Consider the following 60,948-nt stretch of genomic DNA (forward strand, 5'->3'; position numbering starts at 1 on the left):
GGTCCTTTGTTGGGGACCCCCCCCCCACCCCGCAACATAAATATCCTTAGTCCTTCTTAGAGGGGGGCAAAGAAGGAATAGATCTGACCTGATATCCACCCCCCACCAACAATAGGGGATCCTCCGCACAGATCATCCTCAAAGGGAAAGGGAATTATTCAACCCACTAAGGGCACGGGGATTATATTTCTTAGTCTCATCTCTCCTCCCCCCGCCCCCAATCTTCCTGGTCTGCGGTGGAGGGGCCGTTCCTGCGGCAGGCCACCCTGGGTTGCCCTTTAGGACCCCATCCCATGCCGGGGAGGGGGGCGACAGAGCGTCAAAGAGAAGCGTCGCTTGGCCAATGCACAATGCCCGCTGTCAGCAGCGCTGGAGGAAGCGAGCCCCGCCGGAGAGCAGCACCCCCCTTCGCCCCCGGGACCCCCCATTTCTCCCTTTTGGCCAACGGCAGCTGCTTCCACAAAGGGGGAGCGGATCCAGCCCCCCCTTCTTGTTCAGCGATCAAACAGCTGCCCTGGTCCCGTCCCGGTCCCCCACCAGCCCAACCCGCAGGCTCATTTTTCTGTAGGGGCTCTCTGGACCTTTCATTTTTAAATCCCCTCGCAGGAAGAATAACAAAAGCCAGAACAAAATGGTGAACTCGGGCATTTCAAAGCGTCGCAAGCCAAAGGACTGTCCCCCACCCCGCGCCCCGCAAATCAAGATCCCACCAGCACCAGAAACGCTTTAAAGGATGAAAACGCCTGGGGGGGCTCCCCATTTTGTAGGACATTAGCTCCCCCCCGCTTTGCAAGCCAAGGCCGGATTTTCTCCCAGCCGCCCCGCAAGCTGCAGAGTGGGAAGGGGCAGGGTGGAAATTGAGGCAGGGGGGTGCTCCCCGGCCAGCCACGGCTCGGCTCCCCGCTCCGATGGAGCCCGGGCGGCGCTGAGGAGCGAGCCGCAGTCAGCCAGCAGGGGGAAGAGACGGGTCCCAGTCCCGGGGGTCAGCAGGTGTAAGAGGGGGCGAGGCAGGGCCGCTCTGTGCCCCCCGATCGCCAGGGAGCGCCCCAGCCCCACTTACTTCGTCCTCAGCTGCGGGCGGGCGGGCGGCTCCTTGCTCCTGCCGGGGGTGGGTGTTGCTGGAGGGTTTCTCTGGAGGTTTCTTTTTTCTCTCTCTTTTGCACGGGGTGCAGATGGGGTTGCGGTAGGTGGCTCCCCCTGCTACGGCCTGGGTGGGAGGGGTTGTTTGGGGCGCCCCCTGGCTGGTTTTCCCCCCTCCTCTCCCGCCACTGGGATCCGGAGCCTCCCTCGCCCTGGCCCAAAGTGAGCAAAGTAAATGAAAAGTTTCACCCTTAGCAACCCTGCGCAAGGATCTCCTCTTCCACACCCAGCGTGACGCGTCCTCCAAAGGACAAGGGGGTGGGGGAGAAGGGAGAGCCGGAACTACTTCCCCAAACCCTCGCTGGAAATTAACCCTTTTGTCCACGCCCGTCCCCAGCCATTAGTCGCCGCGCGCCTTCTCCAGGGGGGAGTCCCTGCGTGGATCGCCCGGGGGCAGCAGTGTGTGTGTGTGATTGTGTTTTCTCTCCCCTGCTCCGGGTTGTGACTTCACTAAAGCCTGGAGCTTTCCCCCTCCATTCCCTGTAGTGGTCTGTTCATGGTGGATCACCTCTGGTTAGGCAGCTAGGCGATAGGACAGTGCTGCAAACCAGGGGCAGCTCAGCCGGCTGTTTTTGCAGCTTGTGGAGGGGTTTGTAACGCTGTGGTTTATGCGCTGGTTTAAGAGAGAGGAGAAAGGGGCACGGAGGGATTTGGCAGGGATCAAATAGCCAGGCTGGATTGACCTGAGATTTCCCCAAGCTCCTTATCGCTTCAGGACTTGGGACAGAGCAAGAGCATCAAAAGGGAGGGAAAAAAACGATAAGATTTTTCTTTTATCCCACATGCATCATTATCTGACGTCTCCCAGCAGCAGCTACAGCGAATGGTGTTAATGGGGTTTGTTTGTGTTTAGAGGGTGGCTAATCATCGTAGACATCCATCTCTTTGACGGAGAGCGAGGAATCGCTTCAAAAATGACCTCAAACCAGAAGAAAAGTGCTTTGAACAAACGCATTCACACTCCAAAAAAACCGAGTTAAACAGTCTCAGCATCAAATCGCTTCAATTAAAAGGGTAAAAACAACCCTCTTTGAAAAAGTGGTTGATAGAAATCCCCTATCCCTGATCATTCCACCGGCTGCTGCTCTGCAACAAAAAAAAAACATCCCCCAAAACAAAGAACCCCCCCCCCCAGCAGCTGTGAGAAGATAAATGTGTTACAATGATCCCCCGCCCCCGCTGCTCAATAGAAACCCCATTATCCCGTCTCCTCCTGATCCTGCCACCGCAGCTCTCCCCACGAGTCGGGGGCTGTTGACAGGCTCGGCTCGGCGTGGGACACGCGTGGGTGTGCAGCGGCTCTTTGGGTCCGCAGACGGGACTAGCTGAGGGTGCCCTGGGCCTCCAAGGAGGGGGCGTAGGAGCCAGGGGGTGACACCAAGGCCAGACGAACGCAGGCTGCGCTAGCAGCGCCGCCCCGCATGCCCACGTTTGTATGTGTGTGAACACCCCCCTCGGCCACACAACCAGCGCCCCCTTCCTAGGGGAGACCCCGCACCGTGCCCGAGTCCCCTCGCCAGCGCCTGTTCGGACGGGGAGGGACGATCATGCAACGCCCCGCCACCTCCCCTCGCTTCGTTTCACGGCGCTGCTCGCACTGAGGCCGAGGCCTGCAGCCAGCGTCCTTATTGGCGCAGTGTTACACCCCATGACACGGGAGCAGCAGGCCTAGAGCCTTTTAAACCAGGAGCCCCCTCTCCGCCCCCCCCGCCCCTCGAGGCAGGGATGTGACTTTAACTGTCCGCTGGGACGCATTTCCCTCCTCTAAGCCTCTGGTTGCAACGCCCAGCTCAGGGACTACTTTTTTCCAATGCGCTTGCGCATTGACATCATCATCGTCATCATCGCCACTTTACGCGCAGGCATTGACACGGTGCGAGCAACCTGCAAGGTGCACGAGCGCCCACTGTGCTAAAAATAACAGCGGCGTGTTAGCAACAGCCTCCCCATTGGCTGACAAGGTTAGGCGGCGCCTTCGGATTGGTCTGTTGCGTCAACCAGTCAGCTGAAGGGGGCGTGTGCGAGCCGGGCTGTCTCCTCCACGGAGCAGAGGCTGCTGGGAGGTGTAGTTTTCTATTAAAAGGTTCTAGGAGGCCTTACAATGGGGCCTTGTGTGTTCAAGCTCTCCTGGTGGAGATGAACAGCTATATTGTTTTAAGGTTTATCTAGGTCAAGTAGGCAGGGCTCACCTTAAGCACAAGCAAAATAAACGATTACCTAAGACTGCCCTAGCCTTGGCAACTGATGGCCCAAGTCCCAGCCTGGGGACGAAGGCAGTGCAGAGTTTGGTAAAACTATTTGAACTCCAATTGATGCATCATCTACTAGTCACACTATGACATACCATATATTTACCCTTTTCAAAATGGGTTAGATGCTGAGAAGAGGCTCTGCAGTGATATTAGTGAGCATCAGCACAAGGGCTTGTTCTTCATGTAGTGAAAAATATTTTCCTGAAAATTATAGAATTTTATGTATTTATATTACTAAGAGTTCATGGTCCTGCTGCTTCCAGGTTGAAGCCAATCACCAGCTAGGGTCAGGAAGGAATATTCTCCATAACATAGCACTGCACAATAAGGCACATTATAGGGGATTTGATGCAGAAGCAGTGCTATTTATATGCATTTATAGGGCACTAATCACTATTGTACTGGCCCACTTTCTATGTTTTCAATTGGGAATTCATCAATTCCAAATAACAAGAACAAATACACAATAAGCTCCTACAGCCCCCTAACTTTAAGCACTGAGAATAGGAAAAAATACAGCCAATTACCTACCTAAGGGTAGGTCTATATAACAATAAAACACCTGCAGCTGGCCAGGGTCATCTGACTTGAGCTTGCAGGGCTCAGACTATGGAGCTATAAAATTGCAGTGTAGGGTCTAAGAACCCAGGCTTCAGCCCAAGCCCAAATGTCTACACTGCAATTTTATAGCCCCAGAGCCCAAGTCCACTGACCCAGGCTAGTCATGGGTGTTTTATTGAAATGTAGACATACCTTTACCACCCAGGATTCTGAATAAAAATGTGTCTTGCAAAGTGTTCTAGATGCATCTATGTAAGAGAATGTCTTGGGGGAATAAACTCCAGAAATGTGAACCACTACTGAAAAATAGCCTGCTTCCACCTTCTGCAAGCTTCGTCTTCAGGACAGTTGGGTTCAGAGTGAACACAAATGGATAAGTCAGAGAGAGAGAACATGCACCAGTCTTTTAGATAATTAACCACCAGCATCACCATTGGCAGAGAAAAGGCAATTGACTAGACTGGCCAAAGGTCTGGCCCAATTAATCTGTTCCCATTTTCCTTTCATCCTAAAGAATTCCTCAGAAAAGGTAGCATAATAGATTCATATGTAACCTCATTATTGGATCCTCTTAACTTTTGGAGTTACACTTATTTTTTAATCATCTCAGAGCTTCAGACTACAAAAGACTATAAATCCTTTTGAAACAGTTGAAATTCTTTCAGGTTAAATTGCTCTCCACAATGGCTACTGCAAAAAAATATTCATCCCCAACCCTGCTTTCATGAGGATACTCTGTGTTCCCCAGGATCTCTCTATGGATCCGTTACACTTCACCCCCTTTTCCTCACAACCCTCTCCCTCCAGCCACCATTTCTGCAGTCAAAGACTAAATGAACTCAGTCAAGAGTGTATCTTGAAAACCTGTTGTGGCAGTCAGTGTTGGATACTACACTGCAGTAGGCATGGCTACTAATTCATCTCCCCTCTCTCCAAAAAAGATTTGCAGCATATGTGGGGTTTTTTTTTTTGTTTTTTGGGGGGATAGGTTGAAAATGGGTGGCCATTGGGAAAATTATGAAACCTATAATGAATAGAAATATCTCCATTACTTTTCATTTAACAGAAATTCAACTAAAAGAGTGCATTAAGAATTTAAACATTTCATTGCTTTGCTTCAAACAAAATCATCCTGCCAGCCAAGCATAGGAAATGAAACTGACCAGTCTAGGTTCAGTATCATTAGTAAAAAAGCCAATTACATTTCTGAAATTCTGTTTTAGTTTTAATAAGATGTTACTAATAGCACATAAGGACTCTTAAAATATTTCTCTCTTGACTATGTTCCTTTAATTATCCAGAGGTTAATACACAGAGAGAGAGAGTGGAATTCCGTCCTAAGGATCCATTTATGCATTCTTGACCACTTGGCTATTATGACAAAGAACTACTGAATCAGACACACGCACAAGAGGGAAGGAATCTCCAGGTTGCCAGAACAAAGCTAGTTTTGCTAGGTTGTTCAATGCCAAGGAAGGTCAGTCAGGGTATAATTGGGCATAATTAGCACTTCCATGCACAGGAACATTCTTTACTTTCAAGTCACATGACACTTAACTAAACCCAAAGGAAATGAGAAATTCTTTCCTGCCTTAGAAATGAACACATTTGCCAATTTGAACATGTCAACAAAAAGTTCCCACCAAGCACCATAAAGAACAAAAACATGGCTGCTCCTATTAAGTAAAATTTCAGATAGTAAAATCTGATCCCTGTAGCCAACACTCAGAGAGAGAGAGAGAGCACAATAATACAATCCAGACATTTGCCAACATCCAATTTTAAAAGAACATTTCAGGTTCAGAGGGTCTGTCAAGCAGTGGACCAAATGATTCAAGGGACTGGGGCTGGGTTTTAGAGCCATTTACCGGTCCAATATGACCCTGTCCCAGCTTATTTGTAACAAAAAGTTATGACCTCTTTTTAGTAACTGATATGAAATGAGGTGACATTGTGCATGTAGCGGGGAGTGGGGAAAAGAGGACTCAGGATATGTGTTCATGTCCCAGAACACTATAAACACCTCATTAGCACTGTGAGCAGAGAGGTTAAGTATTGAATAGGCCAGGAATTCTCCAGTTTTTTCTAGTGTGGACATTGTAAATACAGGGATTTTCTTGCAGAAACTTCCTCTTCTATTTACAGAAGCATAGCATCCCTGTGATAATTACAGCAATGACATATGTAGAAAAGGAATACCAGGCATGCATATTTAGCTTTCTTTAATTCAGTTTAGCAGCATGCCTCCTAGTTGTTGAACTACTATAGTGATGAGTGCCACTATAAGACCACACTTCTCTCTGCAGACACCCACCAACCATCCCACAGATCAGTTTGGGAACCTCTGAATTAGGCAATTTGAGACTGAATTACTTTCTGAAGTCCTGCCAGAGGCCCCTCCAGGGCAGGGCTGTGGCACAACAGGAGGGCAGGATGTAGGGGAAGCTTGTACTGCCAGTGCCCTTGCTGAACCGGTTCTGGGCTTAAAGAAAGGATTTTGGTCTTCACAACTGTCAAGGCAAGCACTTTCTACTCATTTCAATGAATTTTTTTTTTTTTTTAAAAGACCCTGCAATTAACCTCACAGGTCTCATCACGCAGAATCTCTCTGTTTCAGAGAGCTTGTCTTTTCTAGGGTCCCTGTCTGGGGATTAGAAACTAATGAACACAAGACAAGTAATCACGTAAGAGACTAAATCTTCACTGCAGTGCTACCCTTCTGTATCTCTTGCTCTGCTTCACGAGGGAGGGCCTCATCTACACTAGCAGTTTTAGGGCAATCTCCCATCCTTGCGGTAGCAGCACAGGAGGCACTGCCACTGACCTAGGCTACACACACTAGTGGCAGCAGAAGTCTTCTCCAAAGTTGGCTGTGTAGACAAGGCCAAGGAGAAAAACAACCCACTCCCTCCACTCGACCAATGGATGAGAACCACTAGATAAGGCAGTTTAACTCTTTCACAGCTGCCAGAACATGGAGCTACATACCTAATAATCAAAGTTCTGATCTTAAACTATAAGCCCTTGATTCCCTACAGCAGTAGCGAGACTGGGAGTGCTGAGGCAACAGCAAGCACAGCTGTATGGGGGAAAAGGAAGGGAAATTCCTCGTCTCTCTATAGCGATCCCTGCCTGGATGGTACTTCTAGTTGTGCCAACAGGCTCAGATGTGAACACTGCATCCCAAACTACATCTTTTTTAGGACTCTAGACCACAAGTGGGAAATTCTACTGCATCCCAAATCCAGTTTAGTTTCTCTGCCCCGCCTGCTCACAAAAGCAGCTCCTTAAAAGTTAACATGATTTGCAAGCTCCTCGTCAGGAGAGAAGGGGAAGGTGTGTACAACCTGTACATTAGCTCTGTCTCCTTCCCCAGGTCTGTGCTGAGCAATTCCAAATAACAAGGGTTACACAAAGCGAGCCACCCTCCTGCTTCAGGACATAAAATGATCAATGGCTGGGGTGAGAAAACAAACAGTGGTCCTTCCCCAAAGCACCACACAGAGGTCAGCGTAGCCATGACTGGCCACTGTCAGAGAACAGATGGCTCATTGTTGATTTCTAGTTTGGGACACTAAGAATTTAGAAGCTGCCAATCACCTTACAAAGGAAACTCTGGGAGGACGATGGGTGGGATGACCTAGGGAGAAATCCTTCTGTTAGAAAAAGGGAAAAAAAAAACTTTATTGGTTTACATTTCGCAGAGGTAGTTACAGAAAGGGCCTTCGGTTAATTGGTTGAAGAAAACACAGGGACATGTAATGGTTGTGCTCACATGAAAAGGGCATCAGCCATGAGCATGCTAGCCTCCCTGTATAACAATACACAGAGATTTTCGGTGGGTCGGCAATCTGAACTCATTCCTCAGACATTGGGGGTGTGGCCAGGGGAGAAGACTTATCAACTGAGAGGGAGAGCATGGAAAGGAGAACTGCAGGTGACTCCCCAATTCCAAAAGGGGGCAAGACGTGTAAAAGCAGTGCTACATCTTGATAGGAGAACGGATCCCCTTAGAATGTAAGTGCTTGCCCACCAGGCATTCTGGAGAGCCGTATGGCAGACACTAGCCACGCTTGAGAGATGGCAAGAGTCAGTAGCCATCCTTTTGCCATCTGCAGTTCTCAGCTATTATCAGGTTCCAATCCCCAGTCGATTTTGTTTCTTCCCCCACCCCTCACACATTGTTACAAGTTAAACTCTTTAGAGAAGATTAATTGGTTCTCAATAACAGTGAAGTCCAGAGATGCTTTAAGACCCTTTCCCCAACCCTACAGCGGGTATAGCGGCACCAAAGGCGGATCATCTCTTCTTGAAGCCGTACTTCTTGCGCTCGTAAAAGAGATCTGTCTTGGAACTGCCCAGATTGACTATCTTAGGGCAGCCATCCCTCTGGAAACATGGAGAGAGAAAAGGACACGGTTAGAGCAGAACAGGCTCGAGTGGGGTATGAAGAGTGATCACTATCTTCCACCCCAAAAACCACCTCCTGGAAACACCCATGCAGGCACACTTCCCTTCTACTCCATTGGCTCCAGCCATCAAAACTGAGGAAGTATAGGGGAGGAGGGAAGCCCTGCTACCATTAACTAGGGCATTCTCTTCCTCAGGGGAGCATGGAGAACAGTTTGAATAACATAATCAGTTTAATGAAAGAGATGTACACAGGGCCGGCTTTAGGCACTGCGGGGCCCGATTCAAAAGAGCTCCCGCTGAAGACAGCGACGGGTCTTCTGCGGCAGCTCAATTGGCTGCCGGTGCCTTCGGAGGCACAAGGTTCTTAGGGATGTTGCGGGGCCCTCTTAGGGGGAAATCAGGTGAATCGCCCTAAAACCGTCCTGTATGTACAGTGCCCCGAGACTGGATCCTTCTAAGCTGACTTATGACATGACTTATGGGGGCAAGGGGAACAACCTTTCCTCACCCTAAGTTAAGAGGAACCTACTTCCATTAGGTGTTAACACATATTCCTTGTGCCCTCAGGTCCTGCAGCCAAAGCAACTCCCAGATTCCTCACACTTTAGACAAATCAGAAAAGAACTCGATTCACTGTAAAGGTCACATGGCCATTTTGCAGGTGCAAGGGTACTCATAGCAAGCATATTTTGGGAGGCCTCCACATCCCAGTCCTACCAGCTGGAGGGAAAACCAGATGTAAGTGGAGCAGGTTAGGGAGAATAAATCAAGTATGCAGCTGTGAGTTATGGGAGATGGAAAAATTTAAATACAAATCAAAACATGAGCCAAAACCCTCCCTGATAATGGGAGATGGGACATGTGTATGTGCATGCCAGAGAACGTTGCCCATGGGTCACTCAGCCTGGCATCTGTGCGCCTCTTGAGGGCAAAATGCTGCTGCTGGAGTTGGCAGCTGTGCTGTGCTGAGGGGCCCAGTGGGCATTGGCACACGTGTCCTTGGCTGTTGCGTAAGCCTGAGTGGATTAGACAAGAAAGCTTTTGGGCAGATGTCATCCACTGCAGAGACCGCACCCAAGCTGTAGCACCAAAACTTGCTGTTATGGGGGAGGAAAGAAGAGGTGGGAGGGGCAGGATAGCAGAGAGAGAGGAGGGGAAAAAATGAAATAATTCTCTCCTCTCCCTTCCCACCACACCCATATATATGCCTACACCAACCAGCCTCTAGCTCTTGTCTTGTGGTTTCACTTTGAACCTCCTAGGTGGGGCCCTTCCACAGCTTCCCTCCCACAATTTAGGGCATCTGTGATAAACCTGGCAGCTTCATTACAGGTATCTGTTCATTCTTCCACCCCCTCAAAAGGATTTGGCACCTGCTCATACTTCTATCCCCAAGAAAGAAACAGAAACCCTCCCTGCAACCCACAACTTGCCAGGATGACACGGCATGACCCTGGCCTGTAGCCCCAAATGAGGCATGTGTGGAACCGGCGCCCCCCCCACCGAAACAGAAACCAGGCACCTTTGCCCCTTTACATGATGTTTCCTCCAGCCCATCTCATCAATTTTTTGCTTTCTTGCTTCACATTCTAATGGAAGAACGTTCCTCTTGACTCTGTCTGGGGCTGAATGTAGAGCACTTGGGAAAGTAAGATTAACTCATTTGACTAAACTAAGGGAGTGTTAAAGCTTCAGACACAGAGCTCTGTCTGCAGAAGCAGTACTGTGGTCCTGATCATTTGTGTTCATTTAAAAAATTCTCTCCAGACACTTTTCCACAGGAAATGGGTGTCCACCTTTAATCACTGCATTCCGTCTCTAAGTTCCACCTGCTGTTTCATTTCATTCACTCACATGCTGCTCTAACTGCATGTAGTGCTGCTGTACACGGTCATACTGCCATGTTTCACCTCAAAGGTGGCTGTGTTCTATGTGCAGAGATCATTTCCACACCACTGTCATTAAGCACTATAGGATCCTGCTACAGAAACATAAGGGAACAGGACCACTAGAAAGAGGGCACTTCTAGGTTGGAATATGTTTGCCAACAGTACATAACACCCCACAGCAGCAAAAAATTCATATCCAAATAAAACGGGAAAGGAGTTTTAGGTCTGTAGAGCGCAATTACCTGAGTTGGAATTTGGTCAGGTCACCAGAGCCATAACCCATATTCTTATGAAAACCCTCATGGGATTTTAATGGCTACAAGTGGCCCATGACTTTTGTTTTCCATCTAACCCAGAGGAAAACACAGCAGTACCGGATGTCCTACAGCACCACACATACACAGGGCCATTGATTCAGTGTTGACTGGAGTAGTCACATGCTTTTTGCAGCATTTGAGAATTTCTAAGCTAGTGACCTGACGTTGATAAAGCTTAGCTTGTGAGACCTAGTAAGATAACATCTTACGTGGTAATGCTACAGGCAATGTGTGAATGAAGTGAATCACATACGTGCAGTTTGGGATGAAAGGCACGAGAGAAATATAACAGGGCTTATTTGTAGATCTCACAGCATTTTACAACGGTGGCTAAGCACCACTATCCCCAGATGCATAAAAGAGAGGTGAAGTGACTTCCTCGTGGTAAAATAGCAAGCTAGTGGCAGAGTTGGTACTATAGCTCAGGTGTCCCAAGTCGCAGCTCCATGCTCATTCCACAAGACCACAGCTGCCTTTAAAGATAAGCATGACTGTTAAATAAACACCACATCTGTTCAACAAGAGACAGAAAGACAACCTTGAGGCACTGCATCCAACTTACATCCTTCTCCTGGATGGTGCACTCCTTGCAGTAATAGGCATCAGAGACTCCTGGACCTCCGCAGATCACACAGCGCCCTTGGTACGACCCATAGTTACACTCATCACATATGCGCACAAGTGTGCAGGGTCGCACATATGAGTCACAGATCACGCATTTACCATCACCTACAAATAGAAAGCACAGTCCTCAGCTAAAGAGTTTCCTTCTCCACCATTCCCACAGAGAGGGGATTGCTCCCTATCCAAACAGGTCCCCCATACACTCTAAAATAGCGAGACTGAGCTGGGAAATTCCTTCTCGCTGACGTATGAAAGCCATTTTACTTCTCTGAAGTGAATGAGCAAGTAGAAGAGCCAGTATCCTGCAAAACTTCATTTTCAAGTCTTTTTGCTTAGCAATCAGAACCAGAGATGAGGGCAGCGCTCTGATCAGCCAGCATTTTACAAAACTCTACATGACATCATCCCACCACTGTGTCATTAAACTTTCTGAGGAAATTTAGCACTTGTGCTGTCAGTTCAGCAACTTCTCACCAGACAGTCTTAACTACAGGACAGGTAAAACATAGGCAGCAGCAGTGCAAGCTTCTCAAGCACCACCACATAAACATGAGACTGGAATACTACCTCCAAAGGATGAAAAGGGAGGTTCAGTCTTCATGATCCTTGACTTCTGAGAGGGCCAAAAAGAGGGCGGATTTGTGTAGACAGCCACAACAATTTCTGTGATGTGGAAACCTCACAAAGAATTGAGTGAAACCTAACAATTCATTTCACATAGGCCATATAGCCATCAGATGCCAGTGACAGTCTGTAGTGTCCTGGACTATATCCAAATCAATGACCAAGAGCTGAAAGGTTTATATCATATTACCAGTCCCCTTGAGTCATCTAATCCCTACCGCCACTAAGGATTCTTATCTCTGTAGCGATGAGGCTTCAACTACTTCCTGTGGAATCTATTCCACTGGCCATATACTCGTATAATGCTTCCCTAATGTCAGACTAAGGGCTTGGCTACACTTGCAGATGTAGAGCGCTGGGAATTAAATCAGCCTTCGGAGACTGCAGCAGGGAAAACGCTGCCCTGTGTTTACACTGTCAGCTGCAAGCACACTGGCGTGGCCACATTAGCAGCTCTTGCAACGCCACAGAGAGCAGTGCATTGTGCTAGCTATTCCAGTGTGCAAATGGCTTCAATGTGCTTTTCAAATGGGGGGGGGGGGTGAAGTGTGACAGGGAGTGTATTATGTGTATGTGGGGAGAGAGACAGTGTGTTTTGGGGGGCAGAGAGTGTGTCAGCATGCTGTCTTGTAAATTCAGACAGCAGCAGACCTCCTCCCCTCTCTCTCTGTCCCCACCTCACACACACACCCCAGCATTCCACGGTAATGGTTTGCTTTGTTCCAGAGCAGATAAGCATGCCAGCTGCCAGAAACAGAGCTTTGAAAGGGGATATCTGCATGCCTGCAGCCAAGTTCAAAACAATGAGAAGAGTGGCCACTTGATTTCAGGGGATTATGGGACATTTCCAGAGGCCAATCACAGCGCAGTAATGCAACACGTCGGCGTTTCAGCCAGGGTGAAGCAAGCTTTATGCTTCTTATAGAGGTGGATTACCAGGAGCGCTCCAACTGCAGAGTCCAGGCGCTCTAAGTGCCATGCCAGTGTGGACACCTCAGGAGTTAGGGTGCCCGGGGCTGCTTTAATGTGCTCTAACTTGCAAGTGTAGCCATGCCTTAAATTTCTTCCTCCTTTGCTCCTTTTCCCACTATTTTCTGAGACACAGGCTAACACCCTTATTTCATTTATACTGTGCCCATGAAAGGACTGATCATACCTTCTCATTCTCCCAAGTCTCCTCTTTTATAGTAGGAGAAGAATGTATTTAGTTCTGTCTCTCTTCACATGTCCTAGCTTCAGATAATTTTTGCTGTGTATTTCCCACACTCATGATTATGACTTGAACCTTTATCAAATTGTGCAACAGGCATTTTTGGAAAATGGATTTTTTCTTTTTCTTAAATTACCAAGTTATCTTTTTGTAATACAAGTGGATCATCATGAATTGATCCATACAATCTCAGTTCCTTAAAATCTGGCCACAAACCTGTTTTTTTATCCACAGGTAGGACCCTCTCCCTGTACCTTTTCCATGACACATACCGTAATGCTCTGTGCTTGTATGGCATCTTCCACATAAGCCTCTCAAAGTGCTTTCCACATATTCATCAACTTAACCTCACAACACCCATGTGGGTTTTCCCATTTCAAAGAGTGATTTGTCCAAGCTTACACAAAAAATCAGTGGCACAGCTGGAAACAAAATCCAGGCTAAATCCCAGCTGTGTACTCTAACCACACAACAATGCTCTCACAAAACACCACAAGCAGATGTCATACTTACATTTTTCACACAGTCTTCCAATAGCTGCAATAAGTAAAGCAGAAAAAAGAAAATTATTTTTGACAGAGACAATTCAAATAAAACTTTTGTTTTAAATAGGTGAACTGCAATTTAAAAGTGAATTAATGTTTTTTAAAAAAATCTGTTTAAAATCTAAACTTATTTAACAAAGTACAATGGCAGCCTTAACATAGCAAATACATACATTTTAATAGTAAACAGTAAGCATCCTTCTAGACATACATGTGCCAAGACCAGAGTGTAGAGTTCAATGTTTCCCATGCGGCATTCAATGGCATCATTCATACTTCCAGCACAGCACTGCATTCACTACGCTGCTGCTTCAGGTATTAGCAACAGCAGGGAAATAACAGAGCCCTATACACAGGCCATGGCAGAAACTTTCCATTGCATTAATGGGAACTGGATGAGGTTTTCAGAAATGAAATTATTTTCAAATATTTTGTTTTACATCTATGTTTGGTTTTGAAGGCTACTAGCATATTCAGGTCATGTTCAGGATGTTATCTGAATTAACTGAAAAAAGTATTACCATTTGTCTGTAAGATTTCAAAACAATATTAAATAAATAATACTGTAGATGAATGTATGCAGTGTTCTTGTAGCCATGTTGGTCCCAGGATATTAGAGAGACCAGGTAGGTGAGGTAATGTCTTTTATTGGCCCAACTTCTGTTGGTGAGAGCTCTTCTTCCCCTTAAGCAGAGCTCTGTGTAAGCTCAAAAGCTTGTCTCTTTCACCAGCAGAAGTTGGTCCAATAAAAGATATTACTTCACCCACCTTGTCTCACTAGTAGATGACTACAGTAAGTATCAAGCTATAGAGAGTTGTATAACCTAGTGACCACCACAGCAAAGACTCAGTCACCACGGAGCAGATAGATACCCACCAGGCAGGAAGAGTAGGTGTCAGATAGAGTTAGGCCTCTCACCATAAAAGTACAGTTCTACTCTGAAAAGTGATTCTCTAAAAACAGCACCCAGGTTTCCATGTTTCCCTTATCTCAACAAGAACAGTTCAAATTTGCACTTGCAAGCAAAGATTTTTTTTTTCTGAGTCAGCCAGCTCTGGATCCAAGAATCAAGGTAGTCTCTTTCTCTCTCATGCATCACCGCTATATAGATTTAGCAAACCAACTTCTGTCCTCAGTTACACCATCTATTGCAGAGTTAACTGAGGGCAGAACTTGGCCCTACAACTGGAAAGAAATCAGCAGTTCTGATGATAATGAGAAAACCAAAATATTCTCCCATTTGTTCTCTTGGCACTGCCAGGATAATAGGAGTAAAGAGCAAAGATATTTGGTCACTAAAGCGAGCAACCATGACTGCTTAGCATACAAACTAGTCTGTTGAGTAAGTAGATATTATATTCATTTTTCTAATAATTGAGGTGGAATTGAAAGTATATAAACCAACAGGGCAGTTTAAACTCCATCTGGCCACTTAAGAGGCAGTTAATGTAGAAAACAATCTACAAAGATAAAATTACAACAATAGACCCTTATGTTCTTTGTAGGTCACAAGTTGGCAGTCACACAGTCAGGTGTTAGGTTATATGGGAACACAGCATGCATGCCTGAGCACACTGGTGAGGCACAAGGCCAAGAGCCCTGGGCTACCTGGAGAAGGGCAGGTGACTGGGGTAAATGGGAGGACAAAGCTGTTTCTAAAAAGTGTTTTGGATAAGTTTTTTGTGGGAGTCACCCCAACGTTAGTAACAACCCCCAGCACTGACAGGACACCTCCCAGCCAGAAAACACTTCATAACTGGGGGGGGGGGGGAAGCGAGAAACATCCCCCCCCCCAGACTTACACAGCCAGTCTGTAGCAGAGCCAGAAACAGGACTTGGGTCCCTCTGACTCATCCTGGTACCATACTACCAACGTGCCCCTCCCACCCCCAACTGGTGTCCCGTGCCAACATGCCCCTCCCCCCTCACCGGTGGCCCGTGCCAACATGCCCCTCCCCCCCTCACCGGTGTCCCGTGCCCCCCACTGCCAACGTGCCCCTCCCACCCCCCAATGGTGCCCTGTGCTCCCCGCCCCCGGGCCCCACGCGCCCGCCAAAGGCCTCCCCCTCCACTGCCGGGACAGGGAGTGTGGGACGCGCCGCACCTCCCCGCGCGCAGGCCGAGGTGACCCTGGACACTCTCGGGATCCCCCACCCCACGGACGCGGCAGAGAGGGAAACAGGGACACCCGCGTCTCACCGACTCCCGCCTGCTTGCGACAGAAGATCAGGTCCGGATGATGTTTGGCCATTCTCGTCACCGCGCGAGTTGAGTCGCGTGGTCACCGTTGAGCCCTTTCACCCTTGACCTCTCACCCCCAGGTCCTGGCAGGGTCTATGTGCTCTTCTCCCACAAAGCTGCCCGAGCTTCCCAATGACAAATGCTAAATCACTCCACAGCCGCATGCATAAAGCACCCATAGACAACGACTTTCTCCCCAGAGTCCCCTCGGTTAAACCGGATAACGCGTCCCCACTGCTTGGTATACTTTCCTTCCAGGACCTGCAAACCCCACCCACTCTCCTCCAGGCGCCGTCGCTTGCCGGGACCCCACCCTCTCTGGGGCTTGGCTCCGCCTTTTCGCCACAGAGGCCACGCCCACTTTAGGGTAGTATTTAAAGGCGACGCGTGACGTAATTAGAATGCGACATCATCTTTGTCAGTGAACAAAATGGCGCCGTACTGTGTCCTGGTGACTCGCCTGCAGGTGACAGTGCCGCGCGGCGAGCGGGGTGCGGCGGTGGGGAGCCGGGTGCAGTTGGGCGGCCCATGGCGGTGGGGAGCCGGGTGCAGTTGAGAGGCTTGGGGGTGGCGGTTTGAAGCCGGGCCGTCCTGGTTCTCCGGGTAGGTCAGCGTGTCCCTCCCGCCTGCCCAGGCGCTGTTCCCATGGCGACTGGGGAGCGGGGTCCCTGCAGGGCGGGGGCAGCCCGGGCTCCGCGGTCTGGAGGTGACACCCCGGCCGCGCTCCCTCCGCACGCCCGGAGGGCGCCGGGCGGTGGCCTTTGCTCAAGGTGAGGACAAGGTGAACTGTGAGGTGGGGCCCAGAGGGGACAGGGGTCGGGCCGAGCCCCTCGGAGGCAGACCGCAAACCTGCTGCTAGTGAGCCCGGTCCTGTCTGTGCTGGCCTCCGTTCTCCCCTCTCTGGGCCCGGGTGCTCTGCAGCGTGTGTGTTAGATTTAAACTCCTGTGACTAAACCAACTTCACCCACCCTCCCACCACATCCCAGCTAGGGCTGCAATTTGACGGGCCTCTGGGACTGCCATGCAGAGGTTATTTGGGCTGCAATCTGTGCCAAGGGCTGGTGGGTGGTTGCCACTGTGCACCTGCATTGACTTGTTAGAAATAAAAGTGATCATAATTTTTTTCCCCCCCTCAGGTTCAATTGTGTTGTTGTTTTTCTCCCCTTCTGTGAGATATAGTGAAATAAAATACAACTCTTATTAATGTATATTTAAACCATCTCTAGTGGACTACCTCTTGCACTTCTGTATACAAGACTTTGAGTGGAAAATGTGTATGTACATGTTTAGGTCTAAACACAGTAATTACAGGGACTATGCAATGAGACATAATGAGGGAAGAAAGAGATCCACTTTCCCACCCGAGTTCTAGCCAACTAGAACTTGAATACATTTACACTTTTTAGAAGAGATGCCCTATGTGTAATGATCTCTAAAACTCATACAAGCTTGCAACATGACTTCAACACAATCTGATTCTTGTACTTCAGGCATATTTTTGTGTCTAAATCTGTACTTCAAGAACTCTAGAGGTTCTCATTATTAAGTTGAGGACATGTATATGGATATAACTTTCTCTTTTAAAACTAAAATATTCATGGAAAATCATGCTCCTCATTTAAAGCATGGAACTGGGAGTCAGGAGATCTAAATTCTGTTCCTTGCTTTGCCATAGACTTTATCTGACCTTCCCTAACATTTTTCCTACTTTGCTTCAGTTTCCTAATCTGTAAAATAGTATTAATTTACCCATAGTACTTCTCAAGTGTGTTGTCATCATAATTCACTATATATTTGTAAGTGTTTGATCTTAGGTGGAGGTACTATAGAAGAGTGTATTAATTGTATGCTTAAAATATAATGGGTCCTAACTGCAGTTTGATTTATAATGTGTCAAATTATTTGAAATGTTGCTTCAGTAACCTTTGTAACCTTTTCTAACTGGAATAACTAATTTAACTGATTAAAATGCTTATACATGACTACTTTCATAAAACGGGAAGAATTGTTCTGACTGTATATAAATAGGGCAGCACAAAAGTAAGGAACTGATCCATCATGTGAGAACAAGGGGTCAGCTGATGGAATGAATGGCAGGTCAGTTTAGAAGAAATATAAGAAAATACATAGCATATAATGTATTGGATCTGTGGAATTCACAGTTCCCAGAGGTTATCTAGTATGATGATTAAACTAGATTTCTTTAAAAAGGATGAATAGTTATAATGAATATTGAATTATACTAACAAAGCTAAAGGTAATTAGTAAGGCTAAGATTTAGTCTTAGGTATTTTTAGTACAAGTCTTGGGCAATAAATAAAAATTCACCGCCCGTGAACTGTCCATGACTTATACTATAAATACCCCAGACTAAATCTTAAGGAGGTTGCTGCTGGGTGTGTGTGCCAGGGGCTATTGCTTGGGCGGGGCAGGGCATCCCGGGGAGGCTGCTGTTGAGGAGCCATGGCCAGCTATGGCACCAGCTGCAAGGGGCTGCCAGCAGTGGCAGCACGGGACACACCAGGACCGCCGTCAGCATCAGCTGCACTAGCTGCTGGGGGGCTGCCTGGGGAAATGACTACTCTGCTGCTAGCTGCCTGAGCGGCGGCTGGCTCCAGGACTGCCCTAGCAGCTGGCCGGTGTGGCTGTCTCTGGGGTCACCTGAGCAGCTGGCTCTGGAGCCAGTGGCCTTGGGGTCAGCCACACTGGCCCCTGCAGAAGTCACGAAGATCGTGGAAAGTCCTTGAATCCGTGACTTCCACGACCTCTGTGACAAACATGGAGCCCTAGTAATCAGATATGCTTCTGGTTAAGCACTGTAGGTGACAAGAAGGAATTTTTGCACATATATAGCATTACACAGACAGTGAAGGACCTATATAAGTATCACTTCACCAACCGCAGCAGCACCTAGAATAGCTGCCACATTAGAACAGCATATGGCAATTCTGTACAACAATTTTAGGACAAGAAGTAAAGAATTGAAACTGCAAGGGGGAATTCTATTTGCCAGAGCTAAACTAGAGTGGAAATTGCACTGTGCTCCTAAAGTCTGGACAAAGCCAGTCCTGATGATTTAAACATTAGATACAGGAGAGGAGAAGACTCAACAAACCACTTGGGGGCCCATCCCCTGCAAGTTTTGAGAATTGTCTACATGGGGATGTTATTTGCGAATAAAGTAGGGTGTGAATCCAAAGTTCTGTAGCTATTCCAGAATAATGCCATGTATACAGAGTATGTCTACACTATAGCAGCACAACTATGCTGCTGTAGTGTGGATAATTCCTACATAGAGAGGTGGTTTTGTTTTTTTTAGCCCATGTAGTTAATTCATCTCTCCTAGAGGCTGTTGATGGAAGAATTCATTGATAGACCTAGCTGCATCTTCATTGGGTGCTAGGTCTACCTCATTATGTCGCCCAGAGTGCACAGTTTTTCACAGGCCTAAGGGATCTAGGTAGGTCAGCCTAAGTTTTAGATGTTGACCAGGTCTTATCCCAGTCAATTTGCACATGCAGATAAGCTCTTAAACTCTTCAGATATTAGTAATCCTACAATTTGGGGTATAAAAGAAAAACTAAATAAATAATTGGAGATATGTTTATCTCCTAGAACTGGAAGGGACCTTGAAAGGTCATCGAGTCCAGCCCCCTGCCTTCACTAGCAGGACCAAGTACTGATTTTTGCCCCAGGTCCCCAAGTGGCCCCCTCAAGGATTGAACTCACAACCCTGGGTTTAGCAGGCTAATGCTCAAACCACTGAGCTATCCCCCTGGTAAAGTTCCCAGGGTTGGGTTTAGGGATCATTGGTTACCCCCTCCTAAGGCTGTTGGGTGTATGATTTCAAGGGAGACCTTCCCTGGTCACTAGATAAAGCTGCTCAGCTCTTATAAGGAGGAGGGGTGGGAAGGTATGTGATGAAATACACCCCTGTATTCATACCCTACACACTATTGTAGTAATCTTTGTGTACAAAGTATGCCTTGTAAGGTATCATTTGAAAACTAATAACTTGCTGGTCAATAATATCATGATTACATATAATGTTGCTACAGACATTTTAAGTTATAAACATTAGCTGAAATAACCACTGAAGTGTGTTTACCAGACATGTCTGGGGAGTGGGTAAACCTGTTTCTCAAAGTACAAGTTGACAACCGTACCCTAGTGTCATCAAAGCTGATAGGCCATCACCTATCAAGTGACCATTCTTTGGCAAGCAAAGTGGGCAGGAACAAACAGACTGGCATTTTAGCAACCTACAGCATGAAACCTCCCCTCCCCCAGACCTCATGTCTCCTTGCTCTCAGCTGGAAAGAACTTTGTCTAGGGGTCACTCTCTGGAAAATGCATTTCAAAGAGTAACTGAACTATTACAAGTGAGGGGCAAAACACCCTAAGTTCTCTCCCTGTCCATTTTTCTCTCTTCTCCTAAGAAGACAGAAGAAACAGCTCTTGGACTTTGGAAGCAGATCCTAGCCTGACGAGTTTTTGATCAGCTATGTTCTGGAAATGTAGTAAGGGACCTAACTTTGAACCAAGTCTAGTGTAAACTTAGAAAGCACTTTATCTTGTAAACATTTGAGTAAAATGCCTCATACTTCTACCCACATAAAACATGTCTCTGTAGTTAAATAAAATTGTTTTACGTCAATTAAAACTAATCTAGTGTTTGTGAATTTTTTTGGGTAACTCCATTTAAGGTAGCAGACTGTTGTTGTGTGCTGATCCCCTTAGAGGGGCAATGCACTCAGTATATCTGTACTGACCAGGATAGGGCTGGACAGTGCAGGAGACCCATTTTGGGTGGAAAATCCAGGACTGGGAGTATTGGGGTCACCCTGCAAGTTGTGACCAAGGCATCTGGAAGCCAGAGCATGGCTGGTGTTTGCTGACAGGCTGCTGTGCTCAGAGCAGCTGGACTAGCACTGTGGCTATACACAGATGCTCAGGGTGTGACCTGCATGCTGTTTGGCTGCTTATAAAGAGCCCATGTTGGGAGCTAGAGCAGCAAAGTGTTGTGGGGCAAGTGGTGACACAGCCCCTCTCTGATCTAGAGTGCACCTTGGAATGTCAAAGGTGGCTCAAGGAGGGAGTTGGCTTGGAAGCTGTCAGGGACTGAAGGACAGGCTAAGATTCAGGGAAGGCCACAAGCCCTCAAGATGGGGCTCAGAAGCCTCAGAGTACCACCAGAGTGTGAAGGTGGGAGTGGGGCCCTATATCAACTTCCAGTGGCTTTTGTGAGGAGGAGATGGGCCATAAGCCTCCAGTGACCCTTGAGGGGGGCACATGAGGTTTTAGCAGGACCCATGAGCTGCTGACAGGTTGGGGTCTCTGAGGCTTGCAAGAGGTGAAGGCTGTCAGGTTGAAGAGTGTCAGGGTGAGGTGTTTTTTCCTCTCTCTGGGAAAGATCCCCGTAAACAGGAAACTGAAAGAGTATTTGACAACGATTTATGTATAAAGTAAGGAAATAGGAGAGAACCACTGCGAGATTAGAGAAATATTCATCTTAAGTGTCGCTTGTTAGAAGTGTATAGTACAGAGGATAAGAATATGCGTGCTAGTCCCTACTGTGGTGTTGCATAACCTCGGGCAAGTCACTTAACCTGTGCCTCAGTTCCCCCTCTTATAAAATGGTGACAGCTCACCTTAGTAAATCACAATAATTAGTAATTAAAAAAAACTCAAAAATGTAACAGTAGTAGGGAGAAACTTTCAGAGAAGTTAATTTAAAATCAGCACTGTTATGTTAATCATCGTCATATGTGGAAAAGATGAAATGGTTCACATAATTTCTCTTCTTGGGTATGTCTCTTGTCTTTACTAAAACCTAAGGTTATGTAGACCTCCTGAGGTCCCTTCCAACCCTGATATTCTATGATTCTACACTGGGGGCTTTTGCCAGCATAGTTATGTTGGTCAAAGATGTGAAGAGTTGTGGATCCATGACCAGTCCAGCTGTGATGCAGTTGTGGTGGCAAAACACCAATTTTACCTGGTATAGCTTGTTTTGCTTAGGGATGGGAGTGGACTAAACTATACTAACAAAGCTGTGCTTGTCAGTATAAACTGCATCCACACTGAGTGCTTTGCTGGTATAGTATGCAGGAACCCCTGTACGGTGCTCTGAATGTGGAAGTGGCTTAGAAGCCTGTTTTCCCTTGTCTTACTGGCAACTTTCCCAGGCTGGATACCTTAATATCTGAAATGTTTCCATTTCTCTCCTCCCTCCTGGTGAGTCTGAGAGGTTGTGGCAGGCTTCAAGCAAGGGTTTGCTGCCTGGTATTGATGGCCTTAGTTACCATCCAAACATTTATTCCTTCCTTAGGTCTCTTTGCCAACTGTTAATTTAGCGTAAGGTCCTACTGAGGCAAAAACTTAAATGATTTCTTTTACTTCCAAACACTTAGGATTCACACTGAGACAGGCTTGACCCTTCCCTAAAACCTGAGGGCAGGGGAGTCCTGCTTCAGATTTTGTTCATACCAAAGTCTGCACTCAAACAAAAAGAGTGGACTGTTGTGGAGACGCTACCATTATTTTAATTTCCAGACATAATCTGTTTAGGAAGTCGTCTTTGGGCTGTTACCAGTTCACTGTGTAAAAATGATGGCTGTTACTGTAGTTCCACTGTTGAAAATTCCTTATATAGACAGTGAGCTAAGTGGATTAAAACTCCTAACGTAGACCCATTCCACCAATACAAAGCAGAGCTTATGCTGGTGCAGTTTACTCAACAGAACAGCTCCACACCAATCTGTAGCTTGTCTTATTCTTCCTTGTACCTATCAGTCGCAGTTCTCCTTGATCCATCACCTGCTCTCATGGTTAAAGTGGAGCCTCGACATAAATTACAGGATAGTGGAAGGAGTTTTTACAGACTCCTTGTTACCAACTCATAGGGCCTTTTCAACTTCTTGTTTGTGGTATCCAGCAGAGGGTGAGGGTCCAATAACAGAATTAATCATTACAAGTTGCATGAGAATGAAGATGAGTTAAACTAATTAAGACTTCAGAGAAGAGTTCTTGGGCCTAAGCCCAGAAACGGGGGAGGAGACTGGGATTACGGTGAGAGTTCTTGCAGTATATAGTAAAATGCCTTTACTAATTTGGGCTTGGAAAGTGATATTTCTTCCATGGCCTGATGGTGGAATTTTTGAGGTTTATCCTTCCTCTGCAGCATTGAGTGGAGGCTTTCAGAATAAGGTGGCTATACCTTGAGTGCAGACAAGTCAATAACAAAAAAGTGATCTTGAACTGGGCTGAAGGAATTGGGAGCAGTCACATGGCCGATCAAAGATCGGCACGTACACTTTGAACAATGAGTTAGCAGGGATCTAAGTCAGTGGTACAGTGAAATGTTTCATCTCTAGTACTTGCGCTTTGTTCTGTGGTTGAACCTTAAACCACATCCACCAAAATGTGGTGAATTATTAACCAAAAAAGAAGAGTTGGAGTTGATGCATTTTTAATGAATAGCTCTGTGACTTGCACCTTTTGAAGTGGTGTTCTCATTTGTACCTTTTATGTTGTTTCCTAACTGGCATGTGCTTTAATGATCTGAGACACTTTATTTTTTTGTATTACAGTTGTTCCTAGAGGCTTTGATTGGGATCCCCTCCCCCACAACATGGCAAAACTAATAGGACAGATTTTTTTTATAAAAGGACAAATTTATCTTGTTGGTAGTGCTGCTATTACAAAACTGACTATACAACCGAATTAAATGTCAATCCCAATCTTCCTAGATTTCTCGAACTTTTTTCATACATCTGATATTGAGAGGGCAATATAAATAAGATTCAGAGCATCCAAATATTGTCATGATCTTGCCTCGTTAGCTCACAATTCTTTAGTCAATATTTCAGAGGCTGGTGTCAAGATTATTTTGTGAAGAACACACCAGAGAAGAAAAAAAACGAGATGGTGGAGTGGGGTTTGGAGTTCCCTGTCCCTCACCAAAAAAGTCATTAAAGGAAGAATAATTAAGGATAAAGGGGAATGCCAGGAGTAAGATTAAATGCTTAGATATTACAACGATGAGAGTTTATTACAGCTTCAGCCATTGCTGTTGTCTCCTCTTTATGTGACACCAATGCTGGTGAAAGTTGCCAGATTTCTAGTTCTGACAACAGGTGCCTAAGAAGTTTGGATACCCAGTTCCCATTACTTGTAATGTAAATTGGATATCTATATACCTTATGCATCTTTGAAAAGTTCAGCCAATGGCCATCTAATCATGACTAAGGTTAAGATTTTGTATGGTTATTTTTAGTCAAAGTCAGGGACAGGTCACAGTCAATAAACACAAATTCACAGAAGCCTGCGACCTGTCCCTGACTTTGACTAAAAATAACAGTGACAAAATGGGTCTGATGGTGGGATGAGAGCCCGAACCCTGCCATGGGGATGTGGGGCACACTTGAACATGCTAAGTCTTTATTTTCTAAAACTGTTTTTGTTGCTCATCTCTTAGAATTAGTGTCCTAGAAATCAGAGCTGGAAACACACGTTATTACCTTTTTTTTTTTTTTTGGGTGGGAGATCACTTTGCTGCAGATGTTTGATAGATAACCAATATAATCTTTGTCTCTTCCTCTTCCAGCAAGTCCTGAGTAAAGGGGTACGGCGGTACCATGTAGCTCCCGTCCTGTGCCAGAGGGCTAAGGTGGCCATGAGCCACTTTGAACCTAATGAATACATAAATTATGAAATGCTTGAGAAAAACATCAATATCGTCCGTAAAAGGTAAGGGTGAGAGGTGGTTTGGAGAACTTACCACCACAATGAGGGAAGGAGAGGAAAAGACTTCAAGGGCTGTGGTAGCGCAAGGAGAATCTAGTGGGGAAAGAGCAGCTTTAAGGGGCTGTGCTGTAACAATGAAAATTCTATGTGCTGGTGGCTCCTATGTGGTGGAGAAGAAGGGTGGGGTGGGGGAGTATTTTTTTTATATGCAAACAATGAAGTCACTGCAGTGGAGGAGATGCTGAAGAAGTAGAAGTATTAGCATTGGATTTAATACCAGCTATTGGAGATTATCGTATTGATTTTTTTTGTTTAATGTCAGGAGTCCGATGGGAGTCTTGGTATATCATGCCCTAGTCTGTTTGTACGTACTCATGGGAAACAGTATGTGATTAGTACAAGAAAGACACTTAAAAAGTATCCCCGTCTCTCTTTGCACTTTGTTTCCATAGTGAAATTATCATTCTGTATTCACGTGTCCGGATACCTACAGTAAAAGGTCGCCTAGGGATACCTTGCTTGCGTAATTGTGAACTTTGTTTGCTGACACAGAGATTAGTGTGACCTCAAGGTCACCAGTTTTACTCCAGACTCACCTTGGCAGTGGTTGAAAGTCATTCCCTTGTAATGGCTATTCTGTATGCTTTGTGAAATGAGTTGGTTATCTCAATTCAGTCCATTGTAGCCAAGTAGGTTCATCACAGAAAACATCACCATTGGAATTAACCGGGGTTTCTATTGAGATTGTCTGTGAAAAAACCAATGACTGAAAAGGTCCTGAACTCCCCACTTGTTTCCTAGAGCTGATGGATCATCACTCACTGTGGGGCCTGGCACATGTAGATTTGATGACTTGTGTGGGTTCTGTGTATGTATTTTTTTTTAAAAGTTTCCTGCAACTGCACCACTGTGGATTATGATCTCATAAGCTAAACTGAGTTGGTTGACTGTTGCTTGTACTGCACCCAAATTTGTGCATTTGGAAACTTCTGGGGGGAAATGTGGATGTTTCAGGAAGGGGTGCTGATGGCTCTTGAAAGAGTGCTCATCCTTCTGAGTCAGTACTGAACCAGGGCCTCTGCGCTGTTTCATGTTTGGGTGCTTTTAACCAGCTGTCAGAAGTAACTGCACTTCAATGTTGTGGGAGGAGTGAGTGGTCCCTCTGTATATAGTGTAAAACGTGCTTTGGGAGTCTGGTTCTTCTGGATGATGTGTGTGTGGAAAAGTAAAGGAGTATCCTTGTTCATTTAAGATGCACATTTAAATGGGGCAAAAAGATTGGAAAAACATGAGCTGACGTTAAAATTCCTCCCTGTTGTCTTCCCCACAGGCTAGACCGTCCACTGACTCTGTCTGAAAAGATTGTATATGGGCACCTGGATGACCCTGTGAAACAAGATATCGAGCGGGGCAAAACCTATCTGCGCCTGCGGCCAGACCGCGTAGCCATGCAGGATGCAACTGCTCAGATGGCAATGCTGCAGTTCATCAGCAGTGGCCTGCCCAGGGTGGCGGTGCCCTCCACAATCCACTGTGATCACCTCATTGAAGCCCAGTTAGGGGCTGAGAAGGATCTTCGGAGAGCTAAGGTCATTATTGCACCAAGACCCATGATGTTTCCTATGTTTGGAACATGTGGTCCCCTCTAGAGAACAGATTTTCAGGAGAACAATCACAGGAACGGAATTCGCACCAGATTATGTACTGTACAGCACCATATATGTACATGGTGCAGTACAAAACCAAAGTTGTGATAGTTCCAAGCCCCAGGGAGCTTACAATCTGAACTAGACAAGTCTATCACAAACAGTTTAAAGGGTGAGGCATGATGTTGAGAAAAGACAGTCTTAGTCAATCTGCTTTGGAAACCAAAGCAAAAGGTGTATTCTCGGTGTAGGGGAAGAGAGAGGCCATTTTAAAGGGGTGAAACATGAAAATAGCTGATCTAGAGCACTAGAAATTTTCTTCCAGCAGTGATCAAAACCTGATGTGTCTCAATCTCCAGAATACGTCTGGCCACATATACAGCAGTCCATCGTTGGGTGGGGGAGAAGCATTGTCCTAATCTCTGCAAGTTATTAACTAAGGGTTGCTCTCCCTTGTCGCTTTCTGGGGTGGAAATCCTGCAGGACTTTTCCTTTCCTCCCCTACAACCTCATGAATGATAGAAACATAGTAGAAGATGGGAAGACTGAAGTCTACTGATGCTTTTCCCTCACCCTGAGAGTGTGGGATAGATTGTGGGATAAGCTCCTGGTTTTAATGGACCAATCTGATTGCAGTGCTTGAGAGTAGCTGGCCCATCTCATATGTCCTGGAGGGTAGAAAGAACTTTTTCCTTGATATCAAAACTGGTGAATTAATTTTAGCCTGCACACATGGGATGAGCTGTAGCTTAATCATCTAGTTTAATTTATTGCCCAAGATACTGGCCCAAGTAAGCGCATATCATCATCCCCTTCCTTCCCGCCCCCCCTCTCCCCCGGAAATCATAGTAAGATAAGGTGAATTATGCCACTCATGAAACTGAGGTCAGGAGCAAATTTCCCCTCATTAGGAGTATTTGTCCCATGCTTTGTGCCTCAGGAAGCTTGAGAGTTATGCAAGAGGTTCAGAATCTGGAGCCTTCTTACGAGACTGTTTGTTCCCTTTCTTCCCATCACCCCTTGCCCTCCCGCTGCTCTTGCTCTGGGCACTGAACATGTGCTCTGTAGTGTGATTGTATTCTTTATAGCAGTTCTGCTGCAGCTCTGGGCACCCCCTCCCTCCCCATCCGCTCCGGGATTAGAGCAAGCGAAGGTCCTGCCTGCCTCTGACTGGGTTTCGCTCTTGATGTTGCCAGTTGGCATGGAATGAATGCTGGCAGGGCAGAGAGTGGCTTGGATCTGCTCCTGGCACATCAGCATGCTCTGTTTGGGAAGAGAGCTGCACAAACAGAGTGAAGTGACCTGACTCCCAGTGCAAACAAAGCTCAAAGAGCCCTCGCCGCCTCATGGGAAACTTCAGTAAATGTTCTGTGCGGAGACAATTCCTCTATTATCTCCACATAGTCCCCTCCCCCTTTTCTTTATTCTGAAGTGTTTGCATGAGAACAGGGTGTCTAAGTCGTCATCCATTCCTGTTCCTTATCATATCTACTTTCCAGCTGCTCTGACAAGAACATCTCAGGACATCCTACAGTCTTCTGCTTGCGACAATAAGTGATTGCCCTGGAAGGCTTCATAGTTGTGATCCTACAGATGATTGTGATGTCACAGCAAGAGGCAGCATTGTATAGCTGGTAGAACTGGAGACTTGGGCTCTCTTTCCCACTCTACCACTAACTTCGTCTGGCCTTGCGCTAGTCACTTAGCTTCTCTGACTCCATAGCCCCATCTGTAAAATGGGGCTAACATGCTTATCAAAGCACTAAATAGAGCAAAGAAACTAGGAAGGAAGCAAAAGAGAAAAGCCCATGAAATGGAAGCAGGATAGTTTATAAATAGTGTGAGTTTTGTTTTATAACTTCAAACAGCAATTCTAACTCAGTCTTGAGATGCTTTAGTGGTGTCGCAAGTTGTTGAGTTCAGTGCTGGGATCACTGTGAAATTCTATGGCTTGTGCTGGAGATCAGATTAGATGATGGCTGTGGTCCCTTCTGGCCTTAAAATGATTTCCTGGAAGTCAGTGATGCTGAACTTCATTCTCCCCTCCAGTGCCTACAAAATGTCCAGGAAGCCATGGGGCTGGGGGGGTGGCTGAACTCTGGCTCTGTGGGGAGAAAACTGAATGTAATGTCTTACTAACGCTTTATTTAACTGTATGAATAGGACATTAACCAGGAGGTGTACAACTTCCTAGCAACAGCAGGTGCCAAGTATGGAGTAGGGTTCTGGAAACCTGGATCGGGAATCATTCACCAGGTAAAGAGTCCGTGACTGCAGTGTTTGAATGGCAGATAGCTCACCACCTTATGGTGGGGAGAGAACACGTGTGCAATTACTAAAAGAATTCCTCCTTCTAGGGAAAGGCATATCCCCTCCCTCCATGTTTAATCTAGACTGGCTGTGTTTGTCCTGCAAGGTGACCTCTTTGCACCTCTGGCCTAGACCAGGACATTTCTCCAAGGTTATGCTGGTCAAATTGTAATCTGATGCTTGATGGCCTATTGTTGGCACTAACTGTAGTGGGAAGGGGCAGAGTTTCACACCTTCATCTGAATGGTTAATTGGCTAGCTTAGCTTGATTTGGCTGGGGCACTAAAGTGATGCTGGAAGTAGCTTAGTCCCAATGTAAGTTGCCTTTATGGGGAGGGGAGAGTCTGTTTTTAAAATCTAAAACCAGACGTATTTATGATCTTAGTTTTAATAAAACCAGGGGGTGGGATGGGGGAGAAGATACTCTAACACAGTAGCACTGTCTTATTGCCTGAGAATAGCAAAGCAATAACCAGTCTAGAGCAGAGGTGGGCAAACTACGGCCCACGGGCCACATCCAGCCCGCGGGACCCTCCTGCCCGGCCCCTGAGCTGCCATCTCCGTCCCCACACACTCAGCAAAGCGACCACACAAGCAGTGCAGCCCGGCTCTGGCCGGGTGGCGGGGCTGCAAGCTCCTGCTGCTCTGGGCGGCATGGTAAGGAGGCTGGAGGGGGGAATGGATAAGGGGCAGAGGGTCCTGGGGTGACAGGGAGCAGTGGGGACAGGGAGCAGGGGGTGGTTGGATGGGGCGGAGGTTCTGGGGGGTGGTCAGGGGATGGGGAATGGGGGGAGGGTTGGATAGGCATGGGAGTCCCGGGGGGCCTGTCGGGGTGGGGTATGGATATCGGGTGGGGCAGTCAGGACAGGGAGCGGTGGGGGGTTGACTAGGCGGGGGGGTCCTGGGTGGGAGCAGTCAACAGGGGACAAGGAGCAGGGGAGGTTGGATGGGTTGGGTGTTCTGAGGGTGGTGGGAAGTGGGAGGGGGCAGATAGTGGGTGGGGCCAGGCTGTTTGGGGAGGCACAGCCTTCCCTAGCCGGCTCTCCATACAGCTTTGCAACCCCATTGTGGCCCTCGAGCCAAAATGTTTGCCCACCCCTGGTCTAGAGTGACTTATGTAGACTTCGTGAAATGCAAAAAGTAAACTCCATTGAGGGTGAAAGTAACTTTTTTTTAACAAAAAAAACGTTTCTAGAATCTCATGTTCCATTAGCACCTTAATGGAATACAATCAACTTAAAAAAATCATATTTCTCTCAATCTTTTGAACCTATTTTAAGAGGTAATACTGATGAGAAGTGTCATTAGGAGACTGGAGGGAAAAGCCCATGTTGCTTTTAGTTTGTCAGTTTTGTGTATTTGACCATGCTCTGTTTTGTAGCTTTCCCCTGCATAGCTAACTGGCTTCCTCTGTTTATTTTGTGAATGTCCCACCCAAACAGGGAAAAGATGGGGGAGGAACATGCAATTGTAAAACCTAAGAAGTTGATTGGAGGGTCTGGGGCAAGTGCACTTAAGATGTGCCTTAAAGGTCTCTTTGTTTGCAACTGATCTTGTAGCTGATATGTTACCTTCAGCCCATAATGGGCCAGCCTAGAAGGGAAGGGGGAGTGTCACCTGAGCCTGCGCAGGAAACGGTGGGAACAACTCATTTCTGCCACTGCTCTGGGACCATATGGTAATGCTTACCGTGTGGCCATCTGTCTCTGGTAGTGTTTTCTACTACCACCACTAGTATCTGAGCACTTTGTGTGTAATAGTTTCTAGCACTTCACCCTTTGGGGGGTAAAAGCATCGCTTGGAGTAGGCTTTGTCTTTGGTTGGAGTTTTTGGGTATAAGGGAATGTCAGTGCTGAGTGCTGTCCTTTATATTTTTTTCCTTAGTAGCATTGGGCAGGAGCTCTGGCTTATTCATCAGCTGATAAAGCTCAAGGGTTTCTTGGGTGGGATCAAGGCGAGTCTGCCCCTCTAACCCCAGTGCCAAAGGCATTGCAAGTATAACCTGGGGGGGAAAGGGGTAGTTCAGCTGCTGTTGCTGTTTTTATTCTAACCCTGACCTGTTTGCCACCCTACCCCCAATGACTGAGGTGCACTTAGGGCAGCCTTCTTTGGACCTGATGGAGAGGGCTTGGAGACGAGGCCTTGCCAGGCCTGATGATTGAGGGTCTCAGGTTAATGCATGAACCTTTGTTTTCTGCCATTGGGGTCACCTGAGTGGGTTAGCTGGGTTTTTATGAAACAGATTCTGCCTCTGACACTTGTCTGTGTGGAGCCTTCTGACTTCACGCGGATCCCATACAACCCTGTACCATGTTGTATTATCACTGGCTTCATATCCTCCTCTCTCTGACTGGACTGGTTAAGATTCATTCCTGGCATCTGGTGAAGGGCTACTTGTGGCTGACTGGACAAATCTGCTTTGGTGGGAAATGCAGTTGGAATGGCAATGAGCTTGCAACCTGAAATAAGTTAGCGACCATCTTGGGATCATGACCTACAAATTAAATCACTGATATGATCCAGGGTTCCTTCTGCTCCTGGCTCTCCTCTTCACTAAGTGTCATCTTGTTCTTTGTTTCTCCACTTACGTTTGTTTCAGATCATCCTGGAGAACTACGCATACCCTGGGGTTTTGCTCATCGGTACGGATTCCCACACCCCCAATGGAGGTGGCCTGGGTGGAATCTGCATAGGAGTGGGTGGAGCCGATGCAGTAGATGTCATGGCAGGCATCCCCTGGGAGCTCAAATGCCCAAAGGTGAGATGGTGGGGGAAGGGTCAATTCTGAATGGGCCAGGGGCTGAAATAATAAGTTTAAAGGGGAGCTTGAATTTCCCAGATGAGGCACTTTGAGCCACTATATCCTTGGGAAAATAGACTGGTCTAGAAACAACTAAACCATGCTTCACAGGCAACTCTGAGTCTCCACTCCCTGCATTGTTCTGTGTGCCTCAAAGGATGCATCAGCAGGAACTTCTCATTAATTAGCCATGCAAAAGGATTCAGGCCTCCTGGCAATATAGGCTTCCTGGAGCATTGGTTTGATACTTCAGGATTTCCTTCCTTGCCCCACATCCTGATTCTGGGCACTGATGCCACTCGGAAGTGAGGAGGAACAGGATCCATGTAGATACTCATTGGCTTAGCCAGCGGAAGATAAAATCTCCATATTTTAGCAAGCTTTCTCTTTTGTTGGTGCTCCTTAGGTTATTGGCATAAAACTGACTGGCGAGCTGTCAGGCTGGAGCTCTCCTAAAGATGTGATCCTGAAAGTGGCCGGCATCCTCACTGTGAAAGGTGGCACAGGTGCCATCATTGAGTATCATGGGCCTGGTGTGGACTCAATCTCCTGCACCGGTGAGGCAACACCATCTCATTTATTGGGGACATAGATTGCTACTGGGGGCTGCGGTCTCTGGACAGTAATGGGCAGACTGATGCCGTTTGCTGTTCTGATGATCATGGGGATTGACTGCTGGTGGACTGAGGGTGGGAAAGGAATGTGATGGGAGTTATTTAAAAGAACCCACCCCCTGAAACTGGCCTGGTAGTTAATGTGCTGCTTTGGTGTCCCGGAGACACTGACTCTAGTCTTGATTTCTTGCTATGCAGGCTGACCGAGCAAGGGAATGCTGCACAAGCACAGAGCTCCCGCCAGGGTAGGAGTGATCACTCAACTGTGACTCTTGCAATTCAGGAGCACAGAATGGCTGTCTGCAACAAGGGAGTCTTGTTAAATGGCCAGTCAGGACAGTTGGCAAGATGCAGGGGCCTTACCTATGTTTGGAGGAGGGGGAGAGAGATTTCTTCATGGTTCTGACAGGATACAGGTGGTAGTTGACCTTCCTGTGTTTTGGGTTTGGACACTTGATCAGGCCTGTGTAACTAGAGGGAGGAAAGGGAAGCCAGTGATTGCTAGTGAGTGTTGGTATATGCATTGGTGCTGAAGAAAGGCCTCTTACAAGAGCGGATGAAGATAACTGGAGTGGGGGAGAGATGAAAGGTGATTGGTCAGTGGTCTTTGCTTCTAGAGCCCGAGACAGACGCTTTGGGCCTGCCTGTGGCGATGTGAAAAGTGGCACTTGTATAAAATGCTCCTAAAACTTCACCACTGTGCTCTTGAAATTCATGGCTGATCCCAGTGGCATAAGAACATACTGGCTTTCCATGCTCAGTCAGTGAAAGAATAACTTTTACTCCATTTAAATCCACCTTTGTCATTTTTCAGTCGACAAGATCAATATTACTGGCTCTTCTGGCTAGAGAAATGCTGTATAGCTGGGGAGGAGTTTGAACCCTGCCCCTAGTATTGTGCAGGTAGTAAAGAGACTGCAGCAAAATATGCCTGGTGGCTTCAGCAGATACAACCATATTACGCCATTATTTCCTGTCAGCTGTGTTTTACCTTTTAGAATGCCCCAGCCGTGATCTCCACACTTAAAGCTCTATACAGTCATGTGCATTCAAAAGGTCAGAAATATCTGGCATTACAAAGATGGAATACTGGATCAGGTGGCCCTTAGACTGAGCTGATGTGGACTTCTTTTTCTGTGCCCACCTCCCCCATTTTGTCCTGGCCTTGCTGTCTCCAAACAAAAGCAAATCTGTGGTGAAGAGCTAAATGCCTTTAAATCCTCTGCCACTTAGTTTGTGGGTCTTTCCTCTGGCCTGTCTCTAGGTATGGCAACAATCTGTAACATGGGGGCAGAGATTGGTGCCACCACCTCCCTTTTCCCATATAACCATCGGATGAAGAAATACTTGAGCAAGACTGGACGAGCTGGTAAGAAGCTTGGGGAAGGCTGGTGGCAGGGTGCCCATCTCCTCTAGCTTTGGGTGCTCTACCGTGTTGCACAGAGATGGTGCCTATGGCAGTCAGCACCATAGAGGTGCTCGCCCTTGGGGGATGTGGGGATCTCTTGTGCTCCTCACCAGCACCCCCAGAAAGATCAAATTCAGGAGAGGCCTTCATGGGCTCTACAGAGAGCTCTTGGTCAGACAGAAGAATGTTAGAAGCTTTTGCCCCTCCGTTAGATTACCCTGTTGACTCTTGATGTCAGACTCTTCTGGAACCTGTTACTTCGCATGCTACTCACTATGGGGGTTGGGTGGAAATGCAGCTAACTGGTACAGTAAGAGGGTGCTTTATGAGCACGCCGTCCCAGGATGCCAGGTGTATGAGGAGAGGTCAAGGGTGTGTGCAATGTAAAAGGCCAGATCAAATCTGTTCACTGAGTGGTGGTCACCTGGGTTACATGGTGCGGGAGGCAAGATACCTGGTTAATGGTGGGATTGGGAATAGCCTGTTGGCAGTGTCCCTTAGGACATATGGTGTACAGCCTCTCCTGACCTCTGCATTTTCCAGCTTTCTTTTCTTCTTTCAGAAATTGCTGCTTTGGCAGATGAATTCCAGGCACACTTGGTGCCTGATGCTGGCTGCAAATATGACCAGCTGGTTGAAATTAACCTCAGTGAGGTGAGTCTTGTTTCATTACCTCGTTCTTCTTGAACATTTAGACGTGACTTTGTCCTGGATGAATAAGGAGCAAAGGTCTAACTTCATAGCACCCTACGGAATCGTAGGCACTTCATAGCTGACCTAAAAAGACACAGTGCCTGCCCAGAAGAGCTTGAGCTCTAAACTTAGATATGACACAACAAACAAGGGTGACAGACAGTTGGGGAGGTGGATGAAGCAAGGATGAGGCTTGACAGCAAAATGCTCATGTGATGACTCAATTCAATCAAGTCTTGGTGATGCTGTAAAGTTTTCTTTCTTAAACAAAAATAAGTAAATTCCAAAGCCTGTCTCCTGACTGACTCTCCAGAGCTGTCTGTCTTGTGCCATCAGGTATTTCCTTAACCAGAATTTAGGAGAGATCTCTTCAATTTGTTCACATCTTCCTGTTACTGAGGTGCCCGTAATGGAGAGCTCCATTTTAAAAGGACTCTCCAGGTCAAGAGTAAATCAAATATTTTTATAATTATTTTGATTATTGGGTAAAACAGGCATTTTATTTGGGGGGGGGGTGTGCTAAACATTACCTTTCTGGCCTTTGTGTAATCCCTCAGCTACTTGTCATTGTTTCTTAAAGCTGAAACCCCATATCAATGGGCCTTTCACGCCAGACCTGGCGCACCCTGTGGCAGATGTTGGCGCTGTAGCAGAAAAGGAGGGCTGGCCAGTGGATATTAGAGTTGGTGAGTAGCCTGTTTCCTGGTCTGCATTTTTCCTTGCTAACTGACTTGCTCTTGCCTCAAGAGGAAGTGGCTTGCCATCTCCGTTCAGTCTGGGCCTGCTTGACTCTCTCAACCACCACCTGTCTTTCCTTTAAACTTTCCCTTCCAAAGCCTGGTCTCCTTTGAGCCCCAAGAGTTGGTCATTGCCCCAACTCAGCATGACCATTCTAACACCTGCTGGCCTGTAAAGCAGAGCTTGATTCTTGTTCTCTCATTTTCAATATCATAACACACCAGCTGTTTTCTCTGTCACTCAGACTGCGGCCCTCAAAAGATTACACTTCAGTCTGGAGAAGTGTTACAGTGATCTGGGGTGTTTGGGAAAATTTCCCCTAACTTGTTTACTTTGTGCATTTGACAGCAGTCTGGTGTACAGCTAGTTTCCTGTGTTCATGTGATTCTCTCACATAGCAACAGGAGAGAGACAAACATGATTCAAGAGAATCAAGGAAGACCCAAGGAGAAAATGCTTTATAGCGAAACTTAAACTGAACAGATTGAGATCTTTATTTAAAAAAAAATGGACAGGTGACTTGATTAGTGTATCATTTCCTTCACAGGGAGAAAATACTGGGTACTAAAGAGCTCTCTAATCTAGTGGGGAAAGGCACAACAAAACCTATGGCTGGGAGCTAAAACTACGCAAATAAAACTAGAAATAAGATGCAGTGAGGGTGATCAGCCTTTGGAACCACTCCTGGGAAGTGGCGAATTCTCTAGTCTTGAAGCCATCCAGAGATGAAGTTATGCTTTTAGTCAGATTAAAGTTATTGGGCTCAATAATGGGGTAACTGGGTAAAAGTCTGTGGCCTGTGGTAGACAGAAGATCAGGTACTTCCTAGCTTTAAACTCTATGAATTTTACAGTGGTTATAAAACCAGAGAAATTGGCTGGGAGATTTGGTGCAGTACCTGAAACCACTCCTAGCTCTTTTGTTTTTGTATGTTGTTGGGGCTTTAGATTGGTGTCCCTGTGCTTTCTGCACAGATGGGTAGGTCTGGAGGAAAGGAACCTATAATTGGTAGTGAAATAACTGCTTCCTGTTTATCCATCAAAACCACACAGGTCTGATTGGCAGTTGCACCAATTCAAGCTATGAGGATATGGGGCGCGCCGCTGCAGTGGCAAAGCAGGCACTAGCACATGGGCTGAAATGCAAGTCTCAGTTCACTGTCACACCTGGCTCGGAGCAGATCCGAGCCACCATTGAAAGAGATGGCTATGTGAGTACGCACGCCCCCACCCCTTCGGCACATAACCGTCAGAGGAATGAGTCTTGAACTATTTTCCGGGAATGGCTTTTTTCCAAAGAATTTGAGGTCTGGAGGCAGGTGCTGGAGAGTTTAAAGTCTCTTCTTGCTGATCGCTAGAAGTCCTCTTGCTGTGATCACCCCACTGGTGCGCTGGCCGCCTTTCCTGCTCCCGATTATATGTAGGGGTTATCTTTAGGACGTGGGCCAGTTGCCACTACCCCACTATCTCAGCATGGTGCTCCAGTGCTCGAAACAGCAGGGCTGGAGCTGTGTGAAACTGAAGTAGCCAGCAGGGATTGGAGCTGCCTAAGGAGAGACGGCAGCATTGCAGACACACAGCCACTTCCCACTGCCAGAGTCACAGCATAAAAGCTCCCCAAGATGGCTTAGTGAGGCTGACTGAAAACTTTCCATCAAAACCAGTTGTGATGGGGAGAAAAAACTGTTTAGGCATGGGGGTGGGAGGGACGGCACAATCCATGTTCTGACCAGTTCCACAGCTTAATAAAATCCAAGGCTGTCCCATCCAAACTGGGACTGCTAGTGAACCTGCCACGTCAGCCTTCATTTTTGAATGTGTACACCTGTGTATAAACTCCCCACTCCACGCACCTGATACCTCTCCCAGCACTTCAGTCTTCACACTGCCCATTGCAATCTCTTGATGGGTATCCCAAGCCTCTGCATAACGACTCTGCCCACAACCGGTGGTTTTTGAACTGGTCCCTTGTTCCCCACTCCCAGTGTCTGTAAAATGCTTTGCTCCCAGGTATCCTGTATCTGGAAACCAGGGAGTGTACCAATAGTTAAGGGCTGGCTTCTGGTCAAGTGAACTTAGTACTTAGTGCAAGGTACTGGACTGGCAGGCAAAACCTTCTAAAACCAGTACAGGATGGGCAGCGGCAGTACAAATGCCCACCTCTCCTCCCCCAGGACCAATTTACAGCCTTTCCTGGATTAAACTCTCTCTATTTCAAAATGACTCAAATGAAGTGCACAGGAATTGAAAGGGGAAGCAAATACATGGCTTCAGGCTGAGGTGCCCTAGTTAGTGACGTCTCTCCTGCCAGAAACATGGCTACTACACGCTGAAAGGCTGGAACGCAGACTACTGGGTTGCTTTTTCTGCTGAGTAACTTTGTTCTTCTTTCCCTCCTCCAGGCTGGAATCTTGCGGGATGTTGGAGGGGTGGTTCTTGCCAATGCCTGTGGGCCATGTATTGGGCAGTGGGACAGGTAAGGGGGTATGAACACGAGAAAATCCCTTCTACAGGTTTATTTCGTATCACTGTTCATACAAACTGGTATCCTGAAGCACTCAATAAGACTGACTGGCATAGCAGAAGCTCTCAATATTAAGAGTACCAAGCGAATCAGCTGGTGCATTTTGGCCACAGATGATCGATAATAGGAGAGAAAGGAAGAGTTACAGGCAAGGGAACTTTTCAGCTGAGATTTAACACGAGGTTGGGGGGGATACTAGGAACTGGAGTGGGGAAGACTCTTGAGAAGGGGGGCAGAGGAAGCGAATAAAGAGAAAAGGTATGTGTGAGAGGACGGAGTTAAGGCTCTGCTGGGTTTTTGGCTTTTAAAACCAAAGGGTGACATTTGACCTGGATCCTGTGTTGTATAGGTGGGAAGAACCAGTGGCATGGGGGTTTGGAGAGTCTTGTGTTCACATCTTCAATCCGAAGGGTTGGAGTAGCGTTGCGGCCCATTCTTGATACCGTGTGCTGCTAGACTTCATTTGAGTAGCACAGAGATGTGGAGAGCTCAGCCTCCCATAAAATATCAAATATCACTGCTCAGCAGTGGCTCGTTCAGTGTTGCACACTATAACCTATGCTCCTGAGGGAATGTTAGGTCAGAGCACTGACCTGATCGCTCTCAAAGTACTGTGTGAGCTCTTCCACCTGGAGGATGCCACAAAAAACAGACCAAGGAGATCTTTAACATCTTCCTGATTCTAGAAAAATCTCTAGAAGCAACATACCATCTGGTGGCGTTAGCAAAGCACATTTGTTCCTCTGCATTTCTTTGTAGGAAAGACACCAAGAAAGGCGAGAAGAACACAATTGTTACATCCTATAACAGAAACTTCACAGGCCGCAATGATGCTAACCCAGAGACGCATGCATTTGTGACCTCTCCAGAGGTACAGTACACAGGCTGGCAGGAGGGAGCTGGACCAGTGGAATGACTGTGGGAATTCAGTTCCTGAGACTACATTGTCTTTAGAGGTCCTGCTTTCTGGGTGGGTTTGGGAAGAGAAGTTGGAAGCCCTGATATGGACTGGACTTGACCATGTTCCAAATGCTCTGGGATGTGAGAAGAGGCCCCTGAAGGCCATTGTAAACTTCGGCTTTGATTCTCTCAGTATAAGATGCTCACTGAGAAATCAATAGTCTGGTTGCCCAAAGAGCTATCAAGATGAATTCTTGGACCATCTACAATCCCCAAACAGATTCTAAATCTTGCTGTAATTCAGGGGTGGTAACTTCCTACTCTACCTCATAACTACATTGTTCAATTAAACTTGTTTATGTAGTCCTTTAACTCCGGTCTCTTCAGTAGCCCCAAAACTAATTTATCTTGGTCTGATTTCATTTCACTGTGATACTCCAGACAAATACATTTGAGTTCCCATCTCCCTGCAGGCACCGCCCCTATTGCTGGTCTTGGAAGCACTATGACTTCTATGTCTGAGACTTTAATGTCTGGCAGAGTTGGGGGTAGGACTTTAAAATCAGAGAGCTGAAGTGAGCAAAACGTATTTTTACGACCGATTGTATACTTTCTCAGATTGTCACAGCCCTGGCTATTGCGGGCACCCTGAAATTTAACCCTGAGATGGACTTCCTGACTGGAGCCAATGGGAAGAAGTTTAAACTAGAAGCACCTGATGCAGATGAGCTGCCCACACTGGTAATGTTTATCTTGTAGACTGACTTTCCACCAAGTGGGGATGAAGGGAGGCATGTAACATCAGTGAAAATGTATATTACTGCTTGATTAGATGTATTTTGGGGGTTACTGAGGGGAGAGGGGGCACAGAGGAAGAAAACTGGGTGTTCCTAATGGAAGACCTCTCCACTTGCTAACTTTATTCCCATTGTTGAAACGCAGGTTCTAACCTTATGTAATACAAGAACTTGGCTTGTTTTTCTTTCAAATGCTGTTGTGAGTGTGGTTGAGGAGAATGGTAGTGAACTCTCTCTCTTTCTTCTCTTACAGGAGTTTGACCCAGGCCAGGACACCTATCAGCATCCCCCCAAAGACAGAAGTGGGCAGCATGTAGATGTAAGCCCCACCAGCCAGCGCCTGCAGTTACTTGAGCCCTTTGATAAGTGGGATGGCAAGGATCTGGAAGACATGCTGATCCTCATCAAGGTCAGGAATGGGGGGTGGATTGGGGCTCAGATCTGAAAGGACTCCAAGTAGTTCTAGGACAGATCCATAAAGTAACTGTGGGATTTGGGTGACCTGACTTGGTAGAGAAACTGTGCAAGGTTCTAATGACCCACTTGGATTAGCAATTTTGACAAGTGTATAAAGCAGGTGTTCACTCCATCACAGAAAGGGTGGGTGAGTGATTTGTTTTCTTTGTGCTGATTTCTCTGCGCCCCCCCAACCCCAACCATAGTTTTGCAGGGTTACTTTAGAGGAAGTCATACAGCCCCATAATGCATTTAGCTGCATAACCATGGGGTGGTGATGTCTTCTTGACTTCCAGCTGCTCAATTCATATCCTGAAGCATAAGACTATGCAGGCCTTGTCATTTATTAGCCTACCTCAGCTAGTGCCACTTTTATTTACTATTCAGAGAAGTGTCTGATCCTCTTCTGAATCTCTCTGTTTGCACCAGTAATATCCTGCTGCAGAAGGCTAACAAGGGCACTTCTGTAGCATGTTCCATCTTTCCTGTTGTTCCTTTCTGGGAGAAGTTTTTATGCCTCAGGCACTTCCTTCCCTCCCCACCACAAATGCTTTATTTGTATTTCTGCTTTTCTTGTCCTGCATGTCATGGATAGAAGTCCCTTCACAAAGCTAAACGTTGCTCCCTATATTTTAATAGGGTGTGACAGATGGAGCTTTTTATGATTGCTCTAAAGGAAGAGAGAAATGAAGTCAGTGTGAATACCCCCAATTAGCAAGAGGAGTTCTGAAATGCAGTCCTTTACAATCTCTGCACTCCTCCTGGAGCATGTCCCCAATTCCCATTGGAGCAGGAAGTGAACGTTGGGTTCCTTAGTGGCCAGTGTTGTGATTTAAAGTGCTACCACCAGGTTGTGCTGTTCTTGTTTCATCCCAGAGCTTTTTGATGCTAGCCCTTAAAATCTGAATCCATGAAGGGTTCCTTTAACTAACACTCTGTGAGTCTGAGACCGGCAGCGATATTAACAATCTATCGCAGAGCTGTGAGCTCTATCCTTACAAGTCAAGAAGGGTTGGACCATCTCAGTACTTGGATTGGAGGTCTTCATAGAAAAACCAGGTGCTGTGGAAAGGGGGGTTGGTGAATCATCAGGTGGGCACTATTCCTTCTAATTCCTTACTGAACCAGTGCCCCACTATGAAGTTAAGGGGCACTGTGCTGCCTTTTGGATGAAATGTAACAGAGGAATTGCTTGCTTTTGGTTCCTAATGAACCCACTGCTGTGTGAAGGGTGAAAAAGTGGTTGGGTCAGGTGTCATGGCTCAATTCCAAATTGGAATTCTGCCTTTCTAAAATTCTTCCAGCAGTTTCAAATAGATGTTCTTCCCTTACCCTCCATTGCAGATGCAGAATGATTGCTGCATTTTGTCCCAGAGATGGCTGTGATTCCATATCAGGTGTGATGTCCCCACATACATGGCTTCTAAAGGGCTTTAGGATCCTTCAGAATGAAAAGTGCTCCAGAAATGCAAAGTCCTTACAGCACCCTTCCCTGAGTGAGGAAAGACTTTCTCTCATCTCGTTTCTTTTGCTGCACTCCAGGTGAAAGGGAAATGTACTACCGACCACATTTCTGCAGCCGGTCCATGGCTCAAATTCCGTGGCCATCTGGACAATATCTCCAACAACCTGCTGATTGGAGCCATCAATATTGAGAATGGCAAGGCCAACTCAGTGCGGAATGCATTAACCCAGGAGTTTGGGCCAGTCCCAGACACAGCCCGCTACTACAAGGTGAGAGTTCCTACCTTACCCTCTGATGTTAGAGGTGGATGTATCTGGATTTGTTATGGTGAGAGGCACTGGTGACTGCTTAGATCTCAAACATAGCTAACATAGCTGTCACTTTAAATGGATCACAAGCCTCCCCCCTCCCCCCCCCAAGCCAAAAGGAGGTTGTGAATTGACCTAGGAACATTTGGACTGAGTGGCTGGAGGGGGTTTGCTGAGTAGTGAAGGCATGTGAAGGCAGTCAGGGCAGAAACAGGCAGCTGGAAAGAGCAGCTGAAAGCACTCTCTGGCCCTGGAAGAAACCTAGGGAAAAGCTTTTGTGTAAGGGGTGCAAGCTGAACAAGTGTTCTTGGTGTGTTGAGCAAAAGGTGTTCCCTGCTGCTTGATTCCCTCTGCATTCAGAGACATGGGACGCTATAAATAAAGAATATACAAAACTGTATCAAAGAAATACCAGACTATCACCAATTTCTGCTCCCAACTGGAACATCTCCAGCTACCAAACTTTGACTAGCTGTCTGGTTTGAAAAGCTACAGAGAAGGTGCTATGCTTCATGCTATTCTGCCGAAGAGGTCACACCATACCTCACCACTTAACTGGCTCTTTACTAGTCCTCTCAGTGTTTGGGCTATCTCCAGGGATCCACTCTAGTTAGATCGTGTGGGGTAACTACTGTTTTCCTCTCCCTCTCTGGAGGAGAGAATACCTAGTGACCCAAAGCTTCTTGACCCAGAGCTCTCAAACTGAAGGGAGACACTGGAAATGCTGATCAAGTCCCTGCTGCCCTTATGAGCACAGTTGTGTCTTCAAGCTATGGTGGAATCTCTTCACTGGAGTTTGTTCCATCTGTATGATCAATCTGATTTGATGATATTTAGAAAATTATCAAACATTTTGCCCCCTCCATTCTTTGAAAACTTCTTGCTGAACTTGATGATGGAAACTGCTAGAGAAAATGCCCTTACTACCCTATCCCCATAGCTTAACAAGTGCCCATGGGTTAACTTCCCATCTGCCGGAAGAATCATGGCTCTCGGGAGCAGTTCCAGGAACGTGCCATGTCTACCTTATGTGGCCTCTGCTGGCAGGGTGGCTGCCACAGGACAGACAATTGCATTGGGAGACTATTCAGGAAGAGTTATGGTTGAAACTCCACCCTAAGCAATATCTAGGGTCTCCAAAATCCATTGTCCAATCAGTCCTCCGTGGCCAAGGATGACAATACCTAGCTCTTTTTATATAGCTCTTAATAGGATGGGAGACACATAGAAGCCCTCTGGGGGACGCTCCTCAGCAGATGTTTTTAATCCATAGAGCACTAAGGAATGGAAGATGTGTGACCATGCACAGGTGACCTTTATTTTGGCATATCTTAACTTCTGAGTGCTTGGCTTTGCAACCTTAATGCTCTCAATCATTTGTGTGTGTAATATAAAATTATTTGCATTGCTTTTGGTCACAGAAAAATGGCATCAAATGGGTGGTTGTTGGGGATGAAAACTATGGTGAGGGATCGAGTCGGGAACATGCAGCATTGGAACCACGTCACCTGGGAGGCAGAGCCATCATCACAAAGAGCTTTGCCAGGATTCATGGTAAGTACCACCACCAGCAGCTGGATACTGTGTGGTGTATAAGGAGGTTGCTTTATGGCTTGGAAGACCCATTTCCTTGACGTGTTCAGTACTGGAGGCCGGAAAGAGAACAGGATCTGCTGGAGCAAATCCATTGTCCATCTAGTCTGGTGTCCAGCCAGCAGTTAACACCTGATGCTTAACACATGATTAGCGTTGCTTTTTTCTATTAGCAGTATCTTATTCCAGTAACGCCTAAAGGCCGAAGTCAGGGTTGGGAGGCCATTGGGGTAGGCACTGAGGACACAGACGACCATCCCTCCTGCAGTGAGCTTGCAACCTAAAGATGTAGACCGACAACTGAAAGCAACTCCCTGAAAGTACAGTACAATGTCTCAGTTCTCCCTTTGCAAAACAAACCCATCCTGCTGCATTGACCTCCTGTGTCCAGCTGCCTGTCAGACTTCTTCAGTCAATGGTTGCCCAAGTTCTTTTTTTCTCCCATACTCTCATGGAGAATTCAGCCTTATTTTGGAAGACAGACAACCCCTGCCAAAAGTGTGTGAACTCTGCTGCTTTCCTCTCCCCACAACGATGGTGGGAGAACAAGTCCCATGCTTATCCCTGGGGGAGGGGATGAGTAACCCACATGCTCTAGCCTGCTCTGGCTCCAGTAAATCTGACACCTCCCCTCCCCATAGAGTGGGTATTTTCAGCTACATATATTTGAGTGAACAGTGCTCTGAGGAAGACATATTAAATAATGGACATTAACATAAGACTCAAATGATTAAATGCAATTTACCACCATACTTCAAAGATTGTGTCTTATCTTTCTCCTCTCCCAAAGTCACTGGTGGGTGCTCTAAACATCTACCTGATTGGAGGGAGTGTTGTATTCTTGAACCCAACATCTGTATACACAGGCAAATCAAAATACATGCTCTTCATCACTCCAATCCCATGAGCTCCCAGTGCCATGCTGACGCAAAAAGAACTAATGTGATCCTTATGTGTATAAACAGGGCAGTAGGAGTCGGGAGGTGATTTATCTCTATATATGCTTTATTTTGCCACACTGAGACGGCTTCAGAGCTTTATGCATTATTTCAGAAGTCACCATTTTAAAGAGGATGTTGAAAGAGCCACGAATGAAAGATTAAGCTCTTCGTATAGTACAACAGTGTTTCTTTCAATCTGTTTAGCTTATCAAAACAAGGATTGAAGTGATTTGATAAGTGTGAAGTACCTTCATGAGGGGAAAAAAAATCACATACTAAAAGACTAATCTAGCAGAGAAAGGGCTCAATGGCTGGAAGCCAATGGCTGGAAGCTAATCAAACTAAGAAAAGCACAACTTTTTAACGGTGAGGATGATTAATCACTGGAACAAACTACCCAGGGAAATGGTGGATTCTTCATGTCTTCAGGAGTGGATGCTTTTTTTGGCAGTTGTGCTTAGACTAAATACGAGCCATAGGGCTCAATACTGGGTTAACTAGGTGAAATTCTGTGACCTGTGTTGTATAGGTGGTCAGACTAGATGAGTTAGTGGTCCCTTCTGGCCTTATCTATGAATTCCTACACACACAGGAACAAGCTTCTCGCTGGGGAAGGTCCATTGAAGTCCACTCCCACAGGGATAAAGATGACTCAAAAAGCTTACAAACCATCCATATTATTATAAGTCTCTAAGTTATTATATTCCCGTCAATGTTTCTTGCCTGGAAAGCCATTAGAAGTACTCTTCTTAGAGACGGGTATGTAAGAAACACATGCTTCACTACTCGGCAGACTCAAGCAACAAAGGTGTGCAGGGGCTGAGGTGGGATAGCAGAGAGTGACTTTTAGATCGTTTGCAATTGGCTGTTTGAGGAGAGGGAGTTACTAAACCAATGGTGGTAGATATAATGCAATCATTCAGAAAGTTGTGTACCACTGAAACGCCACCTGTCTCAGTTGTTTCCATGTGTTTTTTGAAAATGTCCCTTAAACAGTCTCAGCTTTTTCAGTAGGATCTGCAATGGAACAGAGTTGGATGTGTCTCTGGATGCTTCCATGCCCAATTTCCTCACACTTCAGCCATGTTTTAAAGTTCAGTGTGTGCTGGATCTCAGATGTGTGACAGTACTCTTAAAGACCAGATAAAATGTTACCACACTGCCCCTAGAAAAGCCAAGCATAGTTTGGGGCAAAATTATAGAAGGATTGATGTCCTCTTTCATCAGCTGTAATAGATACACCAAGGCCTCCAAACCTGAACCATGCATTCCATGGTCAAGGAACTTTATATTGTAGTAAAAACATCTGCGAAATCTCATTACTTGCAAGATCTGAAAGTCCCTATATACTTAGTATCAATATTTGTACTTTTGCAGCGCCATGGGGCTCCAGCTGCACTGTGCAAGGCAATGTAGAAACACATGACAGCTGCTGATTGTGATATTCAAGTATCAAACAGTATGGTGGATATTCTTGTACCTCTGTGATTCTGAGCTTATGTGACGAAGTGGGACTGGTCTTACTGGGGGGCTGGGTACAGATCCTAAGTATCTAGCAGCAAAAGTCCATGCAGCAAATGCCTGACACTCTGTCTCCTAGCAACTGATGGCCCGAGCACCTTCCCTGCAAAGGTGCTGGCTAAAGGTGTTGGAGACAAAGGGGTCAGGTGACCTCCTGGCCCGGGAAAGAAGTGGAGGAGAGAGGAGGGGCCGGAGGGGGTTGGGCAGACTGGAGTTGGCTGGGGAAAAGAGGGGAAGCAGAGAGAGGGGGCTCTGATCCCCGAGGGGGGCTGTGGGGCCCCAAGATGGACCTAACGGGGGGATCCTGTTATCTGTGCCTGCAAGACCTGTGTTGGACTGTATTCCTGTCGTCTAAATAAACCTTCTGCTTTACTGGCTGGCTGAGAGTCCTGGTGAATCGGCAGGGAGCCTGGGGGTGCAGGGCCTGACTCCCCTACACTCCGTGACAGCTTATCCATCACATTCCCTGCAAACTTCCCTTCCACCTAACAATGCTCCTCCTTGTCCACTTGCCAACACTGTTGGGTGAAAGGGAAAAAATGAGGAAGATACTTTCCTGATGCTTGTCAGCAGACTATTCTTGTCCTTCATTTCATTGCTCAGAAGAGAACTGAGAGTTGCTGGATAAAAATGAGCACTGGCTATGGAGCTACCATTGCCTGAGGAGCAGCCATTGCATTGTCAGTATATTATGCTGCAATACCTAAAATGTGGGATGTTATTTATCCCCCATGCAAGGCTCACTAAACTGTCCTATACCCTTTGTGGTGGGTGGTGAATCCGTTCTGTCTTATTTACAGAAACCAACCTCAAGAAGCAAGGCCTGCTGCCTCTAACTTTTGCTGACCCAGCTGACTACAACAAGATTCATCCTGTGGACAAGCTGAGCATTGTGGGTCTGGCAGACTTTGCACCCGGAAAGGTAACTGGTTGGATTTCCTTTTGCAGCAATAAGCTGCATTTTGTTTCCACTGGGCTCACTCCCAGGGATCAGAGATTTCTAGGGGGAGGGAGGGTTATGACTAACTTTGCTCCTAGAGCAGCAGTCCTCAAACTGTGGGTCAGGATTCCAAAGTGGGTCACAAGCCCATTTTAATGGGGTCACTAGGGCAGACTTCGACTTGCTGGGGCCCCGGGCCAAAAGCCTGAGCCCCATCACCAGGGGCTGAAGCAGAAGCCCAAGGGCTTCAGCCCTGAGTGACAGGGCTCAGGTTACAGTCCCCTTGCCTGGGACTGAAGCCCTGGGGCCAAAGGGGCTTGGGTGGGCTCAGGCTTCAGTCCCCCATCTTGGGGTTGGGTAGTAATTGTTAGAAGGGGGTCACAGTGCAATGAAGTTTGAGAACCTCTGTCCTAGAGGGAGTGATGGAAGCCAGGCCTAGTGTTCTGAATGGAGTTCTTACAAATATAGGAATTGCCAACCAGATCTGAATGGTCCAGTATTCTGGACTTACGGGTGGCCTAGAGAGCTGACTCACTGCATGGTGCTGGCCTCAATTCCTGCTGCCTCTTTCCCTTGAGGATGAGGTAAAAATAAATTACTTCAGTTATTGCTATTCCCTGAAACAGATTTGCTGTAGCTGCCACTGGAGTGTTATGGGATTGCAAATGGGAGAACTGAGCTTTCTGATTGCAGATGGAAGAGGTAGTGTCTATGGGGCACTTGAGTTCAAGGACCCCCTGCATTAGAGATTGTGTTAAACAGAAGGGGTCACTCACTCACTCTATATCAGGGGCTCAGTGTTCAAGTGATTCCTTTTAACCCTTTCAACAGGGCAGGGTCAAAGACTTTCTAGTGAGCATCCTGCATTGTCTCTTATAAATGTTGCTCCAGGAAAGGGGAAAACATAAACTCCAATCTTTGCTTCCCTCCTCTCCCCTCTATAGCCCCTGAAATGCATCATCAAGCATCCCAATGGGAGTCAGGAAACAATCATGCTGAACCACACCTTCAATGAGACACAGATAGAATGGTTCCAGGCTGGCAGTGCCCTGAACAGAATGAAGGAGATGCAGCAACACTGAAACAGCTGCATGCACACCCAGTGGACTTGGCCCAGATATCTTCATAAAAGTGCAATTCCATGGCTGTTGGACATAAATGTCTGATCAAATGTAACCATAGCTTCTTTTTTGTAACTGTATTAGTTCACTGACACTGACCAGGGAGTGCAGCTCAGCCTGTTGCGTCTTGGTTTCCAAATTCCCCAGCTCTTTGGTTCAGATTTCACTTGTATTTATTTTTGAAGATACCTGCTCAGTTGGCTTTTTCTGCCCAATCATTTCATGGATGGCTGAAGAAATTTAAAGTAGGACTTTTTGGTTCTTGTGAAAATATAAAATCCAAAATAAAGATTCTGTGATGGATATCTCCTGTTTGAACTGTTGTATTGGTATTTCTGATCACCATCCACTCTGCATGCATGAGGTTGAAGGTGGGGCTGTGTGACTCCAGAAAAGCTGTCAACTTGCCTTCACTACAACACCCTCTACTCTCAAGGGCATCTGCACTCCAATTGTCAGTACACAGCCTTGATTTCCTATGCCCCAAAAGCCCACTTCCATCTGTGACTGGCCAAATGATCGGAGGGAGAATAAGCAGACAGCTGCATACTGTGATCCATCTGTATGACACAGCCCCCCCCAAACTGTCTATTGCACTTCTCTCCCAGGAATAAATTCATCCACCCTGCAAAAAGCTGTTACAGGCAGAAATCTTGCTGTTCAGCAATTCTAATCTCCACAAACTACACCTTCCCTCTGCCCTACTGATCAAGTCTGTCCTGATACTCAAATTCCTTTTTGGAATTGGCCTAAGACCTCATCTCTCTGTCTGACTTCCTACACCAGCTATACTCCACCAAAACAATGCCATAAATGGGGGAGGATTGTGAGCAGAGAAGCTCTTTCCCAGCACCTAGAGTAGTACAGCACACTCACCCAGAGGAGACAAGGGGGTGAGTGGCAAGGTCCACTGTTCTTACTTGCATGCAAATCTTAACTAATTGATTCTTCACTCACTCAGTGAATAGGTCCAGAAATCACTTGTATCTAAGTAGCTGAAAGGCTTTCAGACAATAAGCATGAGTACCAAGCACCGTAGAGGAGATATGGTATGTTTCAGATAGTCAGCACATACAAGCAGAACACTTGTTGGAAGCAGAGTAAAAGTATACATGCAATGCCAAGTGGAAGACTTGTTTTTTAGAATGGGGTCTGAAATTCACTTACTGGGAACAGAAGGGCCCCAACGGCAGCAAGGGTTAGGGGGAAGCAACTCTCAGCTGTGTAGTTCCAACTACCCTCTTAATTTATTGCTGCCTTTGAAAGGAACAGCAGTAATACATAGCTGGGGTGAAGAGTCCATGCTGGGACTCTGGGAATTGCTAGGTGTATGCTAGCATATTGCCTCACTTATATTCCAAAATACTGAAAATTAGAGAACTTTTCCATTTCTCTGACACTGCACCAATGCAAGCTTCAATCTAGCCTCAGAACTCAGAGGGGTAGACAGCACTGCCAGTGCTGTAACTTGCTAGTTGTTCATGACCCTGTGTGCATAGGTCACAGTGCAATAACTAGTGTATGAGACACACCACCAGTAGTTTTTATTGGTCAGACTTCAGCTGCTTGGAAGCCATAGTTTTCACATAGCCAAAGTGCCTTAAAATACAAAGATGAGTCGGTGTGAAGAGCATCCTCTCCTTGAAGCCAATTCCTAGAACATGCTCAAATCTGCTCCTCCTGTGCTCCAAGCTACAACGTTCTGTAAAATACAATACCTTTCTTTCCCATTAGCAGCCCTGTTAGAGCAATGTTTGGTCAGTATTGCTATACTTCATTAGAAGCTGGAGACAGCACAGAAGGGACTTCATAAATTCAGATAGCTGTGCTAAGATGAATTCTAGACTTCCTTTTTATTAAATCTATGAACCAGTAACAGCCAAGCTTAGAAGCAAGGAGCTGTAATTATATTGCAGGAATGATTCCAGTGACTTAAGCTTTACTTTCATGGTTTTAGCCCCCACAAAATGGCTACTATTTAATCATGCAAAACACATCACAGTCCTGGCTCCCTGCCCTGCAGACTCCCACTAACTTTTTGTTCCCTGCTTTCCTTTCATTGCTGTCAGCAAAAGTAATTGAATTTGGTTCCTGTGTTTAATGCTGCTCCTCAAAAGTAGAAACCAGAAAGTATCTGCATCAAGATGGAGTAAGCATCCCAGGCTGCAGGAGCCTGGGTTTGTCTGTTCCTGATAGAGAAGAAGCTGGGTTGTGTATAGCTAGTAATAACATTTATTCATCTAATATTAAAACCAGCCTTCTTGCCCCTTCAGGGACTGGAAATACAGCTTTACTCAGCAAGATGGCCTCTCCTAAAATTAAGTGACCATTTCAGCCAAGCCACCAGTAGAATTGAGCTTGTTTTGCATAAGACTACAGTCCATGCACTGTATTACAGCATCTCACTTCAGCACAATAGCAGGTGGTTGTTTTCAGAGAACAGCAAAGGATTAGAAACCAAAGCTAAATTGCTTCTTAGTAAGCTGTCACCCTTCCATCTTCATAGCAATTCAGGTAACAGAACTCCAGCTCCCTTGTTCAGTGAAGTGAATCCTCCTCTATGGGCTGGATTCCCATCCGTTCATCACCAGGGTTTACAATGGCTTAAGAGCCAATGTATTCCTTTCCCATACTTTGTGGTTCTCTCTCATGTTCAGACAGCAGCACCTCCTTGTTTTGTGCCAAGGAGATATGAACACTTCCACTAAAGGAGAGACAGGCCTTTGCTTACACCTCATTACATTTCTCAAGCCAGGAGACTGGGTGTGGTAGGGAATTACCAGTTTCTTCTGGCCAGACAGCACCACTTGTCCTGCCACTATAACTCAGACTGTTCTTTTTCAAGACAGCAGAGACTTTCTTTGGCATTTGAACCCAATTTTGATCTGCTTTCCAGGATGTCAAAGTCCCAGATGGGTTTGTGGCTGCTGGGTCCACATAACAGGGCAGCCCTTCCACGTCTGTAGTTTTACTTGTACAGTTCTAAGGGAGGTATTTCTTGGCAGTTATCAGCTTGACCTGGTGGGGAGCAGACAGGAACATGGAAGCCCTGCTTTCTTGTCCACTGCCTGGAGGGGAGCAGGGCCCCAGCTGGCTCTTGCAATCCCTGAAAGCATCCATCCTGTAGGGTCCATGCAGAACAAGTTTGACTGCTGCTAACTGTTTGTCCACCATGAGAGGAGACCCAGGCCAGGCTCACTGATAGATCCCTGTCCAGAGAGAAGGAAAAAGAATGAGATAAGAATTTAAGAAGGTTCACAGGCAAGTAGATAAGAGTGAATGTTTGATCCAACTTAGTGGTCAACTGGGGGGGGGAGTGTATTCAAAGGAGGGGGAATATCTGGAGTATCTACTGGAATCCTCCTTTCCTCCCTGTCTCACAATGACCCTCAGAGGTCCAGCCTCCACCCACAAATACCCCACTCCATCAATGGGAAGGTGCAGTTTAAGAGAGCACCAGCACTAATTTAGAGTCTTGCCTTTCTACTGTGCACAGGCCTTTAGATCAGAGTTCTTTGGGGGAAGAGATTGTTTGGCACAAGGCTATTGTGCAGCAATAGGTGCACTTCTATTCCATGTGCACCAGGCAACCTCACTTGCTGCCTTCAGCCCCCTCTTCAGAACTTCATCCCAATGTTTATTACAATGACAGACACCAGATACATATTTAGTAAAGCTGATCTCAGTAACCTCATCCCCCACCTCTGTCATCCTTCTCTGTGTTATCTCTAATTTAGACAGTAAGCTACTTGGGGAAGAGGCACTGTCTCTTTAAAATGCCATGTACACCTATGGTGCTGTATGAATTATACATAGTTACCACCAGAGTGTAGGGTGCCTCCTTCTTCTGTACCTCCTCTGTGGCACCAGAGGTGGAGGCCTCTGTGGAGCTTGGACCTGTAGGAGATGTGTCAACAAAGTTCTCATCCACTATCCGGAAGCGGATCTCCTCCCCCGTGTCCATGTACAGGTCATGAGCCCCTTCTTCTGTCTCATATTCCCACACCCAGACCTGCTCTGCTTCATCGCTGGCCAGCTCAAGTCAAGGCAGTAAAACAAATCATGAGAATCCAGTGGTTTTCTCTCACTCAATAGACCATTCTCCCCGAAAGCCCTCAGAGCAGGAGGTTTGTGGTTTGAATCCCAGGAGTCACCCTCTTCACCCATTTCTCAAACCGCACCACACTTCTCCAAGCAGCTCTAATACCCAGGCCCTTTTATCTTAGCTTTACAGCTGCAAAAAGGATAATCAGTGCTCATGCTTCAAGGCATAAGATAGTCACCTGGGATGGAGTCAAAAAAAGAATTCTCCTACCATGTACCCAATTGGCCAAGCGCATCATGTAGGGCAGGGGAATTGGCCACTGATGGAGGCAAGTTACAAGACTGGAGAATGTCTATGCTGTAGGAAAAAAACCCAGCTGTTTAGGTGACTTTGCCATATTTCTAACAGGTGGCAGAGTAACCCTACAAGACCCACTTGGTGTGACCCCAAAGGGGTTAGCTGTCTAACTCTGATAGCTGACTGCATGGGACTCTGAACCAGGCATGATACTCCAGCTGCTGCACCTGAGCCTTTCTAGGACAGTAGGGGGCATGCAAGGGTTAAGGTGACAATTGAGAACTGTAGCCACTTCCCTCCTTTATTTAAAAATAAAAGTCAATGTGAGAGATGGTTAGAGGATACAACTTAGCTGGCTGCTGCAGGGACTCTGGAGGGATGACAATGTCATCGAAGAAACCAAGAGAAACTGCAAAGCAAAGAATCAAATTAGGAAGAAAAGGATCTTGCCATCAGTGATGGAGTACATTAAAGTGGTAGATGTCAGGCTGACATCATGTTTTTTTTATTTTTAGTGTGAAGTACAGCAAATCAGTTGTTGTGCCTGCCTAAGTCCCCCTAGCAGATCTATATCTCTACAGTCCCACTCTTCTGATAAGTGTTTCTCTCTCTCTCTCAGCTGCTGTGAGAAAGTCCCTCAAAACAAGAAAGGATAGTGACACTCTGACCATAAACTAATTACTGTCAAATCCACAAAGTAAACAATTTTTTCACTAACTTCAGATACAGGAAGGAGTGACAGATGCTGCACATAATCACAGAAGGCAAGAGAATTCTGACCAATGTGATTTACGGTGATAATATACTCCTTTTAATCAAATGACTCTCTGAAGCCATGCTGAAGTAATTCCAGACAAAGCAAACCTAAGCCTCCATCTGCCCAGGAGCGTTAGCCACCTGCACAATCTAGTGGATCCAAGCTCTTCTGGGATGTGCACATACAGGACTGAATAAAGGAGGTTTGTGGGTCTGAGCAAAACCCTCAAGCAAGAGGGCCCACAGCCTGCTCCCAGGCTGAAACTAGCAATTTAACTAAGGGCTTGTCTACACTGGCAATTAGCAGTGCTGCAACTTTCTCGCTCAGGGATGTGAAAAAACACCCCCTGAGCGCAGCAAGTTTCAGCGCTGTAAAGCACCAGTGTAGACAGTGCCCCAGTGCTGGGAGCTACGCCCCTTGTGGAGGTGGCTTTTTAGAGCGCAGGGAGAGCTCTCTCCCAGGGCTCTGCCGCGACCACACAAGCCACGTTAAAGTGCTGCCACGGCAGAGCTTTAGCGTTGCCAGTGTAGACTAGCCCCAAGATTGCTCCCACTCATTTCACTCTTCTTCCCTGTCAGGTTTTTGCTGGAATCCACATTTTCACTGGAAATCCACATTTTGCGCTGAAACTGCTGAGTTTCAGTGCAAAAATAAAACCACCCTAATGAGAGGTTTTTTTTGCTTTTAGCGCTGATGTGCCAGTGAAGATTCTAGATTGCTTTTACCGGTCTAATTGCCTTCTGGAGCTGTCCCACAATGCAGAGCGGGAGTGGTCGCTCTTTGAAACTCAGCAGTCCTGCCTGCAGGTATGCGCCCCTCCCCTTTAGCTCTGTTCTGCTGGCCAGTGCTCTCACTGCTCCGGGACACAAAACACATCATTTTTGTGGAATGCTCCTACTGCCTCCCACAATGCAAACAGAGGCAGGCAGACAGAATGTGCAGTGCAGAGTCAGGGAGGGAGGTGGGGGCTAAGGTTGGGGTCTCCCACTCAACTGGTTGCTTCCAGCAGCTGTCACACACACACATCCACCCCTTTCACAATAATGATTTGCTTTGTGTCCTGGAGCAGTGCATAGTGGGACAACTACCACAGTGCGCTCTTCTCATCTGTGATGAAAGTGCTGCATATGTAAACATGATCTGATGCCTGTGGAAAACAATGTGAACACAAACCAGCACTTTTCTTTTAGTGCTCTTCTATCACCGACAAAACTGTCAGCGAACAAACTCTGCAAGTGTAGACGTAGCCTTAGTTACTGTTGACCCAAGCCAAACTAGAAATAACGACTTGGGGTTGAATATCTCAAACCAATCTCACAGCCTAGGGTGCTGGACTCAACACAATGCCTGACAGCTATGGTCTCCCTAGTATTAGAAGTTGCAATTTACCATGAACTCCATCCTGACTGCAGCCTTTAATCTCACCGATCAGAATCTCATCCAGAAAGGGATGGAATACCACATACCGGAAATGCACTGGAAAGAAGCAAAGATATTAAGTCTGAGAAAGTCTCATATTTAATTTCCTCTGGGTGACAGCCGTTTAAAAATAAATCAATCTACCCCACGCCCCCCAAATCTTGTATCATGTTTCTTTAGCAGCTTTCATCCCCATGCCAACAATATCAGCACACTCAAACTCCCACAATACTTTTAAGTTCTCAGGAATCATGTGGTGTGCATATAACTGGTCTAAGTAATTACACAACTTTGTTACTGTAACAATCACTGGCCTATTGTTTGCCACACTTGCTTGTTATTTTTTGTATTGGACTGTAAACTTCTTAGAGCAGAGACTATTTCTTTCTGCCTAATACAATGGGGCCCTGCTCCTCCTATTGGGCATCACTACAGTACAAATAAATAATACCACCAAGCTCCTATCAGTAGATCTCAGAGAACTTCCCAAAGGTCAGTATCATTATCTCCACTTTACAGAAGGGGAAACTGAGGCACCAAGAGTGGAAGTGACTTGCCCAAGCAGGCCAGTGACAGAGCTGGGAATAGAACCCAAGTCTCCCAAGTCTCAGTCCAAGGCCTAAGCCACTAGACCACACTGCCTAAATAATGCACTTTGCCATTAAAAAGCAGCTGTCACTGAGGTGGACTGCAATACACCTCTACCCCAATAGAATGCGGTCCTCAGGAGCCAAAAAACCTCACCGTGTTATAGGTGAGAGCGCATTCTATCGGGGTAGGGAGAGGAACCGCTCCCAGCCCCAGCTCACCTCTGCCCAGGAAGGGATGGGAGAAGTTGCTCCAAAGTAGTTACAACCAACAGAGAGAATTAAAGTTATCACAGAATTTCGGATAGGCAATATTTATTACTATATATTAGATTGTGGGAGTACTGCAAGTATGCTAGACACTCAACACAAAGAGACAGGTGCTTGTCCCAAAGACCTTATGAATTAAAAAGCTAGAGGAAGAGATGGTGAAAGAGATATAATATACAAGCAAAGTGACCAGGGTGGGGATTACCTGCTGAGGCGGATTCTCTTTCTGCTTGTTAGGTCACCCCCCACAATAAAACTCCTGAAATCCAAACCCCTGGCTGGTTATTCTGATGATTGGCAAAGCAGAATGTAACCGACCTTTGCTCTTCTGCAGGGCTGATACTAACCAAACCAAGTCTTTCTCCAGTGTAAGTTAAACAAATAAGACTGTGGTGATGGGAACAAAGGTGGACACACATCTGGAAAGGCCAATTTTAGACAGTGTCACTTTCCTCATCACAAACGTTTTGATGTCTCAACCCTTTGTTACCGATTAGGAACCCACCTGGCTACTGGGACGCCATGGGTGTCAGAGGGGCACTGCAGATGCTTTCTGTAGTAGATGGTATTTACCTTAAGGAGTGGCTGAGATGCAGGCAGCAGGATAGTGGTAGCGAGCGGTGCTCAGATGCATGATAAATTCTACCGCTTACAACATGCCCAAGAGTCATATACAATTTCTACTGCAGGGTACCCAATACTCAGGGACAGATACTGAAATAGTTTTCTCTGCCCAGTGGAAGGGTGGGGGTAAAGCCCACTCCAGTGGTTATTCTGGAACACAGGTGAATTGGCTTAGCTAGTCACAGGCAAAAGAGCCTTTGTTAATACAGAATTGAGGTTGCAGGTGCTCAACACTCTCCTGTGCACCTCTTGCCCTTCCAGTATGGGACAGCTTAAGTTTTCAAATGCAAATATTGCAGAACAAGGCAGTGGGGTGCTAAGGCCCCCTTGCACAAACGTTAGCACAACAAGAAAAAATCCTCAAACATCAGAAAATGCAATTAAGGCCATACTTCCCACACAACATAACCTTCACTCCGCCCTCTTGGATCCCCACCGTGAGGAGTCCCTCAGGCAAATCACAAGAGGAGGCAATGGGGTTGGAGGCCTCCCTACACATTTTTGTCCAACTAGCAGCAAGTAGTTCCCACAGCAATGGTGCTGCTCAGAGGGTATGAACAGGTGAGCCACTTTAAAGTTGCGGTGAGCACACAGAAAACAGCAGCTTTTGACAGGGCAGGTGATGTCCTGTGATGCTCCTCTTGGGACCTCTACCCGGGTAGAATTAAGGTTGTGAGGCTTGACCCATTCCTGCAGCCTTCCTAGTATGAAAATTAGAGACCTGGAAGAATCCTGAGAACCACACAGCTTAGGAAAAGCAGTAGCAGACCTTTAGTGTGTGACGCACCATCCCCAGGAAATATGTACGAGTCTTCCAGCTTTGTGATGTCATACAGACAGATGCAGAGGCCAACATTGTACACAACCTGTTCAGAGAAAAGCCAATGAACAATAAATCCCTGGAACCTAAAGTTGTAAATCCCCTCAAATCTCTTCCCCATGCCACACTCAGACACAAGTTTTTAAGCAGGAAGCTCATGCAAATGGCCAACCAGATGAGCTGCCACAGGAGGAACTGGACAAGAGATCCACGTGCATCAGACCAGAGCACTGTAGAGGTGCAGGCCTCAGCTCTTGCAGGGAAAAGACAGTGCGCACTCATCACCACCTTCTAGGGACCCCTCTGGCTTTCTCAGAGGTATCGGAGGGCATGTGTTGACCTACTCCAGAAACAGCACTGCTGCAACCTGAGCCTTTTAGGAGGTTGCCAAAGATGGGAAAATGGGAGAAGTGAGCCCTATGAGTGACTTAGATAACCACCCCCCCACTGGATGAGAAATGCAGCATTTCCAGAACTAGCTGTTCCAAAGGCCAGAAACTCCCCTTGCTGGGTAGTCATGCCCTGGAATCCCTTTCTGTAAGAGACATGCTTCACTCAGAAGTCGTGAAGACAGTGAAGGTGAAGAAAGTCTCTCCCTCCACCCCCAAAATCAGGCTACACCCATCATTAACTCTAGACCCATCAGTTGATACTCAGGTCAGAGGGAGCTTGCCTACATCATATAACATAGGTATTTTCAGAATACTGAAAATACTAAAGATGTCAGTATACCCTATGGGCTTAGGGCTGCCTCTCAAACCAAATTACAAATAGAAGAGACCTAGTAGGTCCCAACTTGCCCATTCATCCCTATCAGTGGAAGATGATTCCCTACAGTGCATTAAATGTCCCAACAATGGGGCTTCTGCCATTCCTTTAGGAGATTGCTCCTCAGCCTATCAGAAATCTTTTCTGATGTTCAGTTCTGCGTAGTTTTATCCTAAGTCAAGTCCCTAACCCACAAAAGACCCTGAACCAGGGCTTTGGAGCGGAGCCCGGAACTGGAGCATGGACCAGTAGGTTTTTGCCCAGAGCTGGAGTAGAGCCGGAGCAGAGCAATTAAAAAATCTGATTGCTCCAAATCCTTGCCCTGAACATTCCCCCTCTTTCTTGGTTGTTCAAACACTTGCAGACATCATCCCATCTCAAGTCACTGGTGGCCAACTGAGACATTTTTAATAATCTCTCCACGTAAGTCACTCTTCATAGCCCCCGATCATTTCTGTTGCTCTTCTCTGAACTCCCTTCAGTTTATCAGTTACCTGTGTAGAATTGAATGCTGCATTCTAATCAATTATGCAGAAAGGTCTAATTATGTGACCTCTCTGCATAATTGAATGCAGAGAGGTCACAACCCCTAAATACAAGGGGTTGTGACCTCTCTGGTCTGTAGTATGATGCCTTTTTATATGCTGTACCAAATCTCATCAGCTTTTTGTTGTCAGATCACATTTCAAGTGCTTAGTGCACAGCAGTGAAATACTATCACCCCACGGTTTATTTCAACATTACTGCCTTCAAGGTATTTCTCCCTCTAAGATGTGTAAGTTTGCATTTTTCCAGGCTGAGTCTCCTATTGCTACTTCCTACTCCTGCCAACTACTCTAAGTTCCCTTCATTATTTCTCTGCCTCACCTGGCATCCTTCTCAGTTCAGTATTCCCTCGGAATATCATTACTGTGCTCTTTACCCTCCTCCTTCTATATAATTTGAGATCACATTAAATAACGCAAGAGCCATCACCTTCTCCAAATCTGTATTTTTGATCATTACCCTTTGTAGATGGTCCCTTAGGTAGTTTTCAGTCTTTGTAATGGTCTTCATATCCAAACCATTCTGAATTTAATTTTTTGCTGCTTACACGGTCACCCACAGCTGCACAAAAGTCTGGTTCATGTGTTCAGTGCTCTAAGCTTTACCTTGTTAGCTAACTTCTTATTTAGCTCTTCGGCAATGGAGTCATTGAGTTTCATTTCAAACTGCCATGGAGGAATCCGTACCGTATCCATCATCTCCACTAGAATAAACATGGTGGCTAGTAGCAAGTGTCCCTGGAGAAAGAGAGCAGAGGGCCAATAAGGCCTGGTCTACACTACAAAGTTTTGCCAGCATAGCTATGTCGGCTAGGAGTGGTGGGAGGAGGGAAATAAAAAAATAAAATAAAAAAATCAAACATCCAGCTGATAGAGCTATGCCGGCAAATCCGCTAGAATGCACACAACTATGCTGACAGAAGCATGCTTCTGTTGGCATAAGTAATGTTGCTTGGGAAGGTGGTGTAGCTATGCCAGGAGAACTCCCTAGGCCAAGGCTCTGTTCTGTAGATAAACTCTAAAAGCAGAAGGACCTTTTCAGATAGGGGTGGGCCTAGGATCCTCTAACAGCTCGGCTGGATGAGGTGTCTGGGAAATCGTTCAGTCCCTGCACTGTAGACACTTCATTCACATGGAATGTCTATAAAATCTGGCAGGTTCAGTAAAAAACTCAAGTGATTCAGCTATGGAGCAAACTGATCCTTTAGATTCACTTTGCTAGAGGTCCTGCCCAGTGAACGGCAAATGGTAACTTTCTATTTTTCCATTCAAGTCTCCAGCTCAATCCTCTATAATCATGAGCTCTTTGGGACAAAGATCATCTCTTCTTTATATACATGCACAGTGCCTACCATCTGGGCTTCTAAGTACTACCCAATATGACAGCTGAGAAAGGGATCATCATCATTGCTGAGGACACATCCAAAGACAAGCCCAAGTGTTAGTGAGGATGTGTGTCCCCTGCTGGCTGTGAAAGGAAGGGCTCCTGAGAGAGCATGACTGAAGGGAACTTTGTTTTTTAGCTCATCCAGAAGATTCTGCACCACTACATGCCTAAAGGACAGATTAGGCCACTGTAAAAGATGGCACCTGGCCATTGTCACATAAAAGTGATCTTCAATTGGGGGAAGAAATGGCATTCATTCATGTAAACTCAGGAGCAACTCTTTGAATCCACACTGTCTAATCTCTCCCCCCCCCCCCCGACTAAAAATATGATCCCCCACATATAGGAACAAAGGAAAAGCATTTGCTTTTTAAAAAAAAGCAGTTGGTAATAACTATTAAGGTGATGGGCACATTACAAATCCCTAAATTAGATACTGTAGTTAACACAGATTGATCCTTAATTACAATATGCCAGATGCTCATGTGCCCCAGTGTTAGCAATTCTGGGCTTTTTTCCACATCTGTAGAAATGCCAATCATTTGTAATACAGTGCTTTGAGGCTAGTGCCAACCAACCTCTGCCCCTCCCCTCACATTCCCTCCTACCACCATGAAAGCTTAAATACAGCTCCAAACCCAGGAGAGAGATGGGCTAACCTCTTAAAATGTCATTACTGAGCTAAGCAGTTAGGGTGATCGATTCTTTTCTCCTGCTGCCATCTGAGGTCCCTTAAAGATTTTTCTTCTAGCGTTTGACTTGCCAGAGGAGAGAAATGAGGGTTATATGTATTTTAAGATTTCCCTGCTGCATCTGGATAAGTCAAACCTGACAACACAGGAAAGGGACTGGGACAAAAACTGAGTAGCATGGAACGGGGATAGGACAGTCAGTTTGGACTAGACACTCCAGGGGTAATCAACAGGCAGACTGTGGGACTATGGGACTGGTGATTACCAGTTACCTTTGAACAGACCTCCAACATATTTGTATTTATTTATCATTATGGGGGATTTATTATTTTCGTCTCTGTAATCTGTATCTTGACTATACCCCGATGAAGCAATGCGGACCTTAACCAAAAATAATTCTCTACCCCGAGTTACTCCTAGCGCAGCCCAGGGCGGGTTTTAGATCAGACACACGAACTCCGGGCCAGCAAAGGGCGCCGAGCTCTTCCCCTGGAGGGTGGCGGCGGCTTCAATTCACCTCGGGTCACGTCTCACACAAGCAGGAAAAACGTCCCAGCGGCAGGCGCGGGGTATCGGGGCAGGACACGCTTGGGCGAGGCCCCTCGGCTGGGGAACCCGCCACCGCCGGGGGATCCGCGCAAACCCAGAGCGCCCACGGGCCCGCCGCTGTCCCGAGGCCTTCCCCCCCCCAGGGAGCGGCCAGCGGCCTCCCCCCCGGGCCGGTCACCGCGCGCTGCCCCAGCGCCCCCGGCCCCCGCCACCAGCCTCTCCCTGGCGGGCCCGGAGAGCGGCGTAGGGCAGCGCAGTGTCCGCACGGGACAGCAGGGCTCGCGCAGCGCCAGCAGAGCCCCGGCCCCCCGCCCAGGGGGCTAACGGGCCCGCGCGTGGCCCACCAGCGAGCGAACCATAGAGAGGGGAGTGGACGCTATGGTGCCGCAATGCATGGCGGGATACATAGACGGCTCCCGGAGGGCCAACCTGATTCCTCCCCAGGGAGCTTCCCCGAGGCCCCTTTGAGCCCCCGCACGCACCTGTCCCGGGTGCAGCGCGCACGTGGCAACGGCAACACCTGCAGCAGCAACAGACAGTCCCGCGCCGCGGCAGCCTCCTAGTTACCAGCCAGGTGACTTCCGGTGGGCAGGCCAATCGCCGTTAAGGGCGAGTCGGAAGGGTTGATTGACATCTGGAATCTGTATCAGGTGACCAGGGCTTCCCCAATCCCCGAGCGAGGAGCGAAACGGGTCTAGCGCTGTGGTGGGGGAGGGGGAGTTGTGCAGGCTGCGCCATTTTGCCCTTGCCCCGCACCCCCACCCGGTGCATTGACGCCCCTGATTCCCCTAGGGTGACAGTCAGCAAGTGTGAAAAATCGGGACGGGGGGTGGGTAATAGGAGCCTACA

General features: G+C 46.7%; 4 protein-coding genes across 11 annotated transcripts in view; 1 reads left to right on the forward strand and 3 right to left on the reverse strand.

Annotated features, from left to right (window-relative positions):
• Positions 1 to 1,506, reverse strand: part of TOB2 (transducer of ERBB2, 2) — an 11,431-nt gene extending 9,925 nt beyond the window's left edge. Inside the window, exon 1 of the mRNA XM_039507784.1 lies at positions 1,061 to 1,506. The gene's annotated coding sequence lies outside the window, so the exon portion shown is untranslated. The remainder of the gene's footprint in view (positions 1 to 1,060) is intronic.
• Positions 1,507 to 7,612: 6,106 nt separating this feature from the next.
• On the reverse strand, positions 7,613 to 16,118 carry PHF5A (PHD finger protein 5A). 3 transcript variants are annotated; one of them, XR_005585453.1, is made up of 5 exons: positions 15,776 to 16,118; positions 13,544 to 13,567; positions 11,135 to 11,301; positions 8,896 to 9,086; positions 7,613 to 8,342 (listed from the first exon to the last, which is right to left on the reverse strand). XR_005585453.1 is itself a non-coding variant. In XM_039491332.1 (4 exons), exons 1-4 carry the CDS (start codon positions 15,825 to 15,827, stop codon positions 8,253 to 8,255), a joined length of 333 nt encoding a protein of 110 aa, XP_039347266.1. In that variant the 5' UTR covers positions 15,828 to 16,106; the 3' UTR covers positions 7,613 to 8,252. The 3 variants fall into 3 exon arrangements, 2 of the variants coding, with proteins under 2 accessions (XP_039347266.1, XP_039347277.1); XM_039491332.1 differs by lacking the exon at positions 8,896 to 9,086 and having other exon boundaries at positions 15,776 to 16,106; XM_039491343.1 differs by lacking the exons at positions 7,613 to 8,342; positions 8,896 to 9,086 and adding an exon at positions 9,113 to 11,045 and having other exon boundaries at positions 15,776 to 16,116.
• A 41-nt stretch (positions 16,119 to 16,159) lies between these two features.
• Positions 16,160 to 47,642, forward strand: ACO2 (aconitase 2). 2 transcript variants are annotated; one of them, XM_039491226.1, is made up of 18 exons: positions 16,160 to 16,283; positions 24,426 to 24,568; positions 25,896 to 26,154; positions 28,375 to 28,467; positions 31,121 to 31,279; positions 31,728 to 31,878; positions 33,200 to 33,304; positions 33,906 to 33,997; positions 34,617 to 34,722; positions 35,827 to 35,984; positions 37,176 to 37,249; positions 38,057 to 38,168; positions 38,816 to 38,938; positions 39,248 to 39,403; positions 40,993 to 41,184; positions 42,645 to 42,777; positions 46,079 to 46,200; positions 47,163 to 47,642. In XM_039491226.1, the coding sequence occupies exons 1-18, from the start codon at positions 16,248 to 16,250 to the stop codon at positions 47,298 to 47,300; spliced, it is 2,352 nt and encodes a 783-aa protein (XP_039347160.1). In that variant the 5' UTR covers positions 16,160 to 16,247; the 3' UTR covers positions 47,301 to 47,642. The 2 variants fall into 2 exon arrangements, with proteins under 2 accessions (XP_039347160.1, XP_039347169.1); XM_039491235.1 differs by lacking the exon at positions 16,160 to 16,283 and adding an exon at positions 16,517 to 16,587.
• A 622-nt stretch (positions 47,643 to 48,264) lies between these two features.
• Positions 48,265 to 60,693, reverse strand: POLR3H (RNA polymerase III subunit H). Of its 5 annotated transcripts, none has more exons than XM_039491254.1 (8): positions 60,582 to 60,693; positions 59,518 to 59,616; positions 58,078 to 58,209; positions 56,108 to 56,204; positions 53,828 to 53,914; positions 52,027 to 52,090; positions 51,160 to 51,367; positions 48,265 to 50,548 (listed from the first exon to the last, which is right to left on the reverse strand). In XM_039491254.1, exons 3-8 carry the CDS (start codon positions 58,186 to 58,188, stop codon positions 50,495 to 50,497), a joined length of 621 nt encoding a protein of 206 aa, XP_039347188.1. In that variant the 5' UTR covers positions 58,189 to 58,209; positions 59,518 to 59,616; positions 60,582 to 60,693; the 3' UTR covers positions 48,265 to 50,494. The 5 variants fall into 5 exon arrangements, with proteins under 5 accessions (XP_039347188.1, XP_039347182.1, XP_039347197.1 ...); XM_039491248.1 differs by lacking the exon at positions 60,582 to 60,693 and adding an exon at positions 60,068 to 60,244; XM_039491263.1 differs by lacking the exon at positions 59,518 to 59,616 and having other exon boundaries at positions 60,582 to 60,686.
• Positions 60,694 to 60,948: the final 255 nt, after the last annotated feature.

Source organism: Mauremys reevesii, linkage group 1 (assembly GCF_016161935.1).
Source record: "Mauremys reevesii isolate NIE-2019 linkage group 1, ASM1616193v1, whole genome shotgun sequence".
In the NCBI taxonomy this organism is placed as follows: Eukaryota; Metazoa; Chordata; order Testudines; family Geoemydidae; genus Mauremys; species Mauremys reevesii.

Bases quoted from the DNA above. Each gene is read 5' to 3' on its own strand.
- PHF5A (XM_039491332.1), bottom strand. From the start codon at position 15,827: ATGGCCAAACATCATCCGGACCTGATCTTCTGTCGCAAGCAGGCGGGA. The intron at 11,302-13,543 runs GTAAGTATGACA...TTCTATTTGTAG, and splicing joins TGGAAGACTGTGTGAAAAAT to GTGATGGTAAATGCGTGATC. The intron at 8,343-11,134 runs GTAAGTTGGATG...CCATGTTTCCAG, and splicing joins GCACCATCCAGGAGAAGGAT to AGGGATGGCTGCCCTAAGAT.
- POLR3H (XM_039491254.1), bottom strand. From the start codon at position 58,188: ATGTTTATTCTAGTGGAGATGATGGATACGGTACGGATTCCTCCATGG. The intron at 53,915-56,107 runs GTCTGCTACTGC...GCTTCTTTCCAG, and splicing joins TGGTGCGTCACACACTAAAG to TGCATTTCCGGTATGTGGTA. The intron at 51,368-52,026 runs GTATCCTCTAAC...TGAGCTGGCCAG, and splicing joins CTGCAGCAGCCAGCTAAGTT to CGATGAAGCAGAGCAGGTCT.
- ACO2 (XM_039491226.1), top strand. From the start codon at position 16,248: ATGGCGCCGTACTGTGTCCTGGTGACTCGCCTGCAG. The intron at 26,155-28,374 runs GTCATTATTGCA...CTGTATGAATAG, and splicing joins AGGATCTTCGGAGAGCTAAG to GACATTAACCAGGAGGTGTA. The intron at 39,404-40,992 runs GTCAGGAATGGG...GCTGCACTCCAG, and splicing joins ACATGCTGATCCTCATCAAG to GTGAAAGGGAAATGTACTAC.